Raw genomic sequence first — 72,089 nt, 5'->3', positions numbered from 1 at the left:
ATGGTGGTGCGGATAATAAATGGGTGAAGGATTTCCCCAATTTGTTCAAGAAAGAATTAGGGGCCCGATGTAGGTAGGCAGATACCGGTCGGATACGGCCGAAAATACAGATTTTCAGCCGTTTCCGACCGGTATGTGGATATTGAGATGTAGGGGCATCTAAAATTACAGAATCTGTATTTTTACCGATTCTGTAATTTTACCGATTTGGTAAAATTACCGAATCTGTAATTTCAGATGTAGTTAGCACTGTTTTCAGTGCTACAAGGGTTTAAGAATTCTTAATTTACCACCAACTAGTAGTTGGTGGTAAATTAAGAAAACCATTTAAAAAGCATTTCTTTTGCTTTTTAAACAGTGCCATGTTGCAGACATACATGCCCTAAGGGCATGTATGTCAGCAACATGTGCACCCATGCACAATTGAGGGGTGCAACAGGGTGTCAAAGTGCCACCCTGCCACCCTTCAATGTTTCCCCCAAATACCGAATCGGTGTTTACCGATTCGGTAATTGACATTGATTCCTATGGGCCTCAAGGCCCATAGGAATCAATGCCAGTTACAGAATCGGTAAATACCGATTCAATAATTACCGAATCATACCGATTTGGTAATTAATTCGGTAAATATACCTACATCCCGATTGCCAGTTCTTAAATACCGAATCGGTATGATTCGGTATTTAAGAATCAGTAATCGGGGATTACCTCCATCTGGCCCCAAGATGTTTAAAAGGGTTTGAACATCAAATAATTGTCAAGGAGGATTCCAAACCTAAAGTCAACAAAGTACGCAATGTGCCCATGGCATTGAGAGGAAAATTGTAGGATGAATTAGAGAGATTGTGCAATGAAAAGATCTTTGAACCAATAGAAGCATCTGATTGGTTAAGTCCAATAGTGATCGCTCACAAACCCAATGGAAAAATCTGCATGTGTGTGGACTTGAGTGACTTAAATGATTGTATTTGGATGGATAGATACCCTTTACCCCGAATTAATGAAATGTTATCATGTGTCGAAGTTGGTAAATTTTTCACTACATTGGATTTGTCAAGTGCTTATCACCAAGTACGGTTGCATGCAGATTCTAAACATTTAACATCTTTCACTAATTGCATTTCAATTTATAAGGATGCCATTCGGTCTAGCTTCGGCATCCCCCGTATTTCAAAGGATAATGCTAAAAATATTGAAAGATGTTAAGAATGCGCTGGTATTTCAGGATGGTGTGTTAGTTTGGGGAAAGGATGAGTTTTAACATGATGAAGTACTGGGAATGGTGTTGATGAAACTTGAATTAGCAGGTCTTACTATAAGTCTGGACAAATGTAGATTTTGTCAGCAAGAGGTTGAATACCTAGGACATACTTTATGTCAAAAAGGAATAAAACCTAAATTGAAGTTAGTGGAAGATTTAGAGAAGGCTCCATCGCCGGTGGACAAGGATCAGCTGAGATCGTTTCTAGGTTTAGCTGAGTATTATGCAAGATTTGTCCATCATTTCTCCGACATAGTTCAACCTTTACGCAACATAATGAAAAAGGGTGTACATTTTAAATGGTCGGATCAATGTCAGAATGCTTTTGTTTCAGTAAAAAAAGCAGTAGCCAATCCCTCCACATTAAAATCTTTTAATTAGCAGAATAAATCCATCATAGTAACTGACGCCAGTGGATACGGTTTAGGTGCCATATTGATGCAAGTGCACGATGGTAAGGAAAATGTAATAGCTTTTGCATTGCGCATACTTAAGGGTGTGGAACCTTCATATTCCACTATTGAGAAGGAAGCGTTAGCTTGTTGGTGGGGCGTGTAACATTTTTGGGTTTATGTGTGCGGCACAAAATTTGAGCTTCGCACGGATCACCGTCCATTGTTGGATCTTTTCTCTACATCAGGAGCGGGTAGAGTCACGCCACGAATAGCAAAATGGTTATATAGGTTACAGGAATACTCTTTTGATTTAAAATATGTACCTGGTATAAAGAACATCAATGTCGATTGTATGTCACGGTTACCTGTAGACAATAAATATGACGAAAGCAATGAGGATGATGATTTATTAATTGCTAGCATTGAAGATTGTCATAAAGCCATTAGTGAAGATGAATGGAGAGATGCTATTGATTCGGACAAGTCATTAGTAAAGGTTAAAAAGGAATTACCTTTGGCAAAAAGTGGTAAACTAGATGAAGACATTACAATGTATAAAGATGTATGGGAAGAACTATCAGTTGTAAATGGAATCATAAGAAAAAGTGAAAAATTAGTAGCACCAATGTTGTTAAGTCAAAAATTGATGGGTTTGTTGCATGAAGGTCCAGGAGGAATGTCATCAGTTAAAAGAAAGGCTAGGATGGATTTTTGGTGGCCAAATATGGACAGAGACATGGAGAGATTTGTGAGAGAATGCATATCATGCACTTGTAGTGACAAGTCTCACATTTTGAAAAATTCACCAATCACACCAGTGAGTTTGCCTGAGAAACCGTGGGAAAGACTTGGACTTGATATCTGTGGCCCATTTGAAGGTTTGGGTTCAGTCGATAAATATGTGTTGGTGATGATGGATTATTACTCTAAATTACCCGAGGTCTTTTGTAACTGATGTAAAAACTAGCAGTATCATTGCTTCTTGTGAGGAAATATTTGGAAGAGAAGGTTGTCCAGCAGAAATTTTATCTGACAATGGTCCACAATTTATTTCTCAAGAGTTTGAGGAATTCTTGAGGAAATGGGGTGTCAAACATTTAAGGACACCAGTGTACCACCCAAGGGGAAATGGTTTGGTTGAGCACTTTAACCGAGATTTGGGAGGGCATATTCAATTAGCTATATCAATAAATAAGTGTTGGGGGACTCAATTAAAAAAAATGTTGTGGAATTATAGGTCTACACCACATTCTGTAACAGGTGAAACTCCATTTTGCCTTCTCAAGGGAAGAGTTCCTTGTACTGCTATTGTACCAGCGTGGAAGGGCAGAAGCAGTAGGAAATGTGTGAAAGATGATGAAATGCGTGATAAAGTGGTGAAGTATCAAAAGAATTATCAGACGAGACACAATGATAAAGTTAGCAAAGTTCAAAGAGTCATTGCCAAGGGAGTATGCCCTGATACATAAGTAAAGAAAGGTAATTCTAAATTATCTAATCCCAAGAAGGTTACGGTAGTGAAAGGTAATATAATAAAAACATTAGATGGAAAATGGTGGAACATTTTCAAAGTGGTTAAATGTAATGAGGCTGAAGTAAAATTCTGGTTAAAAGGAAATTTCGAAAATATGGAAAATGCTTTGGATAACTGTATGAGAACTCCAAGTATTCATCCAAAAGTAAGACCTAAGAAGTATGATTATGTTTGTTCTTAAATTGTTGTCATGTATAAAGAGAGATGTGTTATGTTTTATGCATTAGTTTGGATTTCAATTCAATTCAATTCAAAGAATCTTTATTCGGTGATTAAAAATCACCATAAAAGCACACACATATATACATAATAAAAAGTTATTAAACATTCCAAGATCCTTTGTGCAGAATGTAAGCAAAGCATAAAATACAGACAATACAAATGGTAAAACAGTATATGACACTTAAAAGACATAAAATTTGGGACATTTCATTCTTCTCCCCTATTGTGTCTTAAACGGACTGCTACCTTAATAAAATTCATAATGCTACATAATGTTAAGGGGTCCGAGGCTTTCTGTAGAAATACTAATGCCTCCCTAGCGTGGGCAAATTTGTTTTTTTTTAGGAGGTTTACAAGGAATCTGCGTCTGGGCATTGTATAAAAGGGACAAAGTAAAACAAAATGAAGGGAGTCCTGCGGAGACCTGTTGTCGCAGCCGCAGGGCCCCTTCTGTTCAATTGGTGTAGCGAATCCTACTGGTGATGCCAACATAAATGGGAGTAGGTTCAGCCTGAAACGGCACATCAAGAACCTGTCCTGTGCGTTATACATGAGGTACAAGTATGGTTCCATGCCCTCCACGCTCTTCACTAGGTTGTGGGCCCTCACTGTCTTTTTACACCCTTCCGCCTCAGCTCTGCGTAGGTTTTTCCGCTCCAGAAAAATTTTCCCTACTTGCGACTTATTCTGGGCTACAATTGTTGCAGGGTCAGTAAAGAGGTTCCCAAAACCTAGTTCCTCTAAGGTATTCTTCACATAATGGAGCCAAGGAATGCGCATACATTTGTCCTTCTTCAAACAATCCAATAAGATTTCTTTACTAAGTGACGCATCAGGATTGACCCAGATTTTTAACCAGGCTACTATGGGCCTCAATTTTATCAGGTCTTCTATATATGGCCTCCCTAACTCCCTGTGGGCAATTAATCCAGCGGTGCTTTGGGGTACCCTCAAGATTGATTTCAAGTATTTATTTTCTTCTCGTTGGATTCTTGTGGTATTAATGAAGCCCCATACTTCTGCCCCATACATAACTTTGGAGCATGATATGGAGCTATATAAGTTCATCACATGTTCCAGGGACCATCTTCCTAGCTATATAAGTTCATCACCTGTTCCGGGGATTTAATTAGCTCCTAGCAACAAGGTTCTACTGTTGGAATCCAGTGTGTGGAGTCCAGCAGAGAAGCTAGGCTGTGGAGCTGAAAGGTTGGCTCTGGGGGTTACTTCTTATAATCTTCATTAAATATGCTTTCCTACTTGAAATGGCTCCTATATTCACAAAACAGACATCATCCGGTAAAGGGTGTTGTAGATCCTCCCTCCACGCCTCTCTCAAGTGCTCGTCTGTCATGGTAAGCATACCAAGGCATGCACGGTATAATCTAAAAACCAGCTTTCCACCATCCGAGTCCTTAATTAGGATGGTGATGGGGGTAAAATTGGCGGGAGTGATGAGGTGCGCATGAAATCGAGCCCTCAGCACATTTTGAATATGGTGCAAGATAAACCTGTCAAGTTGTGGTGGTAGAACGTGCATCTTCTGCCCAAGTGGGCAGTGTATACTGTCTCAGTGTGTTTTTGACAATGGCTTCCATCATGGGAGGGACCCATCGATTATCAGCGAGTGGCAGAGCGGGAGAGTATAGTTGCCCCATTCCCAGCATGCTGAGGAGACGGCGCCACACCCAGCATGTGGTGGAAAGTGGTCGGGTGTCCATAGGGTCCAAAGGCAGACTGGTAGGAGGATGGCATTTAGTGGGGTAAAACCAGCTTGGTCATGGCTGACATGGTCATAAGGGAGGCAAGCATCTCTATGTTACCAGTGGTGCACATATTGGCATTGTGTGAGTAGTAAAGATGGAAATGTGGCACGCCAAAACCACCCCTTTCATAAGGGAGGGCCAACGCCCGCCATCCCACTCGGGCCTACGGCCGGCCCAGGCCGGTCTCAGTAAGAGGCTTCTCAAGGAGGCAAAGAAAGTATTGGTGAGAGGGATAGGTATGTTGAGAAACAAAGAAAACGAGGGAGAACAACCATTTTCATAATGGCAATGAAGCTGGCTATTGATAGCAGCAACCTTTTCCCTCTCTCTGGCTGTGTTGGTAGCGTACTAATTGCATAGTTCAGCCGAAGGATCTGTTGCTTATCATGATGGATATGAATACCCAAGTACCTAAAAGTATACTCTCGCCACCACAGGGGGTAGTCGCACTGAAACTGTTGGGTAACGGCTGTCAGCAGGAATAGCTCAGATTTCCGCCAGTTCGTTTGAAGGCCAGATAAGAGGCTAAATCTTAAGACGTCCAGAAAGATAGGAACCAAGTTTCTTAGAGGGGTGCATGTAGCAGATCATTATGTCATCAGCGTAACTCGAAAGAAGCAGCAGGCTAGCGACGAACTGCAGCCCGGGCAGAAGGTGTTTCGCCTGCAAATATTTCACTAAGAGGTCCATAGTGATAATACGTAAAAGCGGGGAGAGCGGACATCTCCATTGCTTGCCTCTAGCCAGTGTAAACAAGATAGTCAAGGATTCATGGACCCTAATATGAGCCAATGGCTGAGAATAAAGAAGCATGATTAGGTACCTAAACCCTCGCAGAAGGCCGAGTTACTCAGGTAATAGGAGAGGCCATTCTAGGGAATCAATGGACTTTTCCGCATCGAGCAGGGCAACGGCTGCAGGGATATTTGGCGATATCCTATTCAGTACGGAGAACAATGTTTGCAAGTTGATAGAGGTAGAATGATGCAGAATAAACCTAGATTGTAGAGGAGAGATAATAGTTTCAAGTAGAAGAGACAGTCTGGTGGCAAGTATTTTAGCAAGAATCTTATAATAACAATGTAATAAAGACATCAGTCTATTAGACTGACAATACAGGAAGTCCTTGCCTGGCTTTGACAGGAGAACTACAATCACTTTGCGCAGTGTGGAAGGTAAAATGCCGGCCTCTTAAGATTGTGGTACAAAAGATTCGGCATAAAGTTCCTGGAGGCAGGGTGCAAGAAGATGTTTTTATGTTTCATAAAATATACCCATACGCCCATCAGAGCCAGGGGCCCTGGACCCATGCATGGAATCAATCGCAGAGACGATCTCTTTGACTGCAATTGGTTCACTAAGGAAGTGCTGCTGTGGGGCAGCTGCAATCATATGTGAACATAAATCGCAACACACAACTTATAATAAATAAACCATTAATAGACGAAACAGCAGATACTTTAATCTTTGGATGCTCCATCCTTCACTGTAATGGACCAGAGGAATATATATGGCTGCAAAACTTGGGATTCTTATTCCTGCGCAGACTCCCATTTGTGCAGGGATTGGAATTCTCCTCCAAAGTACGAATCCTGAACCAAGAGAGTTACTTAGAAATCTGTGACAGTACAAATTAATCAGTTCCTAGCACATGAGAAAAATCTACCATCTGTGAAAACACTGCTACTTTACCATAGGACTGTCTCTGTCACACTGATACATGCAGTTGACAGTAGTCCTAAGGATTGCAGATGTACCACATCCGTATCCACCAGTAATAAGAACATTTACTTTGCTTTCCACCTCTCACTCAAGCCCTTAACATACTTCAATTTTCTATGGTCATTTAATTTCTTAATATGATTCAAAATATATATTCATAATCAGAATTCTTACCATTATTCTGAATTTCCGAATTATTATCTGACTATGCCAGAAAAACTGTGTGTGGGAGAGTGACTATCTCACGCCATTTAAAGGATTGGGTGACTTGACTTACGTATCCTTTTTCTTTTTCTCGACCAAATTTCATACAATACAAATCAATCATATGCAAATCAGTCTTGACCCTGTTCCTTGTCCAGCCCAAACTGGTAGCTCGGGCTGGACTGATACCACAAGGAACAGGGTCAAGACTGATTTGCATATGGCTGGGTCCAAACTGGCGTGGTGAGCAAAAGAAGGATGGATTTAACCCAGATCTGTGTGACTGCGGATGAATGCTTGCATTGTCCAGCATTCCGTCCATCAATTGATTCTTTTGCATATGTCGCCCTAAGTGGGAAGGGTATGCCCAGACTTGGGTCCCGTGCTCACTGCACCACTGGATTCAAGCTAGCGTGGCTGATGAAGGGTGATGCCCTGAAACCGGTCCCTGGATGCTTGTTTCCCGCCCAGGAAGGACCTGGCTTGGCAGTTCTGGCTGGACTGTTCCCACAAGGAACAGGGTCAAGACTGATTTGCATATGGCTGGGTCCAAACTGGGGTGGTGGTGTGGTGAGCAAAAGAATGATTGGATTTAACCCCGATCCTTGTGACTGGGGGAGAATGCTTGCATTGTCCAGCATTCCGCCCATCCATTGTTTCTTTTGCATATGTCGCCCTAAGTGGGAAGGGTATGCCCAGACGTGGGTCCCATGGTCACTACACCACTGGATTCAAGCTAGCCTGGCTGATGAATGGTGATGCCCTGAAACCGGTCCCAGAATGCTTGTTTCCGGTCCAGGGAGGACCTGTCTTGGCAGTTCGGCTGGACTGTTCACATAAGGAACAGGGTAAAAACTGATTTGCACATGGCTGGGTCCAAACTGGGGTGGTGTAGCGAGCAAAGAAAATTATGGATTTAACCCAGATCCTTGTGACTGAGGTGCATGCTTGCATTGTCCAGCATTCCGTCCATCAATTGTTTCTTTTGCATATGTCACCCTAAGTGGGAAGGGTATGTCCAAATATGGGTCCTGTGCCCCCTACACCACTGGATTCAAGCTAGCCTGGCTGATGAAAGGAGATGCCCTGAAATCGGTCACAGGATGCTTGTTTCCGGTCCAGGGAGGACCTGGTTTGGCAGTTCGGGCTGGACTGTTCCCACAAGGAACAGGGTCAAGACTGGTTTGCACATGGCTGGGTCCAAACTAGGGTGGTGTGGTGAGCAAAAGAATGATGGATTTAACCCAGATCCTTGTGACTGGGGGTGAATGCTTGTATTGTCCAGAATTCCGTCCATCAATTGTTTCATTCCCTTTACAATTGAGCCACTTCAAGGGAGCAGAATGATACACCAAACACCCAATAGCAGAAGTTGAGAGATGTATACTCCTGTGGTTGATCTGGAATGTGAATGATGCTGACTCATATTACTGGCTGAAAGGGCATGTACCAAACAAGGCAATGGTTGAAAGGGCTGACCCACAACCTACTCTATATATAATATAAACAATAGATCTTTAATGCAGCTGTACTGTGGAGCCAGACCGAAAAAATTATTTTGGTGTTTGATTTAGTAATTATTGCCAAGTTCCAACACAGCAATTTACATTGACAAATTGCTCATTATTCGTACTTGGGGAGCAGTGTATCAGAATGACAAACAACACTTGGGCAGAGATGGGCAAATCTGTGCAAATACAGGTGACGAGCACCAATATAGCCATTGGAAATAAGTCAAATAGAACAATAATTATGATCAAAATCAAAACACAATGGAAACCAACAACAGCACCTCACTAGGTCTCATTGTTGTGTTTTAATGTGCTCTTCTAATATTTTATACATATTTATTATTTCAATGTATGTGCCATCATTTTTAGAGCGCTATCATAATTGATTTTGGCACTCATAATGAAGAATCATTTAGGGATCTTGTCATATCAGCACTACAAGTTGTTTACGATACACAGAAGGGCAGGTTTGGGGCTAAGCATAATTGCCCCTATCCTTAGTGAGTCCTTTATTAAATAGTTAGGTGCTATGGACCGGAGATTCAAACCCCCTAAATCTCCTAAGACACAATTGTCTCAGTTTCCACAAGCAACATTCAATGGTCCAACACTCTAGTTTCAATTATAGTTCAGAAGTAACACATTTTTTCACATATACATTTGCTAAAACTTATTCCAAGCAAATAATGGTAGTTCAGCAGAGTTGTTTTTCAGTATTTTCTTTATTCATAAATTCCCTTCCAGAAGTTGTTTACCCTGGTACTAAATAAGCTATGTTTTAATTAGTATAAAGGTAGAGGTAACTTCACACCATTGCTATATGTGTTAATATCCCTTGGCGTGTAGTTCCTACAAATCTCTATAGGATCTGCAAGTTTTAGACAACATAAACTAAGGGATTGGTATCCAGACTGATTCCAGACACCCCCGAAGGATATGTCGGTTTGTAGACCAGCTAGCTCACAGTGCCACTATTAGTCCCCACAACCTTACTAAGGAGCAAATATTTTCTGGCAACTATCGAACATGACAACCCTGACCCCTCAGGGATTGTGGAAACAGTACAGTACTTTTCGCTCAGTTACTCGTGCTCACTTGTTCTCAGAGAGATATACAGAATAAGTGATGGGGACGTTTTTAATAAGCATTTATTGAACCAGCATCATTCTAGTATAAAATACGTGTTCTGCAACAACCATTAGACAGAATGTGGTTATAAGCACCAATAGAGTAAATAGAAGGTAGAATTCTACCACAGTGCTAAAACAATGAATATATGCAAGCATATAGATACATGACAATAATAATGCGTACTCTTTTGATGCAGAAACATATTCATATGGTTTTCATCATCAATAGAGTAAACGGAAGGTAGAATTCTACCATAGTGTTAAAACAATGAATATATGCAGGCATATGGATACATGACAATAATAATGCATGCTCCTACGATGCAACCCTAACTTCCTTGTGCGGAATCTCATGTCAACCTCTGAGATTTAACTTTGGGCACAGATTTTTTTCTTTGTCACATATAACTCGTTCACATATAGATATAGAGTGAATGGATTTGATGAGAGTATGGATGAATGGTATGCTTGTTGAGTGTTTTGTTTTGTATTCAGGGCCATGAGTGTTGTAGGTAGACTGTGATTGTTTTTTCTTGTATATTTAATTCAAATGATGTATTGTTGATAAAAGTAATTCTTATGATTCATATACATATTATATTTGTGATGGAATTGATAAAATGAGAAAAGAAATATCTTTTGATACAGACAATGAATGAAATAATATAAATACAAAAAATAGCTCTTTTATAAAAATGAAATAAAAAGAAATGTTTTGAAAAAACAAATATAGTATGTTCTAATTTCTAATTTTTGGTTATCACAAGTGTACTTTAAAATTGATTGTGATTATTTTCCTTAGTGAAGTGTTATGGTCAATGAGGGAAAGTTATACTTTTTTTGTGCAACCCTAAATAGATGCACCTAAGTGTACCTAGCATGTATGTAGGTTTATTGCCAAGAATCTCCCTTGGAAAGAGCCAAACCCATTCCCTGATGTGAGAGAACAAAGGACCGCGTCTTGGTCTCAAGTTGGACACTCTGCTAGGGATGTTAGACCACTGCGTGCTGGAGTGTCTGCGAGCAGGGATCTCAGCATCCCGTGTCAACATGTCAGCATGGAAGTCTTTCTCCTCTGGTTTGCCCAGCGAAGATGTGGTGCTTATGTACCCGAAAAATATCCTCAGGGGTTCTACCTAGATGTGTACTGTGAGCATGTTAGCCAAGGATGACGATAGTGTTGACCCTTATGTAGAATTATTATGCAGAGGATGGTAATCTTGCTGTGATACTGAGATTATTTATTCATGCATAATAAATTATGATAGTTTTCGGAGAAAGCCACACGACATTTATGCAGCATCTAACTAGGTAAAAGGTCAGCACGCGACCCGTTATGTAGAATACTGGTAGGACAAATGTAGGTAAAAGGTAGTGCAACTACCTAGGCCTATAGTGGGGAGCATTGGGGTTCATAACACCCACTCCTCATCCGACTGTCCGACAAAGGAACAAATGCTAAAATATGCCTGTTTAAAAAGCATAAAAAATAATGCAAAATATGAGTATTAAAACATTTAAAAACATGATGTATGTTAAAAAATTATGTAAGAGTCAAAAGCTCTTTAAGTCCTCTAATTAGTTAATATACTGTTAGCCCAACTGATTATGATAAAAGCCATAGTGCTCAGTGAGAGCAAAAGAGGAAAAATAAAACCAAAGTGATGTTTTCGAATTCCAATTTTAGGTTGTTTTTTGAAAAAGGCCAAATTGTTCCCAGCACACGGAGAGCCAATTGTTTATGTGTCCTGTGTGGGAGACGCAACATCACTGCTGCTTGCCTTCACAGACGGCAGACCCTGTAACACCGCTTAGATCAGGTCAATGGAACAAAGGTGATCTTCTCCGGTTCCACAGCCATTGCTGAGGAAGCACTTGATGCCTGTATTCCTGGTACAGAGCAGATGTCCCATCCAGTGGTGGCTCTAAGAATGCCAACTTCAGAATTGGAATACGCTGACAACACTGCACTACATGGACCTTTAATGGGTCCAGCAGTACATCCACGTCTGGAGGCGTAACTAATGGAAGTGTTAGACAGACATCAAACATGCATTCATGACGCAGAATAAACAGCGGAGTACAGGCAAGACGCAGTCGACCCAGACTGATCTGAATGACAGAAACCAATGATCGTTTAGCTCCCGAAGCCGAGTTGTGCCCAGATGGAGTACCATGCGTTCACGGCAACATCGCTCCAAGAGCGCTTTTTCATTCTCTTTGGAAATCGGGACGTCCATTGTGCAGCAGGAAATTAAAAACAGGATACCCGCCACAAGTAGTAGAGCCAGTGGAAGCCTTCCAAAAATGCCTCCCAATACGGAGTGTATTAATGATGGAATAACTCCAAAGACCATCTGAAAGGTGCTTAATAGCCCAGAACCTATGTTCTCACATAGGTGTACTATCCCACTCATATCAGACATGTTAAAGATATGATGTACCATTTCCCCGAAATGGAGCAGGAAATTAGTTCGAACTAGAGCCTGTATCTCAGCTGAAGACCGTGCAACCTGGAGATCAAAAGTCTCTTGAGCTGAGGTTAAGGTCACCTCCTTCTGTAAAAGTATGGCTTGCAGTCTATTCAGAGAATTAAACCGTATAAGGGAAAAATTCAATGAAGGCCTTAGCGGCATCTCCCTGACTGTGGGTCGGTGGAAACAATACTTGCATACGACAAGTAACCCTGGAACTAACTCTGATGAGATATGTGATGCCTGGCAGCATCCCACAACTGCCTTGATCATTCAACATCAAATAACTCCTGTTTGAGAATAGTTTGAACACCGGATGTATCACTGCAGCTGGGGATCCTTTCAAGTGACAAGATAGGTTTGCAACCGAAGAGTTTCAAGGTCCGTGAAGCATAGTATTCTGACAAATTAGAAACCCACTTAATGAATTCTCACAGTCTAAACCGCTGAGAAAGACTTCAGTGTCTGCATTTCTGCATCTAATTCTATAAGGTAATTCACAAGATTCATGAATGTATTCCCTACCCAACGTTTCTTACCTGCCTACTTGGTGGTACTGTAGACAATATTGAAATTGGAAAGTTGTCACTGGCAATGTTATATGGCCATGGATTAACCATTCTGTGGAAGATGACTCTGCCATGGTGACAGAGAATTGGTCTAATTTTTCAATGTGCAGCATTGTATATTTAGCATGTGTTTGTGCCATAGTTGTCTACCTTTCTGTTAGGTTATAAGCAGAGAACAGAGACGTGCTGTTGATATATTGCCAGGGCACATGACCAGAGCACAATGATTGTAGCCTCCAACTCAATATGGATCGTAATTGTGGTTGCCCATGTTGAAGAATAGACAGATCCTGTTCCATTATATGTATTGCAGAAGACACAATATTGCCCAGTGAATAAATCCTGGATGTTAGTGTGGTCATGCCATTGTCAACCACTGCCAAAGCCTTTTCTAGGTTAACCCTATCAATATCACGCAAATTTTCCGCAGCTTCCTGTTGAGAGATCTTCCATACATCATTGTAAATAGCATATAAGAAGCGTTTACAGCGTGATTTCCGGGGACCTAGCAAAAAATCCCTTAGATCCATGTCATCTAGAAGCAAGGACAAGTGTTGTTTCACATGGGACAGTATTGAGGTTCTCAGACAATCAAGGTATAACTTTCCAACACTGTAGGTTGTCACCACCCCCAGATGTTCTTGTTGTACATAGCGTATTTTGGGCTAATGGATAAGAAACCTTTCGGGGGTACCGTTGAATCTTAACTGACACTCAAACCAACTATCCCTTCCAATTGAGGTCTGAAGAATTGTATGCACCTTTGTGTATAATGTCATCCAGGGTATCCTCACTATGTTGTGTATAGTTTAGCCATCCCTCAAAGTGTGAAAGCGAGGGAATCCAAGATGTTTTCACGTCCTTGATCTTGGCTAGTCTAAGACAAGTAGTCTTTTGCACTGTGTTGTTCAGGAAGATAATCTGCTGTGGTATGAGACATGCTCTATGCCTCAGTTCCCTGAACTTGCCAGCCTTTAGTCCCCTAGACAGATTTTGTGTCTATGGGGTGCCTCCAAAAGTCAAAACCCTGTAAAGACAGTCAGGAAATATAGGAAGCAGAGTATATCTGTTTCGTATTGCTGAGCATATTTTTTTGCAGGTATAGGTGCAAACTTATAATAATATGAGTTTGGGTCTGAAGTGTCAAACCCAGAAAAAAAGCAAACTTTTGTGCAAACGATTTGTGAACTGCCTTTCGGTGGTGTTTGGCAATGTTCCCATTGATTTTAATTAAAAGCATTGCGTGGGATACTTGCTTTTTGCAAAAAAATGATGACCATAATGTTGGTAACAATACATGGCATCAAAATCAGATGTATCATTATACAATTCATTTTTAGAGAATGAAGCAGATTGTTCTATATCAGACAGCATACTTTTCACAGTTTCAAAGACCCAATCATCAGAGAATGTACTGGAAGTGATGATATCATTTAAATATTTACAACAAGGGGTGGTGAGGGACAGAGTCTCTGAATTAAGCAGAATACTCTCACCCAGTCAAGAGATCAGGGCTAGATCCAACACCGTTTTTTAGCTCACTGCACCATCCCAGTTTCAGAACCTGGCTGTATGCAAATTAGTCTGTTCCTGTCCCAGTGCATGATGGGAACAGGGCAAACCAAACTACAAAAGCCAATTCTTACACTGGGAAGGAAACAAGCTTCCGGGGACCGGTTTCTGGCATTACAGCCGTCTTCGGCCCGGCTTGCTTGAATCCTGATGGTGCAATGAGCAAGGGACTCATGTCTGAGTATACCCTTCCACGCTTAGGGTGGACAAAAATATTTACAACAAGGGGTGGTGAGGGACAGAGTCTCTGAATTAAGCAGAATACTCTCACCCAGTCAAGAGATCAGGGCTAGATCCAACACCGTTTTTTAGCTCACTGCACCATCCCAGTTTCAGAACCTGGCTGTATGCAAATTAGTCTGTTCCTGTCCCAGTGCATGATGGGAACAGGGCAAACCAAACTACAAAAGCCAATTCTTACACTGGGAAGGAAACAAGCTTCCGGGGACCGGTTTCTGGCATTACAGCCGTCTTCGGCCCGGCTTGCTTGAATCCTGATGGTGCAATGAGCAAGGGACTCATGTCTGAGTATACCCTTCCACGCTTAGGGTGGACAAAAATATTTACAACAAGGGGTGGTGAGGGACAGAGTCTCTGAATTAAGCAGAATACTCTCACCCAGTCAAGAGATCAGGGCTAGATCCAACACCGTTTTTTAGCTCACTGCACCATCCCAGTTTCAGAACCTGGCTGTATGCAAATTAGTCTGTTCCTGTCCCAGTGCATGATGGGAACAGGGCAAACCAAACTACAAAAGCCAATTCTTACACTGGGAAGGAAACAAGCTTCCGGGGACCGGTTTCTGGCATTACAGCCGTCTTCGGCCCGGCTTGCTTGAATCCTGATGGTGCAATGAGCAAGGGACTCATGTCTGAGTATACCCTTCCACGCTTAGGGTGGACAAAAATATTTACAACAAGGGGTGGTGAGGGACAGAGTCTCTGAATTAAGCAGAATACTCTCACCCAGTCAAGAGATCAGGGCTAGATCCAACACCGTTTTTTAGCTCACTGCACCATCCCAGTTTCAGAACCTGGCTGTATGCAAATTAGTCTGTTCCTGTCCCAGTGCATGATGGGAACAGGGCAAACCAAACTACAAAAGCCAATTCTTACACTGGGAAGGAAACAAGCTTCCGGGGACCGGTTTCTGGCATTACAGCCGTCTTCGGCCCGGCTTGCTTGAATCCTGATGGTGCAATGAGCAAGGGACTCATGTCTGAGTATACCCTTCCACGCTTAGGGTGGACAAAAATATTTACAACAAGGGGTGGTGAGGGACAGAGTCTCTGAATTAAGCAGAATACTCTCACCCAGTCAAGAGATCAGGGCTAGATCCAACACCGTTTTTTAGCTCACTGCACCATCCCAGTTTCAGAACCTGGCTGTATGCAAATTAGTCTGTTCCTGTCCCAGTGCATGATGGGAACAGGGCAAACCAAACTACAAAAGCCAATTCTTACACTGGGAAGGAAACAAGCTTCCGGGGACCGGTTTCTGGCATTACAGCCGTCTTCGGCCCGGCTTGCTTGAATCCTGATGGTGCAATGAGCAAGGGACTCATGTCTGAGTATACCCTTCCACGCTTAGGGTGGACAAAAATATTTACAACAAGGGGTGGTGAGGGACAGAGTCTCTGAATTAAGCAGAATACTCTCACCCAGTCAAGAGATCAGGGCTAGATCCAACACCGTTTTTTAGCTCACTGCACCATCCCAGTTTCAGAACCTGGCTGTATGCAAATTAGTCTGTTCCTGTCCCAGTGCATGATGGGAACAGGGCAAACCAAACTACAAAAGCCAATTCTTACACTGGGAAGGAAACAAGCTTCCGGGGACCGGTTTCTGGCATTACAGCCGTCTTCGGCCCGGCTTGCTTGAATCCTGATGGTGCAATGAGCAAGGGACTCATGTCTGAGTATACCCTTCCACGCTTAGGGTGGTTGTTTTGGCCACCACAAGTGTGGAAGGGTATGCTCAGATGTGAGTCCCTTGCTCACTCCACCATCAGGATTCAAGCAAGCCGGGCCGAAGACGGCTGTAATGCCAGAAACCGGTCCCTGGAAGCTTGTTTCCTTTCCAGTAAAGAATTGGCTTGGTAGTTTGGTCTGCCCTGTTCCCATGATGCACTGGGCCAGGGACAGACTAATTTGCATGTAGCCAGGTTCTGAACTGGGATGGTGCAGTGAGCTAAAAAACGGTGATGGATCAAGCCCTGATCTTTTGACTGGGTAGGAGTGTTCTGCTTAATTCAGATACTCTGTCCATCACCACCCCCCTTTTTGAATTGTTTTGGCCACCACAAGTGTGGAAGGGTGTGCTCAGATGTGAGTCCCTTGCTCACTGCACCATCAGGATTCAAGCAAGCCGGGCCGAAGACGGCTGTAATGCCAGAAACCGGTCCCTGGAAGCTTGTTTCCTTTCCAGTAAAGAATTGGCTTGGTAGTTTGGTCTGCCCTGTTCCCATGATGCACTGGGCCAGGGACAGACTAATTTGCATGTAGCCAGGTTCTGAACTGGGATGGTGCAGTGAGCTAAAAAACGGAGATGGATCAAGCCCTGATCTTTTGACTGGGTAGGAGTGTTCTGCTTAATTCAGATACTCTGTCCATCACCACCCCCCTTTTTGAATTGTTTTGGCCACCACAAGTGTGGAAGGGTATGCTCAGATGTGAGTCCCTTGCTCACTGCACCATCAGGATTCAAGCAAGCCGGGCCGAAGACGGCTGTAATGCCAGAAACCGGTCCCTGGAAGCTTGTTTCCTTTCCAGTAAAGAATTGGCTTGGTAGTTTGGTCTGCCCTGTTCCCATGATGCACTGGGCCAGGGACAGACTAATTTGCATGTAGCCAGGTTCTGAACTGGGATGGTGCAGTGAGCTAAAAAACGGTGATGGATCAAGCCCTGATCTTTTGACTGGGTAGGAGTGTTCTGCTTAATTCAGATACTCTGTCCATCACCACCCCCCTTTTTGAATTGTTTTGGCCACCACAAGTGTGGAAGGGTATGCTCAGATGTGAGTCCCTTGCTCACTGCACCATCAGGATTCAAGCAAGCCGGGCCGAAGACGGCTGTAATGCCAGAAACCGGTCCCTGGAAGCTTGTTTCCTTTCCAGTAAAGAATTGGCTTGGTAGTTTGGTCTGCCCTGTTCCCATGATGCACTGGGCCAGGGACAGACTAATTTGCATGTAGCCAGGTTCTGAACTGGGATGGTGCAGTGAGCTAAAAAACGGTGATGGATCAAGCCCTGATCTTTTGACTGGGTAGGAGTGTTCTGCTTAATTCAGATACTCTGTCCATCACCACCCCCCTTTTTGAATTGTTTTGGCCACCACAAGTGTGGAAGGGTATGCTCAGATGTGAGTCCCTTGCTCACTGCACCATCAGGATTCAAGCAAGCCGGGCCGAAGACGGCTGTAATGCCAGAAACCGGTCCCTGGAAGCTTGTTTCCTTTCCAGTAAAGAATTGGCTTGGTAGTTTGGTCTGCCCTGTTCCCATGATGCACTGGGCCAGGGACAGACTAATTTGCATGTAGCCAGGTTCTGAACTGGGATGGTGCAGTGAGCTAAAAAACGGTGATGGATTAAGCCCTGATCTTTTGACTGGGTAGGAGTGTTCTGCTTAATTCAGATACTCTGTCCATCACCACCCCCCTTTTTGAATTGATATCATTTAAAGACATGTTAAATACATGTAGTATTTTCAAAAGTTCAGTTGGACCAAATATTTCGTTCAGGAACTGGAAGTGCAGGAATGTTCACAAAGGTCAGGTCTCTTTGTTCACGATGATATGATGTATGTGGGTTCAGGACCAAGTTCACTTGCGGTGTTTCAGAGCGTTCTGGGAGATAGTGTCCAATCAGGAGCAGGAAAAAGACAGTCACTACACCTATTCAAAAGACTAGGGAAAGTAGACCAATTGCAATCCAGAGCTGTAGCCATGGAAAAACAAAGTAAGCCTTTCAGCAAAAGGTAGATATAATTTTTTTTTTCTTTGCGGGAAACAGAGGCTGGAGGTGACTCAGGCTCATTCGGATCCAGTGAGAACGTATCAAAATTGATGAAGTAGGCAGACGCTTTTCGATCTATCTTTGAAAGCTAAGCAGGTTTCCTTAAACTGGCAGTTCACTCGCTGCGAGACATATTCACATAGATATTGGTATTAGGTTGAATTGAGATCTGCTTTTCATTTGCATTTTGTTGTTGTTCAATTTCAACTGGTATGAGTTCCATTCCATTGTTGGCAACTCCTTCACTTTGTAGAGTAGAATCTTCAAACCGTATTAGTCTTTCTGTCTGAATTTCCTGTATAGTAGAGTAGTTAGAGGAGATTGACAACTACCAAGGAGCCCACAGGGCCTGCTATTTACTATCAGCCACATAGTGTGGTTTGATCAGATCAATTGAGACAAATCTGTTTTCTTTCTTTCCAGCAAGAGGCGGAAGAAGTACTGTTCTTGTTCCTTCAACAGACAGGACAGATACAGGCGCTCTGAAAGATGGCCCAAATTATTTTGTGTCCACAATCTTCTCCATGACCAGGTCCCCGATCTTTGGGACCCAAGCAGGTCTTGCCAAAACTGTTTTCACTTCCCCAGTGCGTTTTACTTGGATGTTGCTTTGTAGCGCCCAGAATTCATTACGTTCCTGTAAAACAGCCAAACGATCATTGATGTCAAATGCTTTTTCATCTGCCACTGTGCTGCCACAATCGAGGTAGGGTACCCACATTCTAATCCCAAACAGGACCTCATATGGAGTTTGGCCTCCTAGGGAAAGTCTTGCCATGTTATTAATTGCCCTCTGGACCACATATAGGTGATTGACCCATCTGCCACCCAAGCCTAATACCCTTGCTGTTAAGGATTGCTTTAAATCCTGGTTTTTCCTCTCCATAATTGAATTTCCCTCTGGATGATACGGAGAGGAGTACCGCAATGCAACACCCAAACTTCCCATGGCTTCCTTGTAAGCTAAACGGAGGGCCACAGTCAGAATGTAATATGCCAATTGCGTATGTCCCCATGAAGACTCGCAAATCCTTTATAATAGTTTGGGCATCAGCCGAGCGCTGAGGCCAAACCCACAGGAATCTAGAACATTAATCCACTGCCTCCAAGATGTACTTGTAAGCCCCATCAGATTGTAGGGGGCCGCAGTGGTCCAAATAGACACATGTGAGAGGTCTGTATGATATCAGTAAAAGTGTCTGTGGTGGGCGTGTTACGGTGGAACCCTCTTCATCTTCTGGCAGATGTCTCACTTAAGGATGAAGCCCTTGGTCTGTTTTGCAAGACCCGGCCACCAATAACGCTGCTTCAATAATGAAACTGTTGCAGTAATACCTGCGTGTGCGGAACCCAGACCCTTGTGTGCAGCTAGTATTAAACCTAATCTGCGATCCATGTTTGGTATTACACTTTCCCCCACTCCTGGAATTATAGAATATGGAATATTTTGTGTTATCTAACTTGTTGGAGTACTTGAGTTAAAAACCTTTTTGGCAAAGCTGAGCTGTTTTTACATGAAGCGATGACAGCAACCACTTTCTGTCCGTCTACCCTTGTCCTAGAACAAGTGATTTCAGTAATGGTAGCAGTTCGCCCTGCCATCTTGGCGGCTTCATCAGCATATGAATTCCCTTCAACGTGCATGCCAACATGTTGATGACTCAGCGTAAGAATCATGTGAGCCTTTGGCAAGCCTTTTTTCAGCTCTGCCACTTGTTCCCAAAGTAATTTATGCTTTGTTGTGCAACCTTTTAAATCTTTAAATCCATTCTGGCCCCAGTGGTGAAAGTATTCATTGTAAGACTGGCCACAATAAAATGAATCACAAACAATTTGTATGGGGAATTCTCAATCCGTATTTTTTAGCTCCAATATCAGGGCTTTTAGTTCTGCCAGCTGCGCCGTGCAATCTCCTAGAGACTTCGTCTGTGTATTGCTAGAACGGAACATACCATCCCACATACAGCCCTTTACAATCGCACAAGCACTGCTGTATTGCTGTTTACTTCCTACAGCTGGTTGAGCAGAACTGTCAGTGTAAATTATGTATTCGTGCTGATCTAGCGGCATTATTTCATTCAAAACAGGATATTCTTGTTAATACTGCAAAAATGCTTGTGTTTAAATGTAGAATCCAATTTGTAGTCTACAGCTCTTGCAGTGAGAGAATTAGCCCATTGTATCCATTGTGGATGCAGTGCTTTAGCGTTAGGAATACTTGCTTTAGTAACGGCCGCTAAGATTTGTTCCAGAGTTACGACAATTATTTGTTTCCCCTGAGCCAATGCTCATTCTCACACTCAAAATTCTTTCAGTGGATGCAAAACGCATTTCAGAGTTTGTATACAAATGTGATTTGTATGCAATGGCTACAGTTTCACCTATATTGTAGGTTAGGTAAGTGTATTCGGATTGACCCGTACTACACAGATCACCACATTTGTAGTATTTACACATGTATGTAAATGTTTAGAAGCTATCATGTCAGCTTGTAGGGAACTCAGAATTTCTATGTGTTCCTCTGTCCAATGTTGGACTGGGGAATCAGGTCTAAATAAGTCGTAGGAAGGTTTCACTTGTTCTGCATAATCTAAAATGTATGTTCTGCCAAAATTTAGAAATCCTAAAATGGATTGTAATGTTTTCAGAGTCTTCAAAGGTTGAAGCAGAGCGCATTTTTCTGAAATATTTGTTGCCAGGCTTTTTCTTTCACTTGAGATCTCATATGCCAAAAATAAGACATAGAGTTGGGCATTTTTGGGGTTTTTAAAGTTACATTTGTAACCCTGCACAGCAAACCCCAGAATTATGTTGTTCACTCTGGCCAAATGAAGTAGCTCTGAAACTCTTGCTGAGAACAACCCCGGGCTATTCTTATACCCTTTGGGCAGTCTACAGGATTCACACTGAGAGCCTAGGACCGACAATGCTGTTAAATATCTGCTTACAGGCACTATATTTTGGTAGAAAAACCCATATGAGATATCTAGTGTTGTTTTGTATTTCTTCCGCACAATGTCATTCAATAATGAGGCACTGTGTGAATTCTGTACTACAAATGTTTTCGAGCATGTGTTCAAATGCCTATTGTCTAAAACTAGACAGTATGAATTGTCGGGTTTTATTCCTGGAAACAAAGGAATTTTCCATGGAGGAGGTGCAATTCTCTTGGTATTCAAGTGGATCTAAGAACTCACTGACTTGCTTTTTAGCATCATGATTTCTTGGGTACTGTCTCTGTGGAGTTGGAGTAGTTGTGACTGGGATTACATGGTGAGGTGACTCAGTATCCCACTCTACATGATTGCGGTATGATGCAGTAGCTAGTGCTACCGCCCACTCCTGCCCATATGAATGTTTTAGTCATTCTGGAAAGAGTTTGGAGGCAAAAACGGGTACAATTCCAGTCTCTCCTTTCGGGCAGTCCATAACAAACTCAGGTGGCCAATTGTTTTCAGCCAAAAGGATATCGTATTCAAAAGTCAGGTTCTTTCACTTTCACTTTTCTTGGTATGTCCCCTTCCATAGGGAGTGTTAATTCATGTAACTGGCGTGGGACACTTACCCTAGTATCAGGTGTTTTGACCGTGTTATACTCATTCAACGCATCTGTCACCAGAAATTTCATCAGGTTCTGGCGAGCTAGTGTTACTTTTGGTGCGTTGTCTAGCATCGTCAGAGCCCATTCCCCATTCAGAAGTTGAGTCCTCAGTAGTCTGGGCATTTGCTATTTTAGGGCAAGCTAGCTTCTTCTTTTTAAATTGCGGTTTTGATTTGGTTTATCTTCTTTTTTGATATTATAGCCTGAAGTGCGATGTGTATCTCTTGACTTTGCTCCCTCTTCTGATCTGTGTTCTGACCATCCTTCCCTTTTGGAGTGTTTTGATGAACCCCGAAAAGAACAAGAGTAACGTGTATCAGTATCCTGATACCTGTCAGGTTTTGTAATATTGTCATGATTTCTAAGGATATACCTCCTGTCAGAGGGCTCCTGTTGAGGACACCCACCCTGTGATTGGGATCTATTCTATTTTTTATTGTTTATTATCCCATTTCTTTTTAGAAGAATCAGGTAATTGCTTGAAGTTATACTTTTCAGGATTACCCATTACTTCTGCTTTCATAGGTCTAGCTCCCAAATTATCTCTACCCAATGAAGCATAGGTGTCTTCGATAATTTTAGGTAATTCTCCCTCCTGTTGTGCAGGAGTGCATTCCCTCGGGTGTTGGCGTATAGCCACTGCTGCTGCCTCCATTTTATGTTTGCCAACATAATCGTAGATACCTGGGAAAAATTGCCTATTAATTTCATCCCTAAATTCAGGTGCAGGTTCTGACCCGTACTCATTCTATATTTGTTTTAATACCTCTGGTATCACTGCTATTGAAGGAGTGCTATGAGTCCTGGGGTATATGGCAGCGAAAATTGTGCCCCAAGTGGTACAGTTCTCTATCTGGGGAGCTATATCCCGTTGGCAATCAGATCGTTAAAATTCTGTATTTTTCTTGTGCGCCTGTGTTTAGAAACACTGCCTCTAGCTGTGCTATATTTGGTGTGATCCGGAATGGCATTTGCTTATGTTTAGTGACCATTCTTCCCATAACCGCTTTCAGTGTTTGTGGTGTAATTTTAGGTGTGGCTCCTTGCAGTTGACCTGCTAGAGTAACTCTTGTAGGTTGAAGTGCAAGTGCTCTCATAACGAACTGTGTCAGATTTCTGTAAAGTTTTATTATTTCTTTGTGAAGTGGATGTAAGTCTGCTATTGGCAATGTGTCAATTTCTTGATGCTGTGTGTACGCAGCTAGGACTGTCCAAGTCGCTCCATTTCTGCTGAGCGGCCAAGCCTCACTTTTTTGTGGTGTGTGGGAGGGCGCCTTTAAACCAGTTTATATGGTCCTGGTACATTAATGGGACTTCTATTTCTTCGTATGGATAGTATTCTTCTGGTATTTCATCTAGAGTATAAGAATGAAATGTATTTGTACGTGCATCTGCAGATGGGAATTTAACCCACAAATAGAATACCTCTGTCCTGAATGCCTTGTGTGCCCCAATCACAATGGCTATGGTCCCTCCTTATGCTGAGGGACCAACATTTTCCAATTTTGCAGCAAGTGCATTTCTGCTATTTTCTGAAATGTTTATAGCACCTTCCTGCTCAGCTTCCTCCCTTCTAGTACTAGCATTGTCATCAGCAGCAGTGTTTGCTGTCTGAGACATTATGGATGGAGGATTATAGAAAAAGAGATAAGGTTTTGCACAATGTGGGGAAATATATCCTTCAAGCTTGAATAAACCAACAGCCAATTCATAGGGTATACATACTCAGCTGCGGCTGATTTTCCCTTCCCACTCTTGACATCTCTGCTTAAATGTGAGATGGGGTCTCTGAGAGAGCAAAACTGAACTACTCAGATTTGACCGTTAACTAAGAACCAAATCAACATTTGCTTCACAATCTATATAGGATCTGCGCATTTTAGACAACATAAACTAAGGTATTGGTATCCAGACTGATTCCAGACACTTCCGAAGGATATGTTATTCTGTAGGCCAGCTAGCTCACAGTGCCACTATTAGCCCCCACAACCTTACTAAGGGGCGAATAGTTTCCGGCAACTATCGAACACGACTACCCTGACCCCTTAGGGATCATGGAAACAGTACAGTACTATTTGCTCAGTTACTCCTGCTCACCTGTTCTCAGAGAGATATACAGAATAAACGATGGGGACGTTTTCAATAAGCATTTATTGAACCAGTGTCATTCTAGTATAAATTACATTTGCTTCAACAACCATGAGACAGAAACAGATGTATATGGTTATAAGCACCAATAGAGCAAATAGAAGGTAGAATTCTGCCTTTTTTTGTTATTTGTTATTTGTTATTGCGGGTTTATATCGCGCCAAATCACCTACAGGTCTCAGGGCGCTTTTACCTCATGACATAATAACCAAAGTACTGAGAGGGGTAGAGGAAGGAACAGGATTACACTAGGTTGTGTGCTGTTCTAAAAAGGTTAGTTTTCAGGACTTTCCTGAAACGGAGTAAGTTGCCCTCCTTTCGGAGTGCCTCAGGCAGGGCGTTCCACAGGTTCGGTAGCACAACCGAAAAGGATCTCCCTCCCATTGTAGCCAGTTTGAAGCGTGGGCAAACAAGGAGTTGGGCATCTGAAGACCTAAGGCTTCTTTCCGGTCTATATACCTCAATCCGTTCCTTGATGTAGGCCGGGGCCTGCCCATAGATGGCTTTATGGGCTATACAGAGGCTTTTAAAGATGGACCTCTGCCCGATTGGCAGCCAGTGTAGACTCTTTAACAGTGGGGAGGCAGGCGCTCTCCTCGGGAGATTAAAAATGAGCCTGGCGGCATCGTTTAGGACTACTTGGAGTCTGTTAATTAGCGTCTTTGGCAGACCCAAGTAGAGCGCATTTCCATAGTCGAGTCTTGACACTATGGTGGCAGAAACCACTGTGCGAAGCATCGACTCGGAGAGGAGAGGAACTAGTTTGCGCACCTGTCTTAAAAGACCAGTGCAGGTACCGACTACAGTGGAAACCTGGTTGGTCATTGAAAGAGCACTGTCCAACTTAATGCCAAGACTTTTGACTGTGGTGGCTGGCTGTGGAGTTGGGCCCAACTCCTGGGGCCAGAACATGTCACTCCAGGACGAGCACTTGGATGGTACTATCAGCACCTCTGTTTTTTCCGGGTTAATTTTTAGCTGGTTAGTAGCCATCCAGTGAACTGTGTATCTAAGTATGTCCTGGGCGTGTGACTGGGCTTGTACGGTATCATCTATGCCCAACAGTAGCTGTGTGTCGTCGGCATAGTTGAACACCCGACAGCCCATCTCCGCTAGTGTGTTAATCAGAGGCTGCAGGTATAGGTTAAACAGGAGTGGGGATAGCGCTGAGCCCTGGGGGACACCACAGGTCAGACCTCCCACTCCTGATAAGCTATCTCCCATCTGGATTCTCTGGGTTCTCCCAGATAAGAAGGATTCCAGCCACCTAAGAGCTGAGCCCTGAATCCCAACCCCAGCCAGCCTGTCCAGTAGAAGCGTATGGCTGACAGTATCGAACGCCGCTGATAGGTCTAACAAAATCAGGGCGCTCGGTCTCTTACTGTCAGCCATCCTTCTGAGCTCGTCCAGCACCGAGAGCATGACAAGCTCGGTGCTGTGATGTGCGCGAAAGCCTGCCTGCCTCTCATGGAGTAGATGGTTAAACTCCAGGAAGCTAGACAGAGATTTAAGCACATGTTGCTCAAGGACTTTGGACAGGAAAGGCAGCTGGGATATGGGCCTATAATTTTTTAAGGCGTTGGGATCTGCTCCCACTTTCTTTAGCAACGGTCTTACACGAGCTTCTTTGAAGCTAGTGGGGAGCCTGCCGGTGCTCAAGGATTTGTTCAGTGTGGCCAGGATATGGTCCTCTAACATAGGTCGTGCCAAGCAGAAAATGCTAGGAGGACAGGGGTCTGCTGGGGAACCTGATTTTGTCTTCCTCATCAGCGATTCGAGGGTTAGTGAGTCGATAAGGGGAAATGATGCTAGGCAACTGGCAGCAGGGTATGAGATAGCCTGTTGCTCGACGGGGCCATGCCCCATATTTTTTATTTCGAGCATAATGGCGTCTACTTTATCCAGAAAATATTTCTGGAAAGTATCACAATTTATGCTGCTGTTTGTATCCTGAGCTTTTTTAGTTAATTCCTTCAGGATTTTAAACGTTTCCTTTTGAACATTGGTCGCCCTATTTATACGAGTCTCATAGAATGAGGCTTTAGTTTCCTGGGTGGATTTTTTATAGCTGCGAAGCGCCTTCTTATATTGTTCACAGGAGTCTATATCCTTATTTTTCCTCCAGTTTCTCTCCATATTACGCAGAGCCTTCCTTTGATCTCTCAGGGCGGGTGTAAACCATGGGGCTCCCTTTATTCCACTACTTTTTGTTTGGAGTTTCTCGGGTGCTAACTGATCAATGGCTGTTACTAAGTAGTCCATCATGTCCTTACATTCTTGGTCTACATCTTTATTGGATGATGTCGGCTGGATGATTCCCCTAAGTGCCGTGGTTAGTGTATGTTGGTCCACATTTTTCCACTGGCGAGTCAGTCTGGGTTTAGGTGTTGGACGGGAGGGTAAGGTATCCAGAGGGATGTCACAGTAGATCAGATAATGGTCGGACCAGATACAGGGGAGGATTCCAGCTAAAGCCACCCCGGCGTCTGTGGTCCATATCAGATCTAAGGTGTGGCCTTTTATATGTGGAGGGGCATTTACGAGCTGCCTAAAGCCCAGGGAGGACATAGTTGTCTCTAGGGAACTAGCAGCTGGCTGTTTCTGTTCTTTGTCCCAGTGAAAATTAAAGTCTCCTGTGACTATGATGTTTCTATATCTGGAACACATGTCGGAGACAGAGGACATGAAGGAGTCGTTAAAGCCAGGAGTGGCATTAGGGGGGCGGTAGACTGTGAGAACTGTAACACACGTGTTATCAAGCATGATTTTTATTGCCAGTAGATCGGCCAGATCCACTGACTCAGCCAGTATTTTAGTTACTGCTAGATGTCTCTTGAATATTATTGCCACTCCTCCCCCTCGAGTATTCCCTGGACGATTCTGCCAGTGGATGTCGTAGTTTACAGGGACGGTGGCTATAATGTCTGGTATGGAGTTATCCCCCATCCAGGTCTCAGTCAAGGTCAGGATGTCGATGTCTTCGTCTTGCAATAAGGTGAAAATTTCAAGACTATGACAACACAATGACCTAGTGTTTAGGCTAACCAGCTTTAGGGTGGGGGGGGGGGTGGGGACCTACCTATCTGCGGTACCTGGATGGCCAGTTCCTCTATGCGAGTAAGTATATTTAGGTCTAAAGTAGTTGTACCCCCATTCAGTTGACGAATTTCCTCCCCAGAATAGACCTTCCGTTTGGAAAGGGTCCCTGCCCCTGTGCCCGACCTTGCGCGGACGGGCGCAGACGGGCTGGACTCTGGCTTGACTCTGGCTTGACTCTGGCTTGACTCTGGCTTGACTCTGGCTTGACTCCGGCGTGAGTACGGCGTGCCCGCTGAGCGCGTCCGCTGCGCGGAGTCATGGCCGTCTGTTTTTATACTGTCTAGCCCTACCCAAAATGGCCGCCACCGTTTCCCTTCCGTGTCCCAGGCAAGCCCACCCTGAACTGGCCGGTTGCTCTGGGGGGAAGCTGAGGTGCTGTCCGTGCAGCGCGGAAGACGGGGGGTGCAGAGGTAAATTTTAAAAAATAATTAAGAACAGTGCCTCCACCCTCAATTCGGTGGAGACACGCGCTGCGATAAATCCGCGCGCTGTGCAAAGGGGAGGGGGGTAGGACACAGAGGTAAATTCACACAAAGCTATTTAAAATAGAGTAAAAAGCGTCTGCCCGGCTCAAGCCTCAGGCATCAAATGACAAAAAGGTATCTCCTTGGTTCTAAAATATTTAATATATGCAGGCATATAGATACATGACACCAATAATGCGTACTCTTACGATGTAATCTTAACGAGATGTACCTAAGTGTACCTAGCATGTATGTAGGTGTATAGCCAAGAATCTCACTAGGAGAGAGCCAACCCCATTACTTGATGTGAGAGAACAAAGGTCCCGTCTTGGTCTCGAGAGAACGAAGGACCCCGTCTTGGTCTCAAGTTGGACACCCCGCAGGGGATGTCAGACCAATGCGTGCTGGAGAGTGCGCATGTAGGGATCTCAACTTCTCGTGTCAGCATGGAAGTCTTTCTCACTATGGTTTGACCAGCGAATATGTGGTGCTTATATACCCAAAAAGTACCCTCAGGGGTTCTACTGAGATGTGTACTATGGGCATGTTGGCCAAGGATGACAATAGTGTTAACTCTTATACAGATTTATTTTGTTGAAGATGGTAATCTTGCTGTGATACTCCGAATCCTCATGCATAATAAATGAGGCTAGTTTTCGGAGAAAACCACACAACATTTATGGAGCACCTACATGTAAAAGGTCAGCGCCAGCCTCGTTATGCAGAATAATGGTAGGGCAAATGTAAGTAAACGGTTGTGCAAATACCTAAGCCTATATTGGGGTACAATGGGGTTCATAATATCCTCTTTATATATTAGTTCGATTAGTACTACACTTTAATTCTGTTTGTTGGTGTGTCACTTTGGTATGAGTTAGAAAAGTCAATAATTTTAGACAAAGTTCTAAATTAAGTGATGCACCTATTTAGATGGAAAACCCCTGAGCATTTATGCCTATAGTAATTAGACCGAAATAGAATCAGTAGTCAATGCAAACAATGAGAATCATCTGAGGTTTACATCCCAGGGCTATACCCATGAAATCATTTCACGAAGAAGCGCATAATATAAATGCATTTCAATCACATATTGTGTTTTATTGGACAGTAGCACTAGGTATTTATTGCATGTTTTGGGACTTTCTATTATTGTGTGAGTTATGACAAGGAGACTCAGATAGTGGATAGTCTTGAACCACGTTATTATAATTGTAATTGCATTTATATGGGAATTACTACCCCTGAAGAGGCTTTGAAGTGCATATATGCCGGACAGCATGCTGCTCCAGAACCCAAGGATAATGTTTGGTCCAGTGTTATTTGTCATTGTTAGTAACTGAAAGTAGTCCTGTGCACTCAAGCAAACAATTCCATGCGTGCACTTCAGTTTCTTTGTGGTAGTAATAGGAGTTAGGTGTGATAATTAGTTTGCAAAGGAGGATATGTGAGTCATGCAGATCTTATGTAGTGCTAATAAAAGAGCTAGAGAAGAATGGGTATTGCTAGGTTGCTGGGATCTGACTTTCCAAAAAAGGAGAAATTTTGGTCTTTGAAAAGAGTTGTGGGTAATTTGCAGAAAAATATTAACAGTGATTAAGGTAAAGATCCATGTGGCTTAGAGAATGCTGTGCTGAGACAGAAAAAGCATGCGTAGGATGGAAAGAAAGGAGTGGCCCATTTTAATGGCAATAGGAGAGGTGCTCATCAGAAAATTTAAGTAAATATACATTTTTCATACCTGATTTTATGAATGTAGAGTCCATTATGCGACACAGCATGCAATTTGGGGCTGCACATCTGTAAAAAAAGCAACTTTTTTAAAATGTAAAGATAGAGCTATATCAGGTACTTTGAAACATGTTAGAGTAAGGTGAACAGTCTGGGATACGATCAAGTGGGAGAGCTCAAATAAAAAATTGAACTGAAATCTCATGATAACACTTCTAACATTAGCTTTGTCTTTTACCTGTTACAGATCTTATGCCTTTGCACTGCAGGAGTCAAGAATTAAAATAGTCCTGCAACATGATGCTTAAAGTAACAGGCAACAGGTATCTGTATCTCAAATTTTACATCAATCAACACTAAAGGCCCAATTAAGAGTTTGGCTGTGTGGGAGCAGTACCGCCATGCCGACACCCCGCTCCCACACTGCCAACCCCATGTGTGCACCGTCCGCCAGATTATGATTTTTACAGTCACTGGCGGGTGATTCTTAGGCGGTGCTTATAAAATAGGCACCGCATTGGGAACGTCAAAGGCAGTACCTGCACAACATGAACTTGTGCAGTCCATGCTGTGCAGGTACTGAGATGCATGCACACAGGGGGGCACAACATGTGCCTCACTGCATGCACCCCATGGCACTGAGACAACAGGGGGACCTGTAGGGTCCCCTCTGCTTGCACTCCACCATGGTTTTTGTGGAGGAGGAACTGTCATGGAAACCGTGGCGGAGAGGAAATGTGTAATCTGCTTGCATATTGCAGCCTCAAGACCAGCACACCACTGCCCGGATCCCTGATTTCTGGTGGTAGCGGGGTGCAATGGCGGTCGGCCCGCACAAGTTGTAATAGGGCAGTCAGCCCATCGGCGCCCACACTGCCACAGCGGCTACAGCGGTCCATAGGAGGCAATTGGGCCCTATGTCTCCTGCAAGTATATTTTATTATTATGTATATTCATCCCATTTATTATTTAACATTTTAAATATTTCACTGAATGTCAGACAGTAGTGTCTCTCTGGCTTAGCCATTCTAATAAGAGGTAACATAGGCACTAGACCTAGTTGGTTACTTTTTATTGAACAGCCATGCCTACTGAAGCCTCTTCAGTGCAGATATCGCTTCCTCTTTGTGAATGCAGTACATTTTGAGATAACTGTGTTTATTGAAAAAGATGTGTCCCTCAGTCATAGTTAGTGCTGGCAGATATATAAATTATGCCAGTGTAATGTGCATAATTTAGCATTTCGCTTGTTATGCAAAATTTCCAAAACTGCGCCATTACACCATGTCTCATAATTATACTGCAATTTATGGCAAAATAATAAAGTAGGTGTTTTTAAATCACAAAATGCATCCTCTGGTGTTGGCAGGTATGCTACCAATCTGTCATCTCAGGACAGTTCCCCTTGTCCTCTCCTGAGGTGACTGTGACTTGTGCCTTCATTACCTTGATGGCACTATAGACTCTCAACTGAAGTGATAATGGTTTTCCCTTTGGTACCTGCACCTGCTACCATGTGAAAGTAGACTCCGCAGATCAAGTGCCATGGCGGATTAATATTCGTGTAGGTTGCTCTTCTGCACTTTTAGTGGACCCCAGAGAATATGCTACAGTTGATGCAAGAGTCAACCCCAAGGGTAGCATTCTTTATCTCTGGATATTATACTTCATAAGCCTAGCAAAAGCCATTTATTATGATACCAATAATTTTAATCTGGTGGGTATTCACATGCAAACATGATCATGAAGATTGATTGAGTAGTTTTTCCCATACAAGCGTAAAACCAAAACACTTTTCATTCTGCAATCATACACTTTCTATGCATCCACAAACTAACATTTAATGTTTATGCATCTTTTTTCTTCAAATTCATGCATAGACGCAGTGATAAAACACACGCACATCTTTCCACATATCTACATGCTACCCAGATAGGTCACATGACAAGCACATACACTTCCACCCATGGAAAGCCCACTGAGGCTTGATTATGAGTTTGGCGATGTGGGGCCGGGTCCACACTGCCGCTGAACTGTCAAAGCTGTGGTGAGGCCTCCTGCCAGATTAGGAGTTTCCTCCTGTCTGGCGAGCTTCTTTTTGGCGTTCCCATGACAGTGCCTTTAAAAACAGGCATCGTAATGGGAACCACAAAAACAGTTCCTGTACCGCATTGACTAAAAAGTCCATGCAGTGCTGGGACTGGTGTGCATGCACACAGGGGGACACATGTGCAGGGCCCACTTTGTTTCCTCTCTGCCAGGGTTTACTTGGCGGAGGAACCGTCATGTAAACCCTGACAGAGAGGAAACTCCTAATATTCTTTGCGGGACCGTGGCGATCCTGCCAAGCATATGGTTTCTCCTTGATCGCTGCAAAACCATCAGGGAATGACAGTTCCCTGACGGCAGCAGCGGGGCTGTGGCGGTTCCACTGTCCATCTCATAATAGGGCAGTGGGGAGACTGCCACCTCCGGGTCCCGCACGAGGCTGGACCGCCAGACTGATAATCAGACCCTACGTATTGTGCAGTCCCTTGTTGTACTGGAAAAATATCAAAAAGGGCCACACTTACCGGTAGCCCAATAACATTATCAAATAACCTGTTAGTTGGCAGTGAAGAAATAGCAATAGTTTATTATCAAGAAACTCTGCACAGAGGAACCCCCTCGTCCACACCAAAATCAGTCCCCCGAGAAGACTGACCTCCAGCCACCGGACCAAACAGAAACAAAGGAAATCAGGCAGTCCGAAGACTACTGAGAGGTCATCAGACAGGAATTACCCACAAACCGGCCTACAGACCAGCCCGCAGTCTTCCTGGTTCACCTTCAGGACTATTCTGACTGAGCCCGCTACCTTAGCGTCGCTTCAGATGTGTCCAGAAGTCTCCCAGGCAGAACCACGGGCCTTTCCGAGGACAGTCTGGCCGGGCGTGCACTCAAAAGTGCCACACCAAGGCGTCTGATCGTAACCTTTATTATTCACCAAACAAGTCCGTGGAGCATCTGCCCGTGCAGCCTCAATGCTGCCCCGTCAGATCTCCAAAACACCTCGTGGTACGCGACCACCAAACCATAAAAATCAGTTAACTGTTTGCTCAATCATTTCTAAATAGCACAATCCATAAACAACAAACTAATACACTCACCTGGTGTACTCAAGTAGGATTGCGGGTTCTCCACTGCCCACTCCTGAAGATCAACTTGGATCGGTTCCTGGGTTACACCCGTAGGACTCCGGTGAGGGGTCACTAGCAGCTGGGGCTCTCTATTCCGGCCAAAATCATATATCCGTCCACCCCCTCGACCAGAGCAATCCCCCTAATGTCCTTATTTCGCCCCGCATTACGGGATTACGACCCCAAACGCGGAGTCCCGGCGGAGTCGCCAACTGTTGTACTGGAAAAATATCAAGAAGGGCCACACTTACCGGTAGCCCAATAACATTATCAAATAACCAGTCAGTTGGCAGTGAAGAAATAGCAATCGTTTATTGTCAAGAAACTCTGCGCAGAGGAGCCCCATCGTCCACACCAAAATCAGTGCAGCGAGAAGACTAACGATTTACACATGAGACAAGTCATTTATACCTCATTACATTACATGAAATAACCATATTTGGCAATCTCCCAATAGGTACAGGATCTTAAGAAAGAACCATATATGGCACACAAAGCCTGCCCAAAAGTCTGTTTCTGCTATTATCTGGAAGGTCAGAAATGGTAACTCCCTTTCATCTTGGTACATGGGAGTAACGGCCCGGCGCAGGCAAGAATGTGCTTATCACCTCTGAAGCCAGATGCGACCTTGGGTCTTAGAGCAAAGAAAAGCATTGTGAATTCAGCTGTCCTATAACTCAACTAATTGGAACTTGCTCGGTAACATGAAAAACAACACGTGATCACTACCCAGGCCCGAGTCGACAAAAACAAAATGGCGTTAGTGTAGTTTCTCTAAATGAGGTGTAACTTAAACTATAATAAGAACCAAAGTCTACTCTTCGTTATTAACACTAAATGGTACATAACTATGAATACATTTGCATGCAGCTACATCAGGCTAGCAATGTCATATTAGTAGTACCAGAAACGGAATTTCGGTACCACAGAACCGCCCTTTTAGCATGATGTAGCTAAATTAATCTTCAAAGATACCCTCATCTATCTGCATCAAATCTCGAATTTCTTGTTGCATCATCTGAGACTTTTCCCTCTTCGAGGGGGGGCGGTACCAAGGCAGAGGACACTTTCCTGGCAGAATAGGAACAACAGGCAGGCCCAGAGTGTATGCATAAGCAACATGTGAACAGAACACTTACTATACCTACTAATACCATTAATATCTTCCATCCCCAGGCTGACAGTAGGCCCCAAAACCAGCCAGAGAGGGACCAATTTCCTGTATTAGTATGTATTTCTGCTGCTAAACTGTGTAATTTCTGAATGGCTAAATGGACAGAAGGGGCGGATTCAGGAATGCATACACAACTAGAGCTGCCGATGACCAGACAAGCTCCTCCTTGATCTGCTAAGATAACGTCTAGCGCCATCCTATTCTGAAGAGAAACGAGCCTCGTAGCCTGAAGCTCTACAGTCAAATTTGTTAATATACCAGCTGCGGTATTAATGACTCTATCCACTACTCGGGATTACCGCCTCACCTCCTTGCTTGTCATTATGGGTCCCCAAATGGGAAACACTCCCTTTACTATATCCACAAAATACTGTTCTGAGGTATCAGTTTGATCTACTTCTGACATCTCCAATTCTCTCTTATCACGTCTTATTAGTGACCCTTGTCCATCTAACCGATGATCCTTATGATAATTCGAAGGAGTTATATATACGGGAGGATACAGAAAGGACAGATAACAACGGCCCATCCAACCCCGGGGAAGCCACGTTTAAGCGTTCTCTCCACTAACAAATTAAACGTTCGGGGGTGTTATCAATGGTGGACTACTAAAAGTACGCAATCGATAGGTGTGATTGCACCGACTATCTCCTACCGGGATATGTTCTGTTCCTTGTACACAAAAGGCTGAGGTGCTATTTAATATGGGCATGGGATAGGCTTGTCATTTGTAACATTTAGATCCCGAAAGTATTGAAAATACTGTGTAAAATTGAATTCAGCAAAATCCAATATCTCTGTTTTCAACCATGTAACATTCTCATAGTCGGTATACATATTCATGCAAGCCTTGGGGTCTAGAAACCCTTCCCCGTCATTTCCTTATGGGTCAAAACCTTGGTGCACTTATATATTTCAAAATCATTTCATAATCCTGTTCGGTATACCGAGAGGTATCTACAGTGTAATGCAAGTACATCATACTCAACAATTTAAACCAGGCTTCACAACTTCCTAGGTAGGATAATGGCAATGACATAAAGAGATTGTGTTGATGCATTACAGAGGGTAGCAGACCGCAAACCCAACAATTGGTCGAATTGGTAGCACTGTGAGTCTGATGCAACATTTCTATGAATACATTCTTAGCATAGGTCTGACGATGTCTTTCTTTATGAGGAGATAACGTAAAGAAATGGTGCTCTATTGGCGGGGTGGGAGTCCCTATCACTGTATGCATGGGGTGATGAAATTCTAAATATAAAAACACACTAATTTTATAATAAACAATATTGCAATGGTTATTACGAAAGCATAAACACAAACAAAAGGAGATGAGGGCCCGAGGGGATGTTTAAAGACCTCTCACCGCTACAGCCCCTAACCAATCAATATAACAACAAAGAGTAGCAGTGGGTCACTCACTGACTCAAAATATGTATCTGAAAAATGTGAAACCTAACAAAAAAATAAATGAAGTGAATCTAGTCCTAATGCTAAGTGTAGGGACACTATCTACATACAGGTACCATTCTCTTGTGAAAAAATACCCATCAGTTGTCGATTCTTGCCGCCCTGTTCATCATCTGGGTTCCTTCACACCGGGAAGGTAGGATTTAAGTACCCACTGTAGACAGCCAGAAGTAACAACTTGTCTAGCCAGTGGGGCCCAGTGAATCCTATCATGTGCTTAGGTATGAACAGTAGAGCAGTGCAAATGAAGAGTGAAAAAGTGAACTGTGATTTAGACAGATAAAATTGGGTAGTAGAAAGGATAGAGAACTTTATTACACACCTTAGTACTCCCAAATCAATAAAATGTGTGCGATAGTAGTGGCTTAAACAAATAACCACTAATTCTTGTATGCCTTCAACATGTTTCTGCAGACTAGAGTGGAGCCTATAAGGTATCCTGCTGCTTCCTTCAGGACCATGATCGCGACTGATCTTTAAATAGGTGAAGAAAAAATATAAAAACTGTCACCTGGATATTTTAGTAGGTCTTCATTCTCCTCGCTACTTTGTAGGAGAGAAAAACTCCACCCCACCTGGCCACAGCGCTGGTAAATGGAGCCCCGCACTTCCAGTCGGTACTCCAGACATCCTTCTGGGCTGTCTTGGGGAGGTGGTATTACGAAAGCAACCTTCACTCTGTTTGTCCATGATGAAAACATAGGTACTTAAATGGGCATTTATCGGGGAGCAAGGGGCGCTCCTCCTCAGGGATAAATCGAACAAAAGGGTACATTCTAACTAGAGTCCAAGCTATTCTAAAAAATGCAGTCCATCCTGCCAGTGGGTGCTTCTTTCCTATGTCCGTTTAGAGCCTCACAGGCAGGCTTCTATCGTTCATCAAAAGAAACAAACTCCTTTGTCGATTATTTTCTCCAACTTCAATCTGGGCCCCTTTTCCTTTGTTTCTCAGTCTTTCTTTCTGAACAAAGCAATACAAAGTTCCAGCTCTCAACGGGTTCAGTCCAGTGTCTCGCTCAGTACCCCCAAGATTCTCTAGCAAGTCCCTACCACTAAAGTTTTTCTTTATTTCCTACAATTATTAGGGGTACCGTGTCGGTGTCTGGGCCGCAGGTTGTATCGAGCCTGACCTGGCAACTCTTGATCACTAAACAAAACTGATGAAGAAGCATCCAAGGTGACAGATTTCCATGAACCTTTCGTGCAACAACTGGAGCAACAGATTCAGAGGCCAATTCAGCACTTGTTGACGCGGCCTCTCTCATGCCCTCGGCTCCCCTTTCTTGCCCTTCAAGTTCCTGGGCAACAGAAAAAGGAACCACGCAAGGAACACTTTCACCTTCCTGGGTCAATATTCCTTTTGGATTCAGACGATCAAAAGGAAGGGGAAGTGGCACCTTTTTAACATGAGCAACATGGATCCAGTTATTCCGTCCAGTCACCTTCACCACTGTTCGGGTGGCCAGCAAAACTTGCACCGGTTCCGTCCACCTAGGCTCAAGGCTCGATTTCCGCTGATAGTTTTTCACCATTACCCACTGGCTGGGCTTCAAACGATGTCCCGAACCCTCCGGCAGGGGCTCCAATACATCAGATACCTGTTGATGAATAGAACGGAGATCTTTAGTCAAAGCATACAAATAATCTGTCATCATTGGATAATCTATTTCTCTAAAACTTCTCGGACTAGGAACACCCCCATACATTAGCTGGCCATCCAAAAATAACCTAGTACGGGGAAAGACTGGAAGGGGAATGAGAGGTCATATACAAAGACATCAAAGCCAAGGGCAACGTGTCTGGCCACCGCAAACCCGGAACTTTCCTGAATTTTAGCCATTTTCAACTTCAAAATCCCATTGTATTTCTCAACTAACCCAGCGGATTGAGGATGTCGAGCAGCATGAAATTTCTGTTTTATGTGTAATCAGTTACAGATATGTCTGATAAGATCAGCATTAAAATGGGTCCCGTTGTCCAACCATATGACCCGAGGGACCCCATATCTTGGGAACTATTCCTTTATTAGGGCTTTAGCAGTTTCTAGTGCAATATTTTCCTTGGTAGGGTAAGCCTCTACCCACTTACTAAATGCACACACCACTACCAGAACATACTTCAGATTATTCACTCTCTCCAATTGGATATAATCCATTTGGAGCACCTCAAATGGTAAAGAGGGTGGTGCAAAATTCCCACTAAGGACAGGTTCTCCTCCTCCAGGATTGTATCGTAAGCAAACCATACAATGTTGGACCAGATGGGTGGCAGTTTTTAAAATATTGGGATTATTCCAAACTGGATCCAGTAAATGAGAAATTCCTTTTGGTCCTATATGTGCATTCCCATGTGCCCTAGTTACTACCGGATTGACAAAAGCATTGGGAAGCATCCATAGTTGCTTCTCACTTAAATCAATCCAACAGTCATTATCATGCAACCTTCCTACTTCATTCTCCCATCGGGCCAATTCAGCAGGGGTAGCTTCCTTCTGTATCTCTCGAACACTCTCCATGGTATTATCGAACATATCAGACTCCTCCACCCACCCGGCTGAATTTACGCACATCGGGGACATTTTAGCTTTGGCAGTGTCTTTTGCAGTTTGGTCAGCAAAAACATTTCCTTCTCCCACAGTATCCACTATGGCTTTATGAGCACTACATTTAACAATTGCTACCTTCGGGGGCAGGGTCAACGCAGTTAACAATCTTAATATCAAAGGGCCATGTTGTATCCATTGGCCATGGGAAGTAAAGAATCCCTTTCCGCTCACAGCTTCCCATAACTATGAGCTACACCAAAGGCATACTGGCTATCTGTATAAATGTTTACCTCTAGTCCCTCACTTAACTCGCATGTCCGTAACAGGGCTATTAGCTCAGCTGCCTGTGCAGAATGATAGGGAACTCGAGACATTTCAACTACAGTACGCAGGGTGGTGATTGCGTATGCCGCTGTCGTTGTGCCATCTGGTAGTTTAAAACAAGAACCATCCACATACAACTCCCCTTGGGGGTCAGATAGGGGCGTGTCATTGAGGTCCACCCATCCCTTTGTTTCTTCTTCTGTCCGAAATATACAATCATGTATGTCATTGTTTGGTTCATCCGAAGGGAGGGGTAGTAACGTGGCTGGATTCAGAGTGGCACTCCTTTTTATAGTAATATGAGGAGCAAACAAAGTAAATTCGTATCCAGAAAGACGTGCACTCATAAGGTGCTGTGTCTTCGTTGTATTCAAAAGTGTGTCCACAGCGTGCGGTACCATCACTGTGAGGTCAGAATTTAGCACGAGTCCTTCCGACTGCCTAATGTCAACCGCCACCGCGGCAGTAGCCCTCAAACAGCTGGGAAGTGCTCTAGCGACATGATCCATTACAGCTGAAAAATAAGCACAAGGTCTTTGCTTACCACCAAATCCTTGCGTTAACACTGAAAGCGAACTACCGTCTACCTCGTGCATGCAAAGTACAAAAGGTTTTCGGTAGTCAGGAGTTCCTAAAACAGGTGCAGAACAAAGAGCAGTTTTTAAAGAATCAAAAGCTTTCTGGCACTCATCCGTCCAGGGTAAGGGTTCATGCACTTCTTTCATAATGAGATATAACAGTGGTTTAGTAAGAAGAGAAAAATTAGGAATCCACTGGCGACAGTAAAAGGTTATGCCAAGAAATGCACGAACGTCTCGTTGAGTACGAGGAACAGGCATGTTAAAAATAGTAGACACACGTTCAGGAGTCAACTTCCTCCCCTTTTTTGACAGTAGATGACCAAGAGAGGTCACCTCCTGTCGACAATATTGAAATTTAGAAAGAGATACTTTATTTCCATGGGCTGCTAAATGGGACAAGAGTTTAACCGTAGCTTCTTTGCAGCCCTCCTCCGTATCAGACGCCACCAACAGGTCATCTACATACTGGAGAAGGACGTTTCCTGAGGGTAAAATCAATTCATCCAAAATTACCTTCAAAGCCAAGCTATAAATACTAGGGCTTTCTGTATAGCCTTGAGGAGCACGACAAAATCTAAAGCTATGGCCTGATAACGAGAAGCCGAAAATATGTCTACTCTCAGGGTGCATAGGAATGCTGAAGAAAGCATTCTTTAAATCAATAACTGAGAAAAATGTAGCAGTAGGGGGAATCATAGTAAGTATCGTTGTGATATCCGAAACTACTGGATATTGTGGTACCGCCACTTTATTAACCTCCCTGAGGTCAATTACAAAGCGGTACGTATCAGCATAATCAGGACTGCTCCCTATAGGAGCCTTCTTTAAAATCGGTAATATGGGGCTATTACATGTGTTAGAAGCTGTCTCTTCCACCACGCCCTTGTCAATCAAATCCTGAATTGTCTACATTAACGCTTTCTCTCCTGCTGGGGATATTTTATACTGTGGAATACGAGGCAACCGAGCATTGGGTTTTAACGTGATGGAAACTGGTGGAATATTCAATAAGCCTACATCAGTATCACCAGTTGCCCACAACGTAGGAGGAATGGCCGCCAGTTCCGGAGGGAGCTGGTTCTTTTTCATGACATTCTGTTTGGTATATTGTTCTGGTGACTGTACGGTCAAATATACTCCGTCCGGAGAACAATAAATCTAAGCGCGCATCTTTTTTAACAGATCCAATCCCAATAAATTTTCCCCACATTGCGATGTCAACAGAAATGGAGAATCTACTGTAACTGGGCCTATCGTAAATGAGAGTGGCTTCGAAATGGAGCTTATTACTGGAATACCTGAAATTCCAACTGAAACGTTATTATGCCCGGACAGAGCAGCCCTGGGACCAATGAATGGGCAATCGAACTGTTCATTGCACCCGTGTCCACTAAAAAAAATTCTGACACTCCCATTATTTGTCCTTTAACGTAAGGTCCCTTTTGGTCCACGGGTACTGACACTTGGCCCCTTCTCTGTCCGTGGCTGTCCTATGCATAAAAATATCCATCTGATTCATCCATTCAATAATTTTCATTGTGATACTGCTTCCCGTTGGTATTATCAAAATAATTCCCTCTGGACTCACCTCGTATCACTTCCCCTCTTTTCAGGTCGCAGCGATCAACACCACCCCGTCCTCTTCCTCTTCCTCTTCCTCTTCCTCTGCCTGTCACAGCTCCATTCTGCACTAAAAGGAAAGGACACTGAGCTCGCTAATGCCCTTCCTGTTTACAATAAGCACACTGATTCTGGCCCAACGCAACAGCTGGACCTCCTCCTCGTCCTGTCCCTGCCCCTCTTGGAACAAACCCCCGTCCTCCTCCTTCATTCCTGCCACGTCCCCGAGCCTCCTGTTGTAATAATACACAAGTTTTAAGATCTTTAGTCTTTTTATCCGACTTGTCTTTACTCTCATTTTCCCTATGCTCATAATATTGGGCCATACTCAATATAACTGAGGGAGTAGAGGTGGTCCAAATACTTTCGGCAGCCTGGAGCTGTGCCGATATTTCAGGTAATAAATTAGTCACAAATCGATTAACAAACAGTCTTACTCCCCCTTCTACCGATAAATCCTGTCCACTGAAATCGATAAACACGCCTTCAAATCGAGTAAAGAAATATGATACACTTTCATCCTTTTTCTGTCTACATGCAGTCAGTTTATCCCAGTCCACTTTTTATGGGGTGGAATTAGAGTGTGCATATATGTAATAATTCGACCTGGCAAAGCCAAAATTTCGGCTCTAGGTTTATCCCCGGGTTTCCGTTCCCCATCACAAGCCTTAAATTGCTCCCACGTCCCCCCTAACTCATTAGCGTGGGGTTGGTTGTGTACCTGTCGCCAGACATCAACTGGAACCAACAATCCAAAGAACAACTCTATATCAGCCAAAGTCATTACATCTGAAGAAGCTGCTTCAGGAAACTCTTTATAATAGGCAGTGGGATTTTTACGTGGATCGGATAAATGGGATTTTTGGGATAAGACTCTGCTTCTTTTCCAAGGAGTATATCAAGAAGGCCACCTGGATGTGCTGGGGGTTACGGAAACATGGCTGGAAGAGTCTTCCACCCCGGAGTTGGTGGCTTCACTTCCACCCAATCTTTCTGCCATTAGTAACAACAGGAGAGGCAGTAGGAAGGGGGGGTTGCTTTCCTTTATAACAGCTCCTTCAAGACAGAAACCATCTGTGCAGAAAGTCTGGAGGGTGTGGACGTGTTAGGGGTTAAGTTCTGCTCAGCCACCAAATGTGTGGTGATGTTGTTACTCTACCGTCCCCCACGGACGCCACCAGGCTTTATCGAACTCTTCTTGGGACTAGTTCATGATCTCCGCTCTCGGTATGAAGGCCTGGTAGTAATAGGAGATTTCAATCTCCACTGGGAGGAATCCCCTAAAGATACCCAGTCAAAACAGCTAGTAGAGGCTATGACCTGGTTAGATTTACATCAGAGGGTGGTAGGGTCGACACATCAAAAAGGTCACACCCTGGATTTGATCTGGACATCCGTCCCGTTACAGAACCCAATTACTATCTCTCCCTGCTTGTTTGTTTGTTTTTAGAGTTTTATATAGCGCGAACTAGAACCGAACTGAATCAGTTATCAGAGCGCTTTACATAGCACCAATTACGTTACATGAGGACACACTTTCATTTTAGGCACGGGAAGATTAAGTGATTTGCCCAGAATCACAGGGGGTTTTTGGCGTCGTTACCAAGACTCGAACCCAGATCCCCAGGTCCGAGGTCGAGCGCCTTAGCCGTTAGGCCAACCCCTCTGACCTGCGTTTGGTCAGATCATCACCTACGGCAGGGGAGACTTTCACTCCCAGGGCGAATTACATCTGCCCCGGCAGGGTGGTAGGTTGTAAGAAGCTGGAATAAAATCAGTACAGACGCCCTAGTATCCACCTTGGGGAAACAATCTTCCTACCTTAAGTTACAACCGGAGGATGTAATTGAGGCTGCTAGCCTCAAGCTGTCATATAAACTTAAAAACGCCATTGAAGTTGTTGCACCATCACGGAAAGTAAAAATTGTGGATAAGGGCAAAAGTGCCCCATGGTTCAATGAGGCACTGAGGATATTGAAACGCTCCCTACGTCAGAGTGAGAGAGCCTGGCGAAAGGGGTATGATCCTAACACTCGGGCCATTTATGTAAAGGAGTTTGCCATCTATAAACAAGCGATCAGGGCTAGGAAAGCAGAGTTCTATGAGGGTAGAATTTCGGCGGCAATCAATCCGCAGAAAGAAATTTTTAAGGTCCTGACAGAACTGAGGAAGAATAAAGAACAGACCCCCTCCTTTCGCAGGAAGACTGTCAAAACTTTCAGTCCTTCTTCACCAATAAAATAACGGATCTTTTGACCGAAATCCGGCGTACTCCTAGATTAAGCTGTGCGAGAGACATTGTGCCCACTATCCCCGTAGTTACGCAGCCGTTAACTACACTACCATTATTCAACAAGGAGACGCTGGGAGTTGTGATGGGACGAGTTAAGTCTGGTTCACCAGTAGACCCTTGTCCTCCAAGTATCTTTAAACAAGCTTGGCCTGGCATTGAGGATGATGTACTCTCTCTCCTCAATAGCTCCTTGATAACAGGACAGGTTCCTGCCAACTTTAAGGAGGCCCGTTTGAACCCATTATTAAAGAAGCCGGGTCTGACACTAAGGTCCTGAAAAAATTTAGGCCCATTTCACAACTACCATTCATAGCCAAAATAATTGAGCAACATGTTCTGCCAGTGCTCTCTTGTCATCTTGAAAACAACAATCTGTTAGAACCCAACCAGGCTGGGTTCAGAGCTCATCACAGCACGGAATTGGTCATGCTTTCTGTGCTGGATGACCTGAGACTCAGGGCAGATAAGAAAATTCCGTGTGCCCTGGTGCTGTTGGACCTCTCCACGGCATTTGATACGGTCAATCACGATCAACTTTTGTCGCGGTTGAGGGACCTAGGTATCCAGGGCACTGCCCACGCCTGGCTGACATCCTTCCTTGCCGGCCAGGTTCAAAGAGTACAATTGGCGAACCTGGTCTCTGATCCAGCGGACCTTACATGTGGAGTCCCACAGGGCTCGGCTCTCTCACCCTTATTGTTTAACGCCTACCTGCAGCCCCTAATTTCGACATTAAATCAGATGGATTGCCGGATTTATAATTATGCCGACAACACCCAGATTATTATTCATATTGACAACTCACCTACAGCACATCTGAGACTGCAAAATATTTAAAAATTTACTGTCAATTGGATGACGGCCAACGCGCTGAAAATTAATCCGGACAAGACTGAGGTGCTGGCGATTATGACGGCATCCAGTCTGTGGAACGACCTCCTTTGGCCCACTGAACTAGAGCCTTCACCGGAACCAGCAGTGGCCGTGAAAAGTCTCGGTCTATGCATAGATGCCAAACTCACTATGTCTACCCAGGTCTCAGCGGTTGTTGGCACTTGTGTGGGCTTGCTGAGACAATTGCATAAATTATCCCCTCTCCTGACCTTGGACACGCTCAGACGGGCGGTGTCAGCTCTGATTCTGGCGCGGTTGGATTATGGAAACTCTTTGTATGCCAGACTTCCTCAACAACTGATGGCTAGATTACAAACTGTTATGAACGACGCAGCCAGATTAATTTTTAATAAACCCAGAAGGACACATGCCACCCCACTCCTTCGTGAGCTCCATTGGCTTCCAATCCGGCAACGGGCTCAGTTCAAGGGCCTCTGCATTATGCATAAAGCCCTGTATGGGCAAGCCCCAAAATATATTAGGGAGCGCTTAGTTCCTTATGCTCCCAGTAGGACCCTACGATCGGCAGATGCCACATTTCTGACTTGTCCCAGGTTCAAGCTATCTACTCTTGGAGGGCGAGCGTTTTCCAATACAATTCCCATAGTCTAGAACAACTTACCAGTGAGTTTGCGCAAGGAAACGAGTTTACTACCATTCAGAAAAAAAATGAAAACCGTTGTTCCAGGAAGCATGGGGTACGCTTTACTGGCCCCCTTGTGCGTTCCAGGTGCACCCGCTGATAAGCGCTTAGAGACCCCTGGGTGATAAGGTGCTCTATAAATACAAACACAAATATATACCCACTGTTCTTGAAATCGTGCTTCAACTCGAGCTTGAATGACCTGATTCACAACAAGGACAAGGAGACCCTACTCACTAAAGAACCAGGGTATACACAAAATATCAAAAACAATGGTTCTTGTGGCACATAAGTTTTATGATTCATAAGTATATTAACCGTTAGTCAATGACATATATGGAAAGGGTATTTAAAAGGATGTCCAAAAGCGAAAAAGAACTCTACACAGTAAGATTTTGCATCATCATTTATATTTCATTTTTTATTTTTTTGTTTTTAAACCATCATTTGAATTTTTTCAAACAAAATTGCATTTATACACATATAGCGTTTTAAGTACAAAATGTGCAGAAGTGACCCAAAGTGTATTTAAAAGAACCAAAAAAGACACATAAATTAACAATTATCAAGTAAACTAACAAGGTTTCTAAAAGGATTATTGTGCAAGGAAAATTAGAAAAACTACCAATTATTTAATGTCATGAATCATAGTCACTGTTTGCATGGTTCGTTTTCTAGGGGCGTCGACGGCGTTTCGACCCAATTAGTATAGTGGGTCTCGTCAGGACTGAAGAGGTTTAGGGGACTTCTGTGAATTGGGAAAGTAAATAAAACACTATTATTACCGTGCTTATTATCAGTTAGGTTATTTTAATACGATTATTTTAATGAAGGAGGCTTACTGACGGATTACCTGAATTGTGTAGGCAAAAACTGATATTCGAATGAGAGTACAACACCATATGTGATAATGTGTGATATAAGTAATTACACTCACAGTTAACCCAGCCGGGTACTGTAGCACGATGTATCAAGATGAGGGAGGGAGAAATTAATAACGAATTAGTGGCACATTCTTTCACGTCCCATTTGATATAGTAAAATTCTCACACGACTTACCACTGTAGTGGTGTAATTAAGCAGTCCTTAGGTGGATGAGGACTGGATAAGACGTTGTGGCAATCAGATTGGCACCTTCAAAAAATCATTGAATGTAAGGGCCTTCGAATTACGTAAGAAACATCTTATCTCGTTTTGCAAATGTGAGGAAAAGAAAATCTTACCCGGTAATAAAGGTATGCTCTTTCCTATTCTTAGACCATTGCCAAGTTGAATATAAGATAATATCAACGAACGAAGGAAGGTTGCGTGGTTGCGCAATGGCAACAGCCAAGCGGGATGATACCTTTTAACAAAATCAAAGATTGTGGCATTGTAAGTCTAGTACCGAATCCTGTATTCCAAGTATTTATATATTTAGTATAACGGGCAGCGTATTACCCGATAGCACGAAACAGGGTCTCCTATCCGTTCTTCCTACAATGGGAATCGATGACGGACTGCGTGACCTCTCGTATGTTTATACAAACGTGCGCGAGGACGTAGATGGAAATGCGCGTCATAATGTGTCTATGTAAGGACATGTAGACGATTAGTCGATCGTCTCTTGTGTGATCACTATAGTTAAGGATTACCGAATTAAGTATAGAAAACGCGTTAGACATTTCATACGAAATAGAGGAAGACAATCTTATAATCCTCTAATGAATTACAATTACAGGCCATAGTCATTTCAGGAATTATAACAATATGACATCCTAAAGGAAAACATTAATTTCAAAATTATACATGCATATATATTTTTTGACAGTATATTTAAAGAATTTAAAGCATGTTCCATTTTTTTAAAAAAGATACATTAATTCCATACAGGTATTAGTATTTACATGATCATGTATCTGAACCACCATATATCCTGTTTAATTCATATAGTGCATTTGATCATAGTACAATGTATTGACCTGATTGGCGTTATCCTTAAGTTCCTGAATTTCAGGATGATAAATTGGATGAACTTCTCACATGGGATGCTGGGAATCCCATGTGGGACATTTTGTAAATAATCTTTGCCGATATCGCACAATGGTAACTAAATTTCCATATACATGCTCTGGTCCTAGTTCAAACTTATGGGCCCGGTCCACAATATAAAATAGGACCTGCGGTGCTCTCCCATCCTTGAAACATTGCTCCCATAAAGAAATCAACCGATTAGCCATGGTTTCTAAGGTATATTGCTGCATAACCGGTTCATAATCCTTCACGGTTCCCCAAATATCCTCAATATTGTAGATAGCATTCTGCACCCACTGGGTCGCCTGATCTATCACCATCTGTTTTTCTTGGCATCCTACAACAGCACGTGTATATAATCGTCGAACGCCCCCCATTCCGGGAGCATGGCATGGGGTCGAATCCAACCTAGCAGGAGTTGAAGTGGCTGACTGGGAAGGCCAAGCCAACGAGGACGAAGGGGAGATCAATGTCATTGGGGACATGACAGGGGTCAATGAATCATCGGTCAATAAAGTAGCCATCGCAGGGGTCGAAGGGGAAGGAATAGAAATAGTTCCTGTTGACATAGTCGTGGCAGTAGTCAAAGGGGCCGTAGCTCACACAACAGGTGCTCCAGAGGCACTTACCAGGGGTATCGCAGGATACACTCTCTGCGGAGCATAAGGGGGTGGAGGACGCATTTCTAATAAGTCCTCTATTTCATCCTCCACCTCAGGTCGAGCTGTGTAACTTTTATCTGCCTGCAGTCTAAACTGTCTGTCTAAACATTCTATCTTTTTCTCAGTTTGTTCTTTATCATATGCCATAGCCTTTTGAGTTATAGTCTGACCATTCTGTATTTTTAACAACTTCTCTTCTCTAATTCGACGACGTTCTGCCTCCTTTTGCCATAATCTTAAAGAATCAAACATTCCCTGCCGACTTCTTTTAGCGAACAAACGATCCTGTAAATACTGTATCTTCCTCTCATCAAAAGACCCAGGTACAGGCCACTGTAATTCTTCATTATCCTTGGTGTATCTATGCCAGAGACTTCTGAATAAAATGGGCGTAAGCCCATGTTTTACATACATATCAAAATTTGGACTGCTTTCTGGCGGGGCAGGCTGACTTTCGTCTAATCATGTATTTTTCCGCCGACAACAACATCCAAAACGTATTTTACTAAAACACGTCATTTTTAGGTGATCACGCTTCACACTTCTTCACACACGATCAAAACATGGCCATGTTTCATTCACTCTCAATCTTCGTTTATTCCACACCAACCATACACACACAATTTTAAACATACAACTTTTCACATCAAAAGGCAAATATTTTTTTTCTTTTCAATTTTCAAACTATATAAAACCGCCAAGGAAAGGAGCCCGTCGACTCCCGTTCATAGAGAAGTTGTGAACCTCCAGCCACTGGACCAAACAGAAACAAAGAAAATCAGGCAGTCCGAAGACTACTGAGAGGTCAGCAGACAGGAATTACCCACAAACCGGCCTACAGACCATCCCACAGTCTTCCTGGTTCACCTTCAGGACTATTCTGACTGAGCCCGCTACCTTAGCGTCGCTTCTAATGTGTCCAGAAGTCTCCCAGGCAGAACCACGGGCCTTTCCGAGGACAGTCCGGCCGGGCGTGCACTCAAAAATGCCACACCGAGGCGTCTGATCGTAACCTTTATTATTCACCAAACAAGTCCGTGGAGCATCTGCCCGTGCAGCCTCAATGCTGCCCCGTCAGATCTCCAAACCTCCTCGTGGTACGCCGACCACCAAACCATAAAAATCAGTTAACTGTTTGCTCAATCATTTCTAAATAGCACAATCCATAAACAACTAACTAATACACTCACCTGGTGTACTCAAGTAGGATTGCGAGTTCTCCACTGCCCACTCCTGAAGATCAACTTGGGTCGGTTCCTGGGTTACACCCGTAGGACTCCGGCGAGGGGTCACTAGCAGCTGGGGCTCTCTGATCGTGAGAGCGGAGTCCGGCCAAAATCATATATCCGTCCACCCCCTCGACCAGAGCAATCCCCCTAATGTCCTTATTTCGCCCCGCATTACGGGAGGACGACCCCAAACGCGGAGTCCCGGTGGAGTCGCCAACTGTTGTACTGGAAAAATATCAAGAAGGGCCACACTTACCGGTATCCCAATAACATTATCAAATAACCAGTCAGTTGGCAGTGAAGAAATAGCAATCGTTTATTGTCAAGCAACTCCAAAATCAGTGCACCAAGAAGACTGACGATTTACACATGAGACAAGTCATTTATACCTCATTACATTACATGAAATACCCATATTTGGCAACCTCCCAATAGGTACAGGATCTTAAGGAAGAACCATATATGGCACACAAAGCCTGCTCAGAAGTCTGTTTCTGCTATTATGGGGAAGATCAGAAAGGGTAACTCCCTTTCGTCTTGGTACATGGGAGTAACGGCCCGGCGCCGGCAAGAATGTGCTTATCACCTCTGAAGCCAGATGCGACCTTGGGTCTTAGAGCAAAGAAAAGCATCGTGAATTCAGCTGTCCTGTAACTTAACTAATTGGAACTGGTTCGGTAACATGAAAAACAACACGTGATCACTATCCAGGCCCGAGTCGACAAAAACAAAATGGTTTTAATGTGGTTTCTCTAAATGGGGTGTAACTTAAACTATAATAAGAACCAAAAGCTACTCTTCGTTATTAACACTAAATGGTACATAACTATGAATACATGTGCATGCAGCTACATCAGGCTAACAATGTCATATTAGTAATGACAGAAACGGAATTTCGTTACCACACCCTCTTCAAATTATTTTCTGCTTTTTTCGTGCCTCATCAAGGATATGAAGCGTTTCGCAAACATAATTAAAATACAATTCAATATGCTGTAGAACCATGGCTGGTGTAAAAGCATGTGGAGTTAAAAAACGAGAAAAACAAAAAGAACAGCTTACATTGTTTTCTCTCCTATTCCCTGCAAGACATTTTGCAAATCTTTGAGGACCATACTTTTACTGATGAACTGCCAAGTTCTTTATAAAGGAACAATGTAAACTATATGGGCATAGTTCAGAAAAACAATAAATTCTGAGCTCAGTGGTAACAAACTTTCAATGAGATGTTGCACATCACCAAAGGAATATAGTGCAAAACTTAGATAAAACTGCTCCTTGCAAGCAAAACCATGTGCAGAACTACAAACAATAGATGCATCCCCTCACACATTCTCAAAGTGTTGCTGACCTCATCAGAATTGCTGATATGAGATGCTTTTTTGTACTGGGGGGTCTTGCCACTTTCTATCCATATATTTAAAAATAATTTGTCTTTCTATTGATAAAAACTTGACTGTTGATATACAAGCATTAAATATATCCAGTGCCTGCTTTCATCATCTCAAAACACTAAGGGCCAGATGTACAAAACAGTTTTCCGGTTGCAAACAGCCTGATTCCCAGAATCGGTCTGTATGAATATGGAAAAATGCTTTTTTTAATGTACAAAATGCAAAATGTGATTCAGTTATTTGTTACCGAATTACAGTTTGCATTTGCGATTCGGTATTTGGAAGTGGTGTGCTTTGACATCCCTTCCAAATACCGAATCGGTATGGTATGTATTACTGTTCTGTGGCCGAATTCCAGTCGTAAAACAGTAATACTGTACCACCATTTTAAAAGTGGTGGTAAGCCATTCGCAAATGGGAAGAGGTCCTCTTGGGACCTCTTCTCCTCTGAGAATGTTGACAAAATATTTTTTAAGAGCAGGCAGTGCCCCGAGGAAACAACTAAATGTCAAAGTTTAATTTTTTTCATTTTTAAATGCATCTCTTTTTCCTTTATATAAGTATATAAAGAGACTGCTTTATTTAAGAACAATCACAGACATGGTGGTCTGCTGAACCTAGCAGGCACCATCCCTGTGATGGCTGCAATTCTAAATGGGTTCCAAATTACGACCTACTTTATTATTATTGATGAGATAGGTCTATTTGCGACCCACTAGGAATCACTAATTAGAAGTTGTATATTTCTTACAAAAGAAATTGCGATTCCCTAATTGCAATTCTGTAAGAATCGCAATTTGGAAATTGCAATTCCTACTTTTTGGGTGCATCTGACCCCAAGGCCATCTTTCCAACTATCTCGGGAGTTCCAGATGCAATTATTTTGCAACGTAAATTACCTAGAAATTCTGAGATTTCCCCAATTGAATGGAAATTACTGAGAAACACTACTGGTAATTTCTGGGTCATTTTCCAGGGTTGTATTCTTCCAGGTGTCCCAGAAGTACCTGATCCTTGCAATTCGCATCTTAGTCCTGGATAAAGAAAGAGAAGTTGCAGTACCTCAGGGTTCTTCTCCGGTCACAGACAGAAAGTTCAGTCTGCATCTGATCTACCTCAGGTCTTTATCTCTGGCACAAGATAGTGATTGGAAAATGACTCCTGGGCACACCCCAACCAATGGGGTAAAAGTTCCTGGGGCAAACTCTACCCTTTGTGGCTGTTTTTAAGATGGGGAAAGACTTCGACCACACTAAAACTTGGACCTGGAGTGTGTTTGAACTATGTTAATCTCTGGTATCCTTTCACATCTAACGCTAAATTACAGTTGGGTCAGTGATTGAACCCGCAATAATCCAGAGACAGAAGTATGGTAGAACAAAACGAGAGTTTTCCAGCCACCAGACAGTGGATACACAAGAATTGTTTTGCCATTCGGTTTCCATTATTTTCAAGGGTGCCCCCAGTGTAATCTGTAAAAGCCGGAGAAGGATGACTGGTGGGACAAAATCGGTCTTTCAGCAACCAGACAGCATATACAAGACTTATCTTGGCATCTTCTTCTCTCCCTTTCAGGTACACCCCAAAGTGTGATATGTAAATCCACCAATCAAGCAGGCTTTGGAAGTCAAGCAGGATTAAACACTGTAGTGTCAAAAGGATGCTCACAACCCCACTCTGAGACGTTCAGAAGAGTCAACTTTGCCCTTTCAGGACAGCCTATTATTTGTTCCTAGGAAGCATTCCACACCTTTTTCACACCTGATCAAATACTAATTACAGACTCTCAGAAGTGGGAGAGTAAATACAAATTTAGCCTCCAAGAACTTGAGGCAGAGAAAATGTATTTTTTAAAAGGTACTTTTCCTTAATATTTGTTAAAAATCCAACTTCACTGTTGCATTATATTTTTACTAACTATTAAAAATAATTGTTTAATTATTTTTCTAGCTAGTCCCATTCCCAAGATACAGTATTAGTATTTTAATCTGGGCTCTAGCTTTCTTCATAAGACAGCTAAGTCTGCCATAGCAAAAATAGCTTTTAGGTGTTAGTCTCTATAAGGATATGTTCACATTACATTTCTACATGGCCTACTTTTAAATACCATGCACCCTGCTTAGTGGCCTTCAAATGCTGCACAGAGGTGACTTATTGATATTTAAAAAAGGGGTTAAACCCATCAAAAGGGGTTATTTTGACATGTCTAATTGCAATGTTTAAACTGGCATAGATAGGCTACAATGGCAGACCTGAAGCCACGTTTGTAATATGTCTATTTTTAAATCATTGCTCCTAAATTCGATTCAGAAGTAATTGTAATCATTGCAGTATATGCTTGTGAAATATCTGCTATGCAAGTGTTTAAAGGCTGTATACCAGAGGCCTTTTCCCTGGTCAATAAGCCCCCGATTCCACACATGATCAAGAATTGAGAAAGACACACACACACACAGTTACATGCACTCACACATGCACACACATACACATGCACACACACAGGAAGGCTTAGTCTTACACACACTCTTCAGACAAACACATTCACACATGCACACACATCAGCACCAGTCATTCCTCCAGTGCACTGCTGCAATGGAGCAGTGTGCTCCATGCTTGTCAGTTTGGGGAAAGAGAACCTGTCCTAAAGTAGTGCACTGAAGGATCATCATTCCTGGACAATCTAATGCAGGTGTTCCACAGCAACCCTCGTGCAAAAAGGACAGAAGCAGGCATGACTCCAAAGTTGAGGACTCACTGGCAGCACACGAGCAAGTAACTCTCCACCAGTCCATTAGTACAACTATATTTCACACATGCGGAGAACATCCCGGAAAAGTCCAAACTGGCTTTGACTCCTCCCTCCCAACTTTGAACCAGCAATGAAAACTTAAGTATGGTTGGATCCCACACCATATCCAAGATTACAAGTACCACCCACTCCTATCTTGAGTATGCCAGCCTACTGTGCACCAGTTCTTTATTGTATATGCCACTTTACTGACCCCACCATGGGCCACATCAGTGAGCATACCAGGGGCAGACAAAATTAAAGTGACTTAACCCAGGCCATGGCCATATATGACAGAACTACCATGGCTTATGCCTAAATGGCGAAAGAGGCCCTCAACTGGTGACCTATCCCCCCACCCCCAAATATAAAGCACACGATCTTGAAACTAATGTAAAATGAAGCAGCCAACCCTTGTGTTGCTGAGCTACTTATGTATCACTATATAAATGTAATTACAATATCTCTTGTTTCTCGTCCATGAATGGTGAGCCCATGCCCCTCACAATCATATACACCAGCTGACACTGATTATGTGTATGTATGCTTTAGAAATAAATGTATGACTTAATGCAAAATATCACAAAAAAAGTTATCCTTTGGAGACGTGTCAATCACTCTGGCCCTCATTGCAAGTTGCAGATATTTCTCTGGCCCTATCGAAATTATATTATATTTCAGAAATTCTGCATCTCAACAGTATTTGAGATGCAGTATCCGTGTGAAATACAGAGGAAACACATTCAGAAATCTGCGTGGTATATCCAATTCCTGCATGCAGTCGCAAAAGCCACGCAATCCTTGTAAACTGTTACCCCCTGCCCCTCTTTGTATTATTAGGATACCACCTAATAGTAATCCTAGGGAATCTAATGGGCGACTTAGGTGAGTTTTCGCTGTTTACCAATGTGTATACTTTAAGAGCAAAGACCAATATTTACAGGGCTTTAAGTGGGCCGGATCATGCCGGTACTGAGCACCGGCAGTTCTAAAAACCAGGTGCTGAGACAACACCCTCGGAGTGATTAAAAAAAAGTATTTTAACTTGGTAGACTACCACTCTACACCTGCCTTTGATGCAACTTCAAAGACTCTTTACATATGTATTTCATAGCTTCATCATTTCGGAACTGAAGATTTTTTATTATTATATCCAAAAAAGCAATTTTTTTAACTTACCGACTAACAACCATTGACAAAGTTGTTAGTCTTGGTTTGTTTTAGGTGTGGGTCAATCAAAAATACTTTCTATCTACATTTTCCCATACAAGTTAGGCGCATGTCAGAGGCTGTATTGTATCTGGAACAGAGAGAGACAGGAAAATATATCAGTCGGCGGCACAAGCACACAATGCTATGCACAGATATTTTGTTTATGCGTTTAAGCCACGCCCATAATTACATAGGCCAAACCTCTGTGTGAGACCCCCTAGCTTTCTCATCCCACTTAACGCCCTGAATATAAAGTTACTACTTGTTAACTGGCACCGTTTTCAGTTTCAATGAAACAAGACTATTCTCATATTTCTCATGTCACAACCGAGTGTTCCCAGCAGTTAACTAGGTCCCTTTTTAACACTGTATTTTCCAGTGGAACCCAGAGTCCAAATCACCGGGCTGCTCTTTGCGGTTGCCAGGGCGCTTGCTACGTTAATCTCTGGGCATCCACTGCTTAAATTCCTTCCCTTGAACATCAAACTGCAAGCCCTCGCTCGACAATGTCAGTCTCGGCATCACGGATGCTTTTGTCCTCTCGCGGTCGCTTTTTCGTCTCCCTGGCGACCTCAGTCAATAGAGACGGCTTTTCATGGAGAGCAACGTATGTGAATAGGCTACAGAATTTTGGAAATGGAAACCAGACAGAAAGTTCAAGCCTTTGCAAACTTTTTGTCAGCACTGTAAATCACGATGAGAGGCGGCAGATAAAATTCCGCGATTTAGAGGTCTTACTTTACCCCTGACAGTTAATAGAAGGGTCAGCCAAAACAGAAAAAAACACACCTTCCTGACAGGGACAGGTAACATTGCTGCTCAACTGGCTGAGCTGGCTAATCATTTTTCATATTTCATAACAAAAACCATTCTTTACAACCAGAAATATGATATGTGTTTGCATTTTATCGACCTGAGGCTTTGCCGATCTACATGCATAATAACACGTTTTTTTATTTATTGTACTAGCGACTGAAGTTTATAAGCGCTGAAAACTCAATAGCATTAGTTGTAACATAAGCTCTCTCTAGACACTTGTGTGGAAGATTCTTGGGTGTGGTCCTTCAACTAAATGTCTGCTTTGAGCAACCATGTACCTTTGTTTTTTGTAGCTATCTGCTGCATAGTTAGAAATATCTAAGAACCAGCGTAGTAGGTTCAGCAAGGGCCATATTCATGACCTTGTTTGCGTCGCCTTTTGCACCACGCAGCGTAGTGCAAGAGCGACGCAAACCTTAAGTCAGATTTTTTAAGCCATGCAAAGGCACTTTGCTTCGCTCCAAAAATCTGGAGAAAAGCAACACAGCGCAATTCGCCGTGTTGGGTTACTATGCCCTGTGTAGGCATATCATAGGTGTTGCATGTGTGTTCCCACGCAACTCCCATGGTTTCCCAGCAGGGCCGGACTGGCTACCGGGCGTTTTTGTGTGCTGCAAAGCTGGGGGCTAATTTATCTGCTGTGGGGGCTGATTTCGTTGATGGGGACCTGCGTGCCCTTTGAAATAAAAAAGCAAAACGAACTTTGTTCAACACACGCAGGTCCCCATCAACGAAGTTAGCCCCCAGCTCGGCAGCACACCAAAATGCCCGGTAGCCAGTCCGGCCCTGTTTCCCAGATTTACTAGACCTTGTAAACCTGGTAATGTGCCAAAAATATATACCTCCCGGGTGCGGCATAACAACGAGAAATATCTTTTTTTCTCCTTGTTACTGCCTCTTTCTACCTTGTTACTGCTGAAGAACCGGGTTTTTAGAACCCAGCGGCGCCAGGGATAACGCCCGAAGTCTTCGGATTCCCCTGTCTCGGCATACAGAGATACGGGACTCTTCTAGGTGGCGTCAAAGATCAAATTTATTGGCTGCAACCAGTAACAGAAGTCCACGAAGTACAATGACGTATATTCGTAGGAGACTGCTCAACTTTACAAAGCCAGTCAACCCTTTTTATACAGAATATTGTGCTTCAGGCAAACATTCCTTATTTACAACCAACCAATCCTATGTGTATACGACAAAAAGCATTTCGTGACAAACCCACATTTCATTGTCCAGCCCACCATCAATTATTAGTTGAACCCAACATTCTCCATCAGACAAGTCGATCGAAACCCATCATAAAATCGGTCACCTCCCCATCGTAAACAGGCCATAAAGAAAGGAGCAGAGACAGGTGTAAGTAAGATAAGACATAGTTGTGTGTAGTAAAAGGTTTACAACGTCCTGCGCCTTGATCGCTAATCTTGATCAGCTACTGGGAAAAGAACTGGCCTAACAAGTTTGGCTTCGGGCAACGAAGTCAGCTTGCCCAGGTCATACAAGAGTCAGCTAAAGGTGTACGTGTCTCAAGAACTCGTTCGGCCGTGGTCATCGGCCTATGTGAGGGCAACCACAAAATGGCTGCCGTACATAAAATGGAACCCGAGGGCTCAGAACGGAATCCCTTATTTCATAATGAATCCATCACTCGAACATGGCGAAAACACTTGTACATAATATACTCGCCATTCTCGGTCTGCTAACACCAGATTCGTCACGATACGACAACCTTTATTGAACGGGTTCAGAATCTCGGAACCTCAGCCCTCCTTTTGCCCTTACATAGGCAATCACCTAAACTCACGTTAGTCTGAATCCAGGTCTATACTCATCAGATCATCAAGATGTTGCTGTAGCATCTTCCTAGTACTTAGCACGTCTTTTGATACAGGTCTCCTCGCACACGAAGTAGCACAGAGGCCACATATAGCAGGAGCACACTGTACACACAGACAGAACAGGAATAGGATGGCTAAGATCATCCCAATGACCATCAGAATCTTCCATCCCCATCTGGATAACAATCCCCAAAACCATCCCATTAACGACCAATCTCCTTCGTCCACATGTATAGACTCAGAGATCTTATGAAACTTGGAAATGGCTTGGTACACTGTCGGAGCATTGTCTGAAATGAAAACACAGCACCTCGATTGGATCAATTTACATACCCCTCCTCTATCTGCGAGTATGACATCTAACGCAACTCTGTTCTGCAGAGTCATAAGGCGATCCGACTGGAGCTCAGCAGTCAAGTTACTAAGGGCACCGGCAGTTTCAACTATGGTGGACTCAACCACCCTCGTCAATTTCCGTATGTTCCTGCTGTTAACCATCGGTCCCCAAAACGGCAGAAAACCCTTCATGAAATCACCTAATTCTTGTCCTGCAGTATCTTCCTCACTGAAGACACCTCTAACAACTCTCGTCTTGTGGTAATCTGCCACAGCTGTATAGGTAGGAGGCAACAGGAACGAGACAAAACATGTGCCCGAGAAATCAGGGGGCAACCATGTGTACGCTCTATCGTGACAGACGAAGTAGGTACCCTTAGCTGCTAGGAACAATGGGGAAGTCTGGGACGCAAAGACATACGTCTCAGTGCAACTACTCTTCCCTAATTGAGCTCTCGGATTCTTGCCATTACCTTGCAGACATAGATGACCCTGATGGGGTACAATCCAAATCGGAGAAGATCTTCATCCGCAAACGCATTACCACGACCAACATCATCGGTAACCTTCTTAAGTGCACTGCACTTCACAATCGCAACTTGCAACGGCAGGGTCAGTGACTCAAGAAGCTCATTCACCAACTGACCATGCTGTATCTTAGTTCCATGAGACATGAGGAACCCACGTTCCTTCCACAATCGTCCAAAACTGTGAGCCACACCAAATGCATACTGGCTGTCAGTATATACAGTCACTCGCTTCCCTTTTGACAGCACACACGCTCTCGTTAAAGCAATCAAATCCGCTGCTTGGGCTGAATTATGTGGGATACGTGCAGCTTCAACAACCGCATGCAAAGTCGTAACAGCATATGCCGCAGTCGTATCACCATTCGGAAGCTTGAAACACGAACCATCCACCCATAAGGTACCATCACATTCTGCAAGAGGAGTATCCCTAAGGTCTATTCTCCCTTTCGTTTCTTCCTCTGTCCTCAGAAAGCAATCATGCTGCTCAGAAACATCTGTCTCCACTGAAGTCGTCAACAACGTAGCTGGATTCAACGTGTTGCATCTTTTTATATGCACATGACTCGGTAAGAGTGTCAACTCATAACCTGACAATCGAGCACTAGTTAAATGCTGGGTCTTGGTTCTATTTAACAACGTATCCACTGCATGTGGAACCATCACAATCAACGTATTATCCATCACCAAACCAGCAGACTGTCGAATGGAAACAGCCGCTGCCGCTGTTTCTCTCAAACAACTCGTCAACGCTCTAGCTACCGGATCCAAAGTCGACAAAAATACGCACATGGACGCTGCTCATCCCCAAAAGACTGTGTCAACACTGACAACGCACATCCCTCTCTCGTGGACATAAAGTGTAAAAGGCTTACTGTAGTCGGGGGTACCCAACACAGGAGCCGAACACAATGCATCACGTAATTCAGAAAAGCTCTTTTGGCATTCATCAGTCGAAGGAATAGGATTCGGGGTATCCTTAACAGTAAGAGCTATCAAAGGTTTCGCAAGAAGCGAAAAATTCGGGATCCACTGTCTACAGTATGACGTAATACCCAAGAAAGCACGCACTTCTCTCTGTGTAGTTGGCACACTCATTCTCGCAATCGCTTGGATTTGCTCTGGGGTCAATGTTCTTCCCTCCTTCGATAAGAGATGACCTAAGTAGGTCACTTCTTGTCGACAATATTGCAACTTCGAAAGAGACCCTTTATGATGGAAGTCAGACAAATGACTCAACAATGACAAAGTAGCTTCTTTACAAATCTCCTTAGTATCCGTAGCCACTAACAAATCATCGACGTACTGAACAAGAGCAGCACCATCAGGTAAGACAATCGTATCAAGTTGTGTTTTCAAAGCCTGACTATAGATCGATGGACTCTCACAATCACAATAGCCTTGAGGAGCTCTCTTAAACCGGAAGCTTCAACCTCCTAAAGAGAAGCCGAAAATATCCCTACTCTCCTCGGCAATCGGGATACTGAAGAAAGCATTCTTCAAATCAATCACCGAAAACCAGGCAGCCGAAGCTGGAATCATTGTCAGTAAAGTAGTAATATCCGGAACAACAGGAAATTGTGGCACTACAATCTTGTTCACCTCTCGAAGAACAATCACCAACCTATATACAGGTGGTTAAGAACAGTCAGTGTGTTTCAAAACGTGCAAAACCGGACTATTGCACACATTACCTCTTGTTTCCTCAATCACATCTTTCTCAATCAGATCATAATTGATCGCTAGCAACGCTCTTTCACCATCACTAGAAATCCTGTACTGTGGAATACGTGGCAGTCTAGCATTCGCTTTCAGCGTCACAACATATGGCGGAATCTCCAGGAGACCCACATCATTAGGACCAGAAGCCCAAAGAGTATTAGGCAAGAAGGACAATTCAACTGGGAGTCGGTCTCTCGACAAATACATCGGAGAGATCACTCTCTTACCCAATGTAAGTTGTACTACCGAAGGAGAACACTGTAGCGTTGCATACAATCTCTTTAACAGATCCAATCCCAACAAATTCTCACCACAACCTGTTGTCAAAATGAGGGGTGCTTCCAATTCACAAGGTCCAACAGAAAGAGACAAAGGACTAGAAATCGGATTCCTTACCGGGGCGCCAGAAAAACCTACTGAAACATTAATTTTGCCAGACAAAGGTGCGCCAGGGAGTTTAGAGTGCATAATAGAACTCTTCGTAGCACCGTATCCAACAGAAAAGGCTCTGACACACCTGATGTAATCACCTCAACATAAGGTCCACTCTGATCTACTGGAACTGAAACAACTCCCTCTCTTTGTCTATGGCTGTCCTCGCAATCATTGTCGTCCACATTCTCACCTTCGACGTAATAGTCGTCAGCATAGTATTGAGTCGTCCTACCAGCCGTACCATTCTGCTGATCAAAGCAATTCATCGTATTCTGTTGAGGAAAGGAACGCGCATTCTGGGGGAAACTTCCATGTCCCCTACCTCTAGGAGCTTGCTGAACACCTCAACCTCTTACACCAAAAACACCATTCCCGCGCTGTAACAAAACCGGGTAACTACTTTTAAAATGACCCTCTTCCTTACAATATGCACACTGATTAGGGCCTACAGGGAAACGCGATTGAGGAGACTCGAACCTTTGCGAGTTCCTCTGAAATTGCTGAGGTTGCTGATAATCACGCTGACCACTACGAGGCGGATACGCCTGCTGTAAAAGCACCTTCGTTTTCAACTCTTTAGTCTTCTTCTCTGCTCTATCCTTCTCATCCTTGTCTCTATTTTCATAATATTGTGCAGTAGCCAATATCTGTGCTGATGAGGAAACGGCCCAAGAACTCTCTGAATCCTTCAACTTCTTACACAACTCGGGAAGCAAGTTATGCACACATTTATCAACAAACAACCGTTGGCCACCTTCGGTACTCATATCTTGACCACTATGGTCAATAAATGTCTCTTCAAACCTGGTAAAGAAGTCAGACACATTTTCGTCCTTTTTCTGCTTACACGCAGACAATTTATCCCAGTTTACTCGCATAGCTGGCATAAAAGTCTTCATATAAGTAACAATCTTACCAGGGAGTTCTGCTACTAAAGGCTCAGGGTTAGCACCACCAACTTGTCGCGCATCCGCAGCAGCAAGATTAACCCAAGTATCACCTAGCTCTTGCGCATGATCCGTATGATGAATCAATCCCCATAAAGGCTGTGGGACAACATTACCAAACAACATGTCTATATCAGCTAAATTCATAATACAGGAGTCTGCAGTCAGTGATAATTCCTTATAGTACTCTGCAGGATTTTTACGGGGGTCAGGTAAGGTCTGCTTAAGAGCCAAAACTTCAGCTCGTTTCCATGGAACATGTACCAAACACGCTGAAAATGAGGCTGAACAGGTGGATTAGCGGTTAGATCCCCTTCTTTCCAAACTGGGGGAACTTCTCTCATTGGATATTGTCGCACCTTTCTCCTAACAGAAGGATCAGCCTCAAACAACGACTGAGAAGGATCCTCACTTCTAAACGACAACAATGTCGCAACCGCTTTCTCAATATCGGAACCCACTATAGTTACCTTCGTAAACTCGGACTGTACACGGGACAACTCAGGCGGAGTCTGACCCAAATCACCATCTTCCCATTCCTCACGAAGGAATGTACACATCTTATCAAAAACATATCTCTGCTTCGGTGCTTCCCATTGACGGAAGACATCCATAACAGAATCTACGTCATATCTTAAAGGGCGAGTAACCCATTTATGCGCCAAATGACCCAATACTTCCCGCTCTCTAGAATCAGGCAGTTGACTACGCAACTGTTTGCGCTCTGAAACAGGGGTCATACTTAATGACCCAAAGAAAGGAGATAAAAGACTGGTAACAGTATCAGTCATTCTCTGTCGAACAGAAGGAGAAGTCGACAGAACAGGAGATAAAGCTGATTGAGAAAAGGTTAATGTAGGAGCAGAAACAGAAGAGGCAGCAAGAACAGGCGAAAATGTCGTAGGAAGTAAAGGCGGAGCAGGTATCAAAGTCGGTGGCAGGCCTTGAGGAGGCTGCACCAGAGGAGTAGGAGCCAACTGAAGAGGAGCTGGCGGCTGTGGAATAAGAGGAGGCAGAACAACCGGAGGTTGCGCAACCAAGTGTTGCGGAGGTGCTGTAGCACTCTGCATATAAGGGGGTGGCGAGCTCAACAACTGTGACATTAAAGGATCTTTCTCAAGTTCCTTCGCTGCATCTTGCTGAAGAAGCGGCAAAGCTGGATAACACTTATCAATCACCAGTTTACGTTGCCTGTGCAACTGCTCACTCGCTTGTTCCTCTTCGTTATCTTTAAATTGTATGCAGCCTGCATTATCGAAATACCTTTTTCTCTTTTATTCCTCTTCGCTAATTTAATTTCTCTCTGTTTGGCTTCCTTTCGCCATAGGCGGAAAGAGTCAAACATCGCCGGCCGGGCTTCCTTCTTGAAGAGTCTAACTTCTAGATTATCTAAAATCTCGGTGTCGTAGCTACCATATTGGGGCCACTTTAAAACACCGTCCTTCCTAGTGTAGCGGATCCATACTTCACTATACGTGATAGGACCCACGCCATGTTTTACGTAGAGCTCATATGTTGGAGTTCCAATTGGAGGAACCGGACACGAATCTTCCAATCGGGAGTCCCTATGTCGACCACAACAAAACGAATTTCCAAGTCTGCTAAGACCAGGCATCTTCGCTCACTAGTCTAGCTTCAAACTTCAAAGGATTATCGAATACGATAGTCTCGTGAATACACGAGTCCCTCGGCTTTGGTACTTGCAAGTTCCAAATCAAAGATCCCAAGGGGATACCCAAAACTAAGGACTGGGAGACGCTCCACTCATACTTAACTGAGGTATCGATGACGTCACCAGAAGACCCGTCTATCGTCTCGCTCTACAAATCGTCTAAGGGCTCAAGACAGGGCGACAGTCAGGGCAGCAGTCCTTCGTAGCCGTCGGAAAGCGGGGAACCTCACAGCAAAGACTTTCGGACCATGACGACATACAGGGGTCGATGAAGTGGTTGGCCTTCCTCCAGAATTTTCACACGGAGCTCCTCACGATCTTCAGGTTTGGACCCGTACCGCTGAAGTCGCCCCACATTGGGCGCCAAGTGAAGAACCGGGTTTTTAGAACCCAGCGGCGCCAGGGATAAAGCCCGAAGTCTTCGGATTCCCCTGTCTTGGCATACAGAGATACGGGACTCTTCTAGGTGGCGTCAAAGATCAAATTTATTGGCTGCAACCAGTGACAGAAGTCCACGAAGTACAATGACGTATATTCGTAGGAGATTGGTCTAAACTACCTACGTTTCGCCATACCCTTAACTAACAGGACTGCCAATTGAAAATCCCTCTTTGGAAATTGAGTGTGCAGAGAATCTAAGCCTGCTACATCAAGACAATTTAGCTACTCGTCGTCGCCCTCTGGACAAGGTATTATTCAGTAATCCTTGGACATAGAGTGAAGTACTCCACTGGGTCCCCCATTCTGCTTGGGGCCTTACTACTTTTTTGGTTGCCCATTGTTTCAGTCCTGAAGAAGACTCACATGGCCACGGTCCAACTCACCTTTACGCTTTAAGGCGAGTCGAAACGTCGACGCTCTCTTCTTTGATCACCTGGTCAGTGTGACACATTTTCTTGTGCAATATTTAATTTTGGAAGCGATGTCTCTAATCAAGGAAAATAGTGTATAGAATCTATATCACAACCCAGGTTATTGAAAATGATGTATTCTGTTGATTGATTTACTGTGAATTTGAATTTGTAAATACACTTGTATGTCCTTTATTTCTCCTTTTTTAAACACCTGATAATTGTTTGTCTTACGCATGCTCGTTTTGGGCAACTTCTAAATTTGATTACATTAAGATAGTTATGAATGTAATAAATTAAACATGCTCCTGAAATTGTAATTATTGCTGTTGCACTCTGTGGTTTTGACTCTTGATTAGTTATAATACATTGAATGTACAGGATTGATCTAATTGAAGTATCCCGTGACTAAGTAAAAATGCTCGTAATGTTTTGATTTAATTCCAGTGAAAGTAATGGTTAAAGACCACTGTATTTGAATAGCGTTCAAACAACCAGGTCTTTGACTTGTTGGGTCACCCCATCTCTGATAAGGGGGACAGAGGATGTGGGCGTGTGCCCGGGAGAAACAGAGCAGGGGTTCCTCTTCCAGGAGAAAGACTGAGACTAAGTGCAGTGGGGCAAGATGAGAACCGGCCTTGGAGTTCAGGCCTGTAACAAATGTGTTGCCCTGGACGGCTGCTGCGGCCGAGCTTGGGCGAGCAGAGGAGTGTCCTGGGACCACTGCAGCAAACGAATGAGGGGGTAGTCCGAAGTAGCCCTGCCGAGCGGTAGCTCCAGGGTGGAGGTGTTGGGCCTCCTCGTGTTGTTTCTACGGCCAGGCTCGAAGACCCCTTTGAAGCACTGGGCGGAGACCTGGGTAGGTCTTGATATTCTTACGGTCCTGTGCCTTGCAGAGGAGTCACGGCCCTCTAGAGTGACAAGTGGAGGGGAGTCCCTGCAGAGCCTCATAAATGGTGAGAGCCCAACCTTGGCAGGCCGAAACAGGGAATAAGGTACAAGCCTCAATCCCCCGAGAACTATCTGGGCCCCATGCCAACAATGTAAAGGCCTTGAGGTGAGGAACAGCTGCCATCACTGTTGCTACTGAGAATTTGGGATCCCAAAATTAGTACCCAGTCCAGAATCTGTGAATTTAGTAATTACAAGGGGCTACTATCTGACTGTTGATCCCTTTTAGACCTGGCACCATTGGCGTGGGTCTCCCTGCCATTTTTTGCTGTTGCCTCTCATGTTTTTGCTGGTTTTGGATGCTTTTTGGGCACTGCACCACTGCTATTCAGTGCCACAGTGCAAGTGCTCCCTATGGTAAATTGATGTATGGATTAGTGACTCCTTGATTGGCTTGTTTGGTTTACTTGTCCGACACTAGTACAGTGCACTGCGTGTGCCCAGGGCTTGTAAATCAAATACTGCTGGTGGGCTTGCAGCACTGATTGTGCCACCCACCAGAACAGCCTGTAAAGTGTGTCTCATGTCTGCCTTTGCAGAGCCTGTGTGCAGTCTGTTACTGCTTTGTTGACTGGGCAAGTGCACCCACTTCACAGTCCCTAAACCTTACCTTTTATACATATTAGTCACCCCAAGGTAGGCCCAGGGGCAGGGTGCATTGTAGGTAAAAGGTAGGACATGCCCTGATGTATGTGGCATGGCCCAATAGTGAATTACAGCAATTTTTGTTTTTCACTATTGCAATGCTAACTGTTCCCCATTGGCCAGAATGCGCAGTTTCATTTTAACATCATATAATCCTAACTGACTCAGGGAACTAGATAGAAATTCGAGTTTAGTATGCCTGAACTCAGAATGATCAAATACATATTTTAGTGAAGTTGGTTTTAACATTCTGTGTTTGAAAATACCACTTTTAGAAAGTAGGTATTTTCTTGCCTAACTGTCCAAGCCTGCCTCTGCTAGGTTGTGTATTCCTTGTTTGGAGTTTGAGTGACAGAGGCTGGGGGATTCCAGGAGACAGGGTGAGTTAGCACAGGGCTGAATAGACCCATCTGCATGTAGAGTGAGGGGAGGGGAGCACATGGGACCTGAATAGGGCTTTGCCTGCCTTCAACAATGCTGGATCCATCTCCTGTGGTGCATCTGATGTTCCTGGCCTACACTGTCAAAGGAAGAGAAGGAGTCCTGTAAACAAAGTGCTCCAATACTGAACAGAACTGGTTTGGACTAGGCACACACACTCTCTGCCTTCAGAGACAAAGGATTTTGGTGTATAAAAGAGGGGACCTAGACCCCAGAACCTTAGATCACTTCTGGGAATCAAGACAAACCTTTGCTGAGGAGAAGAACTAGGAAGCTGAAGGAGGAGACTACCCCTGTGCTGTGTGTTTGGGGGTTGGCCTGCAGTGGTTGCTTCATTGCCAAAGAAAGGAGAAGAGGATTGAGAGTGCTTTTCATCAACTTGAAGAAGAATCTCCAAGGGCTTGAACTAGAGCTTGCCTCCTGCCTGAAGCCTCAGGGATACAAGTCTTCACCAACCAGCTCCCCCCTGAATTCCCTTGCTGGGAATTGAAGTGCCTGCTGTTGTGCTGGGCCTTCTGAGAGACTGCTTGTCGCTGGGAGCTGGAAGCGTGATGCAACAATGAGAAGCATGTCACCGTCGCAGCAGCTGTCATCGCATCGCCGAAGAAGCGAGCTGCCGCTGTCATCATCGAATTGCCGAAGCGCGGCGCATCACCAGAGAAGCATGCCGCTGCCACAGAGGTCACCGTCGCAACACTGGAGAAGCGTGTCGCAGGGCCTGTCGTGGCTCCAAAGGTCATCGAGTGGCCGCATGGCCGTCGGGCGTGCACGCATCACATCAATGTTGCAGCACCGTGAGCAAGACGCCATTTTGATGCATCGCACCGGAGAAGAGTATCGCATCAAAGTGCCATCTTGTCGCATCACACCGGAGAGCAGTAGGAAACCGACGCATTACCTCCCCACACAGTAATGAAGCGAGCATCAACTTCCCTGAGACCCTTTTGTTTTCTTTGTGTTACGCATTCAAGGTACATTGAGAGTAAAGTGTTGCATTTACAACTTGAGAGAACTGAGCTATTTTCTACTGTTTTAGAATCTATTTTGAGTACAGTGTGGTGTCCATCTGTAGTGTTGTCACTGTATTACTTTATGTGTTCACAAATGCTTTACACACTGCTTCTAAGAGAAGCCTGCCTGCTCGTGCCAAGCTACCAAGGGGGTGAGCAGGGGTTATATTAGGAGTGTAGCCCCTTACCCTGACTAGACGCAAGGGTCCCTATTTGGTCAAACATACCTACCTCTGCCAATCAGAGACCCCCAAATCTAACAATCCCCCACTAGAGGATTCTGCCCCCATGGTGATTGTTTGCTGTTGGTCTGGGTGCAGGGCCAGTTCACAGAGAAAGATACACTGCCCTTTGCCAACTTGGTTCTTGGGCTAAGTTCTAACCACAACTGCAGCTTGGGGCTGGAAGCGAACGTCAGAAACCTGAGAGACAGCAGGGTGATCACATTTCCCCTTGGCAGTCAGTGGTGAGTACGTTGGGCTTCCCCCTCCTCCCTTTTCTTCCCCCTTGGGTCCTCTGTGATAGTACACCATTAACTGGAGACCCCAAACTTGGTTTCCATTATAAAGTGGGGAGAGGGACCCCAAGGGGGGCCCCTGAACAAGCTGGATAAGTACACCGTCCAAAAGGAGTCGGCATTGGCAGGCAGAAGTTCTGATGTATTGTCCCGGACAGCATCTGGTTTCCCAAAGAGGCAGCAATGCAAGGGGTATGCACTTCACAAAATAGATACAATAAATACAGAAGTTACACTGGTGAGATCAGATCTGCGAAATGTAGGTGCAAGGGTGAAGGAAGTAGAAAACACAACAGTTGCCCTCGAGATAGATACAACTACCCTAAAAAGCACAAGTAGACGAGATAAAAGCTGCAACGCTGACCTGGAGGCCTGACTTAAAGACTCTGAAGGCAGTTCAAGACAGAACAATATCGGTACTGGGGGTTGCTGAAAGAGCGGAAGGCCCGGCCACCGGAACGGCTGTTCATAGAAGACCTCATAATTAAACGCCTCGTGGACTATCTAAATACTTTTCAGTGGAGAGAACTCATATGGTCCAGGCACCCAAACGTGACTGGGGGCGCCCCTGAGACCCATCATAGCACCTCTGTTTAATTACTGAGATCATGATGCGGTCCTCCAGAGAGCCCGCAGCACCCCACCGCTCACCTATGAAAATGTGCCTATTTCATTTTTCCCTGATTTTACCTTAAAAGTGCAAAAGATGTGCTGCAGCTTCCTCGAGGGTAAAAAGACAATGAGGGACAGAGAACTCAAGTGAATACAAAATAATTCACGCCCAACCGAGAATTGGAGCGGAAGATAAAGCTTGGTACTTTTCCTCTGCAGAGGAGGCATGGGACTGACTGGAGGCCTGGAGGTTTTCTTCTGGATCCAACCTGCTGGGATACCCAGGAAGACTGGGACAGGATGCCGCTGATGAGGAGCCGCAGCAAATGTTGACACTCGCAAGATCAGAGTAACTCTCCCACCATTTTGAGATATGATATCTAATTTCAGATATTTGCTATCTTGTTATAATGGGAAACAACCTTTACAATGCATCGTTTACAACACGTGTTTACAACGCAAGTCATTACAACAATGTGTTTTTACAACGCATGCCATTACAATGCAAGTCGTTGTAAACACACGCGTTGTAAATGCATGCGTTCTAAAGAGTGCTATTCGTTATTACTGAGTTGCTGGTTACAGCACGATGATAAGTTTAGAGGGACTAATAGGAGGGGGCGGTAGTCTTATCTCTCTATAATACTTGTTTAGACATTATTTGGAATGACAGGCTCTCTGCATTGTTTGGGGGGGCAGGCAGTTTTGGGCACGTATTGCAGGGAGGGGAGATTTTGCTGGACTTATGTTATTGTTCTATTTACAGTTGAGATACCTTTTTGTTCCAATACTCAAATCCATTCCACCTTAGACGATACTGCTCCACTAGGCTGGGAGACCCGTCCCTGGATACCTACCCAGACACAATACATGATGTAAACTATGGATAGGGCACGTCTATGCCTAATGTCCTGGAATGTAAATGGCCTGACTGACAAGATCAAGAGGGGAGTTGTCCTACAATATATCAAAAGACATTCCCCCAATGTTGTTCTCCTGCAAGTGACACATCTGGGGGGCCCCACATGTAAAGCCGTGGATAGATGTGTGTGCAGAATGTTAGCACATGCGGGATACACAACGGGCTCCAGAGGCATGGGCATATTAGTTAAAAGGTCTTTGATCTTCATAGTACACAACTCGTGGGTGGATAAGGGTGGGAGATATGTGGCCATTGTGGGTAGGAGGGGGCCTCTGTCAATATTTTCACTTTTCCACCTAGACTACATGATATCACACTACCTGATTTGAGCTTGGTGTTTCTGAGTCTCTGAGATAGAGAGCTGTTCATTGGAGTGCACTTTAATTTGACACTTAATAGTACCAGCGATCATTGGCTCCTCCGACACCTGCCATCACATCGTACTCTCTTGGCAGACTTTCTTAATGCCGTGGGTCTTGTGGGCATGTGGCGCTATCTTAATCCTACGATGCACCACTTTACTTTTCACTCGGGGGCACACAGTCCGTATCCAGGATTGACTATGTGGTGGCCTTGTCTTAACATCTTCCCCACTTTCGTGAAGTCCTTCACCTGACTAGAGGCATCTCTGATCATTCCCACTTTGGGCAGTGTATGGTCTCAATGATCCCGAGATCCGATGAACCATAAGGCTCAATCCCTGGTACTTTAAAGTTCCCAGGGTGAGAGAGAGTCTTGTACAGGCCACACAGCATTACTTTACTGAAAATGAAGCAACTGTAGACTCAGCCCCAACAGTGTGGGAAGCCTATACAACTATGATAGGAGAGCACGGTCTCTTTGTAAATGTAGGTTATAAGAGGGATAAAAGGGTGGGGTTGGAAGCTATAGAAAGTGACATCTCATAGTTGGAGACACAGTTGACACACCAAAATCATATTGAAACCAAACACAAGCTAACACTGAAGCAGCAAGAATATCATGATATGGTGACAGAATAGGCCAGGGCCAACCATAGGACAACCTTGCACCGAGATTATGAAGTGGGAGACAGGGCTGGTAAACTCCTTGCCTGGCTGGATACAAAGGAGAGCGCGAGCGGATGGGTATTAAAGATTTGTTCTGGGGAGGGTGAATAGATCACAGAAAAACCGGTGATCACTGAAGCTTTTGCCACTTACTGTTCTCAACTGCACACTCCTCCCCATCTCATACTGTGACAAAGGAAGATTCCCATGAGTTCTTACTGGACTTAAAGCTTTCTTCCCTCACAAATGATGTCAATACCCTCCTTGAGGGTGATCTTACAGTTTGCTCAATTCAAGACTTATATGCAGGTAAGCCACAAGGCCCAAATGTTGTGCCCATCGAACTTTAAAAGCTTGCTGCTCAGAAATTTCCCCTGCTTATGTTATGGTTGTTTAAAGAAAGTAGGGAATGGGGAACCATCCCCAGAGACCAACGTGTGGCTACCCTTTTCATTATACACAAACAGTGCAAACTGCCAGATGACTGGGCCTTATACAGGCCAATCTCACTCCTCAATGCTGAAGTTAAAATACTGGCTAATCTCCTGGCTTGCTAGTTAATACACGTCATTACTAAACTAATCCACCGGGTCAATCCGGATTTATGTTGGGGTGCACTACCACACTGAATTTGAGGAGATTGTAATGAGTATTGAGCCGAGTGAGATATATTCAAGAAGATTATGTTGTTCTCTCTTTGGATACCTGCATGACATTTGATATGGTCAAATGGCTGTATCTCTTTGAAGTAATAGCGAAAATGGGCTTTGACGCCAGATTTTTAGGCTGGGTCCGACTTCTGTAAACTGAACCCCTGGCCAAAGTGTTGGTCAACGGTGGAACCCCGCAAGTCTTTCCCCGACAGTGTGACAACTGCCAGGGGTGCCCACTTTTCCCTCTCCTTCTCGCCCTAATGTTGGAGACCCTGCTGTGCGGGTAAATGGGAGGACAGAATCTCTCTTTATGCTGACGATGTCCTGTTGAATGTGGCATATCCTACATTCTCCTTGAACAGGATAATGCATATGCTTACTATATTTGGCTGCTATTCCAGATACACGATCAATTGGGCAAAATCACTGATTTATGTACTGGATGGCCCACCACCCGAAATACCTCAGGGCTGTGAGGTCAGGGTGACTATGGAATGCTTCACACACCAGGAATTTTTGCCACCACTGATCCACAACTCTTTTATGAGAAAAACCTACATCCTCCCCATGACAGGTTAAAGAAATATTTTCACCAATGAAGATCCCGACCCATACCCCCACTTGGTAGGGCAGCGCTTTTCAAGATGATGGCATTGCCCTGTTTCTTATATGTCCTCCATAATACTCCATACACTGTCACAGAGCAGTACTTTAAATCAATAAACTCCACGTTACACTCTTTACTATGGAATAGGAGGTCAGCACGAATTGCCCTTTGTAAACTCACAAGGGGATGGTATGATGGCGGAATAGCACTACCTGATAAACAGAAGTATTACTGGACAGCTCAGCTCGCCACCATCAACCAATGGGTGCACTTACCAGAAGATGAGTGGTCGCTCCACATGGATCGCCTGAATATGCGCCCTGGTTGGTATCTGTGTGCTTTGCATTCTGCTATCCCACGTCCTTCACTGCGGACCCTGTGGCTGTCACAATCAATCTTTGCACAAGGCTCAGGCAAGCGTTGGGGTGTAAGGGTAGATTAACCCAATCCATGCCCCTATGGGATTCAGCAGCATTGGGCACCCTGGGTGCATTGCCAGGATTTGACAAGTGGGCTTTGATTGGCCTTAAGGTTGGGTATTTCTGGGTACAGGAGTAGTCATTCCCTTTACTGACTTACAGAGGGACTATATTTTATCCCCCATTGAAATTTACTGCTATTTACAAGTTAGGCACACTTTCTAAACAGCACAGTCAAGAGGCAAAGAACTGCCTGAATCCTCCTCTTTAGAGGACTCGCTACTCAATGACCACAGGACATGCAAGGCGACGTTCCTCACGTATTGCAAACTAATCAATAACACCCGACACCCTAGTACATCTGTGTGAGAAGTGGGCTTTGGATTTGGGTGGAGTAGAAGATGATAAATGGCCTGATGCTCTAACCTTCCCGAGGGAAATATCGATAAGGACTGGATTCTGCTTGGTACAGCTGAAAATATTTCATAGAGTCTATTTTGCTTGTACCACATTAGTGAAAATACAATTTTGGAAACATATCGATGTATAACAATGACGATAATGTGGTGTTTTGCTTTGCTTTTGGATTCAATAAAAAGATTTACAACACAATATATATATATATAACACTGAGCAAAATATCATCACACATTCAGGTGCCATTTTCAGTTCAACAAGCACTCTGCTCATATGCAGCTAATGAAAGAATATTGCACCTACTATTGTGTAAGCTGTTCTTTGTAGCAGAGTAAAGTACTTTCAAAATCCAATTAATTGTATTTTCCCTAAATCCAGTAAGATTCCAGTGCTTCCCAGTATAGTTAACCGTGAGTGATTGATCACCTCTTTTTCTGCTACTAGCACAATTCTTTCTATGTCCTAGGGCCAGATTTTGAATTTGGCGGAGACAGTACTCCATTAAAATGTAAGTAAATGTATTTCAGTTTCCGCCACTGACATACTTCCCCGTCTATACATCTAATACAAGGGGCACATAATATTCCAATGAACTCAGGTAATACGATCATCAGAGGCCCAAAAAGTAATGAAAAGGGTGGAACCCATAAAAGTCGACGTTTCAGCACCTTAAAAAGAATCACATGGGGTCTTCATCAGGACAAAAGAAACTTGGTTGCACCCTGAAAAATAAAGACATGCTCTGAATCTAGCAACATCAATAAATTGTGGTTAGCACAATCTGATGGGAGGCAGGGTCCTTCTGTAATCCTTTACATATGAGGCTCACTTTCAGGTTTCAGAACTGTTGGACCAACTAAATCTGAAATTTCATATTGTCATATTTTGAAAGTAATTGTTTGTCCTATTTAGGTATTACCCATGTTTATACATATTGTAAATATTGCCTATTCTTTATGAGTTATATGTTATTTAGCTCACTTTCTGCACTTGCGCTGGTATTTATTGCAGATTCTAATTAGGCCAACTGTATCTTCAGATACTTTGAGAAAATTTGTAAATGATTCCTAGGGAAACATTCTTTTTTGATGATACTACTCCGACAGCCTGACAGAGAAAGGGCAATCACAGGCTTGGCCATTTGTCCGCCTGCCCTAATTATAGTGGGCAGACAATGGCCAATTTTCACTTTCACACATTGTCATTCAGAGCGTGACAGTAAATGAAAGTAAAACATTTTAATGGCCCCTCACGCCATGGGAGAAAACTCCCAAAGCAAGGGAGAGATTG

Source organism: Lissotriton helveticus, chromosome 4_1 (genome assembly GCF_964261635.1).
Source record: "Lissotriton helveticus chromosome 4_1, aLisHel1.1, whole genome shotgun sequence".
NCBI lineage: Eukaryota > Metazoa > Chordata > Amphibia > Caudata > Salamandridae > Lissotriton > Lissotriton helveticus.
This window is presented reverse-complemented; position numbering follows the sequence as displayed.